Consider the following 72,089-nt stretch of genomic DNA (forward strand, 5'->3'; position numbering starts at 1 on the left):
CATGGACCCCAGCATAGAAGTACTTGTGGAACTGCCTTTCCAGATCGGCCCATGTGATAATTGAGTTTGGTGGCAAAGTAGTGAACCATTGGAAGGCCGATCCAGACAAGGATGACGTGAACAGCCGTACCCGTAGGGCATCTTGCGTAGCTGCCTCCCCACATTGGATGATGAATCTATTCACATGTTCTACGGTAGACGTATCATCCATCCCCGAAAACTTGGTAAAATCAGGAACTTTGTACCGATGGGGAAACGGCAACAAGTCATACGTAGATGGGTATGGTGTCCTGTAGGTATACGTTTGCACCTTCGGCTTCAGGCCGAATTGTTCTTGCATTACCTCCGCGATTTGCGCCGACCAATCTGGTTGTTGCTGGGGAATAGTTGGCGGTGGGATCGGCACGTGCTGATAAATCGGAGGTTGAATAAAAGGAGGTTGATGAAAAGGTGGTATCTGAGTATAAGCCGGTAGTGTAGTAAAGGACGGCTGCTTGTAGGCACCACTTGTTTCATTACATAACATGAGCTCTAACGTCTTGTTGACCTCCGGAGTAATAGACTGGTATGGTGGTATGACCGGCCGAGTAGCCGTTTGGGAGGGTGTTTGGAACGGAGGATTTCCTTGGCTGACCGATTGATTCAAACCGGTCGTGTTTAAGGGTGCCCCCCAGGGTAAAGGGATGACTGGAGGGAGTGGTGCAGAGGACGGCTGGATGGAGCCGTATCCCAAAGGAGTTGATGACGTAGAAGCACCGGTTCCTCCGACAGATGATTGGATCGGCTGAGAAGCCTGATAAGCCTGATTCGGTGGAATCGGCTGAAAATACGTAGGTCCCCTGTACCCTTGTGGTATACCTCCGGCGAAGGAGTTGACAACAGCATTGTGCACCATGTTTGAAAGTACCGGGGATTGGTTGATGAAGGCGTGGTGAAGAGATTGTTGAATCATATCGGACATTTTATCCGAATCTTCTGAAATTGTGATCTGGCGGGGAGTAGGGAAAGGAGATTTTTTAACAATTTCCCCGCTCCTAGAACGACTGAAGGATTTCAAGCAAGTTCTACGGACTTGCTCCAAATACTGATTTAGATCTTCTTTTTGGTCGTCCTTTAGATCTGCTTCCGTCACTTCGATGACGTTATCTTCGGAGACTTCAGCAGCTTTCGACATGACAGCGGTTGTAATGGTCCCACCAGGCGTGCCAAAAGTGTGTTGGCGCTAGAAATCGGTCAACCGAATCCCAGCGACCGACACACGACCCGGGAGAATCTGCTTAGCTCCTGTTCGGGTGAATGCCCTGGTGCGGTTCGCGCGGCGTGCCAGCCAATCTGACCTGTTGATTGGCAAGGAAGAACACGTGTCAAATTCAGTAACTACGATCGGCTAAGTTTCCGATCGAGAGAGTTTATCGGCAGATCGGCCGATTTACTATGGTAATGAAATCGGCTATAAGACAGCACGATCCCTGTAGCCTTGTAGGTAGAAAAATACTAAAGTAATCGGTACAAAGCACGTAATAACAACACTAGAAAAAGATTTAATCGGCAACAGATGGATCTGACAATAGAAAGTAATAAAAGCCGATACTACCGATTTCTAGCGGGATAACAGGTGATAAAAACTAGGAAAACAGGTAAAAACCTATGAATCTAGTCGATATCGATAACTGATGAATAAATCTAAACGAAACAACAGCGATGCGCCGGAAGTTAAAGCTTAGATATTACTCGATAAACGGAACTTACAGAATCGGCCGGAGATCAAGATGATGCAGCCCTGCCAACCCGCACGAACTCGTGAGAAGGAAAAGTGATGGCGAAGTTGCCTGCTCGAAAGTAAGTATGAAGAATAAAGTAACTTGTTGTATTGATTGATTGTTGTGTTTACAGATTTACAAAGGTAGCTATTTATAGCCCCGTACAAATAATCTTCTTAACCGACTAGAACTCTATCTCTAACAGAAAACAAATATCTACAAGCACAATCCGTGCTAAACTAATTACTCCACGCTTCGTGGGCTGAACTCCACCTTATCCCTCCATCTTTCCAAGCCCATACAGGCCCACCTTAGTCCACCTTCCTGATCGGCCGATTTCTTATCAGCAAAGGATTGCCGATTGGGAATCTAGCGCGTTCACCCTGAAGCGAAGTAAGAGCTACTGACCGATTCTGCTTTATAGCATCTTTTGACCGATTCCGCATTATAGCATCTTTTGACCGATTTCATCCGTACTTCTTCGACTTCTTTCCTCCTTGGCGCCGATTCTACTGATGACGAAATCCGGCGTCAACAAGAGGGAATCGGAGAAGCACAGTTGGGAATCGGCCGAATGGTGCTACAGTACGAGATCGGCCGATGACTTCTGCCTCGCTTCGGATCGAACGTGCCGGGTTCCCAATCGGTTGCCTTTTGCCGATAAGGAATCGACCGATTAGGAGGTTGGGTTAATTGGGCCTGTATGGGCTTGGAAAGAGATGAAAGGATAAGGGGGAGATCAGCCCATAAGGCATATGATAACCAACCTAGCGCGAGTCGTGTTTGTAAATATTCGTTTTCTGTTTGAATTAGGGATAGAATTCTAGTCGGTTAAGAAGTCATCTGTACAGGGCTATAAATAGCTACCTTTGTAAATATGTAATCATCAACAAATCAATACAACCAACTACTTTTTCCTCGTACTTACTTTCGAGCAGGCGACTTCGCCAAATACTTTCTTTTTTCACGAGTTCGTGTGAGTTGGCAGGGCTGTATCAACTTGATCTCCGGCCAATCTTGTATGTTCCGTTTACCGAATACATTCTAAGCTTTAACTTCGGGCGTATCGCTGTCATTTCGTTTAGATTTATTCACTAGTTATCGATATTTACTAGAATCATAGGTTTTACCTGTCTGTTTTCTAGTTTTATCACCAGTTATCCAGCTAGGAATCGGTGGTTTCGGCTTTCTTCACGTTCTGCTATTAAATTCATCTATTTTACATATTGCCGATTAGATCTATTCCTAGTGTTGTTATCATAGCTTTGTGTCGATTACTCTAGTAGTTTTTCATCTGCAAGGCTACAGTAATCGGCTGCCTTATAGCCGATTTCTTTATTATGGCAAATCGGCCGATTCGCTGATAAGCTCTCTCGAGATCGGAAATTTAGCCGATCGTGATTTCTGGACCTGACACGTATTCTTCCTTGCCAATCAACAGGTCAGATTGGCTGGCACGCCGCGCGAACTGCACCAGGGCAATTACCCGAACAGGAGTTAAGCAGATTCTCCCGGGTCGTGTGTCGAACGCTGGGATTCGGTTGACCGATTTATAGCGCCAACACACTTTTGGCACGCCCAGTGGGACCAGTACAACCGCCATCATGTCGAAAGCTGCTGAGGTCTCCGAAGATAACGTCATCGAGGTGACGGAAGCAGATCTAAAGGACGACCAGAAGGAAGAACTGGATAAGCATACGGCACAGTTCCGGAAAGCTTGCCTACAGTCTTTCAGTCACTCCAGAAGCGGGGAGACTATCAAGAAGACTCCGTTTCCCGCTTCCTGCCAGATCACGATTTCTGAGGACTCGGCCAAAATGGCCGATATGGTTCAACAGTCCGTTTATCACGCCTTCGTTGATCAGTCCCCGGTACTTTCAAATATGGTGTACAACGCCGTTGTCAACTCCTTCGCTGGTGGGATACCTCAAGGATACAGGGGACCGGCATATTTTCAGCCGATTCCACCAAACCAGAATTATTCGAATTCGGTTTCACAACCGATCCAATTTTCTGTCGGGGGTTCAGGTGCTTCCTCATCATCAGCTCCTATGGGGTATAACTCCATCCAACTGTCTTCTGCACCATTCCCTCCAATTAGCCCATCACCTTGGGGGGCACCATCAGCCACGGCCGGTCAGAGTCAATCGGCCAGTCAAGGAAGCCCTCCATTCCAGGCATCTTTCCAAGCGGCCATTTGGCCGACCGTGCCGCCATACCAGCCTGTCGCACCAGAGATGAATAAAACAGCAGAGCTCATGTTGTATGATGAAACAAGTGGCTCATTCAAACAGCCGATTTTCAATACACAGCCGGCTTTTACTCAAATGCCACCTGCTTTCACTCAGCATCAGGCTACTCCACCTCCGGTATAACAACACGTGCCAATACCTCAGCCAACGGTTCACCAGCAACAGCCAGATTGGTCGGCACATATTGCGGAGGTGATTCAAGAACAATTCGGCTTAAAGCCGAAGGTACAAACTTACACCTATAGGACACCATACCCGTCTACATATGACCTACTGCCGTTTCCCAATCGGTATAAAGTTCCTGACTTCACCATGTTTTCGGGGATGGATGATACTTCAACCGTAGAGCACGTGAACAGATTCATCATCCAATGCGGAGAGGCAGCTACGCAGGATGCTCTACGGGTATAGTTGTTCTCATCATCTTTGTCTAGTTCGGCCTTTCAGTGGTTCACGACATTGCCGCCAAACTCGATTATCACATGGGCCGATTTAGAAAGACAGTTCCACAAATACTTCTACGCCGGGGTGCATGAGATGAAGCTGTCCGATTTGACCAGCCTCCGGCAGAGAAGTGACGAGCTGATATCCTCATATGTACAGAGGTTTCGGGAAATCAGAAACAAGTGCTATTCCCTGGCTCTAAACGATGCGCAATTGGCCGATATAGCTTTTCAAGGCCTTCTGCCCCACATCAAAGAAAAGTACGCCTCACAGGAGTTCGAGAGTTTAAGCCAAATCGTCCACCGATTGTCTTGACAGGAGGTTCGTTCTTTCGACTCACGAAGGAATTTCCAGAAGAAAGTGGCATTCCTGGAAGAGATGGAGGATGAGGAAGACGTTGAGGTCGGGCTTGCGGAATGGGTCAAGGGAAAGAAGCCAATATCATGCCCGTTCGGTAAAAAGGAGCGAGAAGCATTCGTTTTTGACACAACAAAGGCCGATAAAATCTTCGACCTTCTCCTCCAGGAAGGGCAGATCAAGCTCTCGCCCTATCATACAATACCTTCTGTCGAACAACTAAAAAAGATGAAATACTGCAAGTGGCACAACGCCACATCCCATGATACTAATGAGTGCAAAATCTTCAGGCAACAGATACAGTCAGCCATTGAGCAAGGCAGGCTTAAATTTGAAGTGCCGACAAAATCGGCCAAACCAATGAAGATCGACCAGCACCCCTTTCCAACCAACATGGTTGATACGGGGAAGAATTCACTCCAAACAAAGGTGCTGACGTCCAAATCGGCTAAAAAGAGTGGTGCCGTTGACCCCAGAAATCAAGTTACGCCTGAAGATGTCAAGGGGAAGCGGCGTATGGAGGACGACGATGGTGAATTGGAAGAGCCACGCATTACTTCCCAGTTCCTGCTTCAGAAATACCAACGTCAGCATGAACGCTCAAGATCCCGGGAAGAAGCGATGCAACGGCACGAAGATCACTGGAGGTGCCCGTTCTTCATCCACTGTTGGGAAAACAACCTCAGGCTACCTTCGGCCGATAATTGCCCAGAATGCAACGGCCCATATCGTGGCAATCGGCCATTCAACAGGTCACGCTCCAGAGACGGAAGGCCAGAACCGATCAGCAGGAATTGGCGCAACCAAGATGACCAGCGCCCTCCCGTGCGTGATCGGCTGCGGGGCAGAAGTGACCGATATGATCGGTCGGAAGATAGACGCCATGACAGGCAGGGGGGCAGGACTGATCGACATGACCGTTCAGAAAACAAGGCCAACGTTCACAGTCGGCTCGAAGAAATGGCTGATGCTCGGGTGACAGACGAAAACCCGTTAGGACGTGAACCGGAGTGGGAACGTGCCAAGTCAGGGGGCAAACCAATAAACCCCAGGTGGTGTCCCGATTGATTGACCAAGTCTCAAAAATGAAGAATCCAACGTCTCCGCCAATGGGAACAGCAGGAAGAGGAACAACAGAGCACGACGGACAAGAAGGAAGGAAGGCCTCGGGTGTGGCACCCCAAAAGAAACGACAAAGGGGACGACGAATCGGCGGGTGATGAATCGACAGCCGATATCGGCATGCTTTTCATACTGCCGATGGAATTCATGACTCCCGCTGATCAACAGGATATATCGGTGATAGAAGAACAGACGGCACGGTTGGCGTTGGAACCAATGATGGCCACGTTCGAGAAGCCCGAAGATGACAACTGACAGCACCTGAAAGCACTGTTCCTTAAAGGGCATGTCGACGGCCGCCCCCTCACTAGATTGATGGTAGACGGAGGAGCTGCGGTCAACATCATGCCATACGCCGTGCTCCGGAAGCTTTGAAAAAGCGACGACGACTTGACCAAGACAGATATGATGCTCAAGGACTTCGAAGGCGACGTGTCAAACGCTCGCGGTGCTCTCTGCGTTGACCTCACCATCGGTAGTAAGACCCTTCCCACCACTTTCTTTGTTATTAATGGCAAGGGGTACTACAATATGCTACTCGGCCGGGACTGGATACACGCAAATTGTTGCATCCCATCAACAATGCATCAATGTCTGGTACAATGGGTCGGCGACAACATCGAGGTAGTCAACGCCGATTCCGCATACAGCATCGTGGCAGTCGACACGCAGCAGTCGAGCTGCAAAACCGTCAGGTGCATATCCGGCAGAGTATGGGAGACCGATTTCCTGAAGGTCACCGATTTTGGATTACAGCCGATCCGAGCAGTCGGCTCCGAAGGCTCAGAATAGATGGATCAGTCTGCCCGAGAAGATGGGAAGTTAGGGCACGGGTTCACGTCGGCCGATTCACTAGAAATGATAGACTTAGGCGATGGCACCAAGTCAAGGCCGACTTATATTAGTGCAAATTTAGACCCAGAATACAAATGTAAATTGACAAATTTGTTAAGAGAATTCAAGGATTGTTTTGCTTGGGAGTATCATGAGATGCCCGGTTTAGATCGATCGATTGTTGAACATCGGCTACCCATAAAACCAGGGTATCGGCCGTACCAACAGCCTGCACGGCGCTGCAATCCTAAGATTCTACCAGACATAAAAGCTGAAATAACTCGGCTAATCAAAGCAAAATTTATTCGGCAATGCCGTTATGCCGAGTGGATCTCCAACATTGTACCGGTGTACAAGAAGAATGGAAAGCTACACGTTTGCGTTGATTTCAGGAATCTTAATCAGGCCACATCGATGGATGGTTACCCATGCCAACGGCCGACGTGCTGATCGACGCTGCCGCGGGACACAAGATTATCAGCTTCATGGACGGAAACGCCGGGTACAATCAGATACTTATGGCCGAAGAGGACATATCCAAAACGGCCTTCAGATGCCCGGGCCACCTTGGTCTATTCGAGTGGGTGGTGATGACTTTTGGCTTGAAGAACGCCGGCGCCACATATCAGAGAGCCATGAACTACATATTTCACAAACTTATCGGCATTCTGGTAGAGATCTACATCGATGACGTCGTAGTCAAGTCCAAAGGACATGAAGAGCATCTGGCCGATTTGCGAAGAGTGGTAGAGTGCACCAAGAAACACGGGCTTAAGATGAACCCCAATAAATGTGCTTTCGGCGTATCCGCCGGACAGTTCTTAGGATTCATGGTGCACGGACGAGGGATTGAAATCAATCGAAAGACCATAGCGGCCATCAACAAAGTCGTGGCCCCGCAGAACAAAACCGAATTGCAGTCTTTAATCGGAAAGGTGAATTTCATCAGAAGATTCATATCTAATCTATCTGGGTGGATTCAGGCGTTCACACCACTGTTGAAGTTAAAGCCTGACCAGGAATTTATATGGGGGGAGGAGCAGCGCAAAGCATTGGAAGATATCAAGCAATACTTGGTCTCACCACCGGTATTGGTTCCTCCTCAAACTGGTAAGCCGTTTAAGTTATACTTATCAGTTGATGAAAAGGCTATTGGGTCGGCTCTAGTCCAGGAGTTCGAAGGCAAGGAACGGATAATTTATTATGTTAGTAGAAGACTTTTGGATGCTGAAACAAGATATCCTCTAGTCGAGCGGTTGTGCCTATGTCTTTACTTCTCATGCACCAAACTCAGGCACTATTTATTGTCGGCAGAATGCGTGGTCGTATGCAAAGACGACGTAGTAAAATACATGCTATCACTGCCGATCTTGAAAGGACGAATCGGCAAATGGATCTTAGCTTTGTCAGAGTTTGACCTGCGGTATGAATCGGCAAAAGCCGTCAAGGGTCAGGTCATGGCCGATTTCGTCGCCCAACATTGCGGACCGGAGATTACCCTCGTAGAGCCGGCACCTTGGATTTTATATTTTGATGGGTCGTCATGTGGGGTCGGATCAAGAATCGGCATCGTTCTCATATCGCCTCGGTGGGCAAGCTAAGATTCTGGTGGCTACCGATTACTTTACCAAATGGGTGGAGGCGATTCCGTTAAGAGCCGTGACATCGGCTATCATGGCCGACTTCGTAAGTGAACATATCGTCTACCGATTCGGCATCCCCCAGACTATTACGACCGATCAGGGAACAATGTTCACATCGGGGGAATTCGAGGAATTTACAACCGATATGGGAATCAAATTATTGAATTCTTCTCTGTATTACACCCAAGCTAATGGTCAGGCCGAATCCTCCAACAAAGGGATAATTAAGTTAATCAAAAGAAAAATCGAAGAACAGCTGAAGAAGTGGCATCTATGTTTGACCGAGGCCTTGTGGGTGTACAGGATGGCTTGTCATGGGGCCACCAAGTTATCTCCTTACCAGTTGGTGTACGGTCACGATGCAGTACTACCATGGGAATCAAGGGCGGGATCGAGGCGCATTTCGCTCCAGGACCAGTTAGCGACCGATGAATACTCATCGCTCATGAAGGGGGAACTCGATGACTTGGCTGGCCAGCGATTGAGAGCTTTAATAAGCATCGAGGAAAACAAAAAGAAAGTAGCCAGGTGGTACGATAAGAAGGTCAAAGTTAAACAATTTTCCCCTGGGGACTTGGTTTGGAAGCTAGTATTGTCGATTGGGTCGAAAGATCCTAAGTTCGGAAAGTGGTCCCCTACGTGGGAAGGGCCGTATAAAATCAGCAGATGTGCTCCAGGAAATGCTTATATTTTGGAAACAATCGAGGGAGAAGAATTTACTAGGGCTCTGAACGGAAGGTATCTAAAAAGATACTACCCTAGTATATGGGTCGGAGCATGAGGGATTGACCGTTATACAATCACACACAGCCGATACAAAACGGATCAAACATATGATCGTCCAAATCGGCCGATGTATTCATTTGGTACGGGCGATGGATTACACGGCCGACGAAACAAAAGTCGCCCTTAGAACAAAAAATACAATAACTAATTATTCTTTTTCTTGCGCTCTCTCTCAGTCCGGCCTAGCTCTATCATGAGACGGATATACTCTTCTTCTATTTCCTTCATCGAAGCCTCCGCTTCGACTTGACGGGGGAGAGGGTGGCTCCGGTCCAACGCCGGGCATGACGTTCCTGCCACCGCGTCTTCACGAGCGACTCGCGGGGGAAGCGGATGACTTCTGTCGGCTGGATGACGCCGGCTGCCGTTGCTCTCCACAAAGTCCAAGACCACACGGGCCTCTGCGGTGACGTGGTCTTGAAGCTCGTCACGGTGAGCCCTGATCAGGTCCTTATCCTCTGACGACAATGGGTCCTCAAAGTGTATGAGCTCAATGGCGCGTTCGAGCTCAGGGCTAAGACGCCGAGGCTGAAATAAAGAAAGATTAAAAAGGGGCATCCTCTTCCTAAGATCTAAAAGGAGAAAGGGGAGTCGAGGCCAAGGTTTCACCTGGTTGACAGAGGAGGAGGAAGCCAACGAAGACATGACAGAAAGCCGCGCCAACGAGAGGGGTAAGAGGATAAAGCCGAAAGCCAAACCGGTGCTCTCGGAAGGAAGTGCCTAGGCCGGTACTTATAAGAAAAAGAGGCGTGGAAATTTGGTAGGGATGTACCCCGTCGGAAATAGGAAAGGCAATAAATAAAGGAGGCGTCGCGAAGGATGGTCAAAGCAGTTATTAAAGGTTCGTACAAATAGTCAGTGCCTTTACAGATTACCCAGAAGGGTATCGATAGCCGCGATCGCCCAACGCCGGATCTGATCGGCAGAGTCCCGGACCCGTTGGTCTTCATCCGCCGATCCAGGGACTTCTGACGCACTTCGGTGGAGCTTCAGGGCTTCGCGGGCCAAATGCTGCCTCTCCTGCTTCAAATCGGCAATGACTGAAGGAAGTTCTTGGAGCCTTTTCTCTTCGGCGCTGATTGCCTTAGTCACCAGCTCCATTTCCTTAGCAAGCTCTGCCCTCCGGCGTTTGAGGCGGTCTATCTCACCGATGATCCCTGGGCGGGAGTCCTCCAGAAAATGGATACGCTGGTGCACCTCTTGAGCTTGACGTTTGAACGCATCCTCCTCTTCGCGAGTCTTGGCCAGCTTGGCGCGATCGGCCATGTGACGAAGGGCCCTAAAAACCGGGATCCTCATGGACTCGATGAATGCAGCCGGCGCCAAGGCTTCCTCCGCCTCTTCTGGTACTCGTCCGCTGATGTCACCGAAAAGCTGCCGAATCGGTGAGGCATCTTCTACTAATCGGCCGATGTCCCCTTGAAGAAGGGATCGGATGTTGGTAAGCTTGGCTCGAACATCGTCGGGAATGGAGCTCAGGGCAACTTGACGAGAGGTGACTTCTTCATCATCGGAGAGGGCCACCGCAAAAGAGAAGAGGCTGTTGTCAGGGGTGTCCTATTCCTGGAGATAATAAAGAAGAAACAGTAAATCGGCTGACGGTGGTAGCGAATCGACTAAATAGAGCTAGAAGATATCTTACCACTTTGAAGCGGATCTCTTCATGTTGCATTTGGGAAGCCGTCGTGCCTTGCTCAGGGGCTTGTACCATGGGTTCATCGAAAGAGGAAGATTCCACGATGATCGGCGCGGTGCTGGGACCAGCTCCCTGAGAAAAGACAGGTGGTTGAGGAGCGCTTGGTGTGCTGAGGACCTGTGTCAGAAGGTTGAATAAGTATATTATGCAAATACCAGGGAAAATCGGTGAAATAGTGCTATACCTCAACGGATGGAAGCGGGGGCGCGTCGATGGCCGATTGGGTTGCTGCCGATTGTTGTGTGTCCATGGGAGTGCTCTGTGCAGTCTAAGATAAGAAGGATTAATATCAGAACAACAATCAGGAGGAATAAAACTTGGGTTTACCTGAACGGCCTCTAACAACAATGACGCGGCGGCTGCCCCAGCTTGTGCGACGACTTGGATATCATCATTTTTGGTGGCCTGAGGGGGTGGCGCGGCCGGAGTCTCTGCCGATACGAGCATAGGAGGATCTGCCGATTCTATGCGGGCTCGGACTTGGCGACTGGTCTTCTTGGCGATCCTCTTCTGAACTTGTTTCGATCGGCCAGAAATCACGTCCACGGACGGAGCATCATAGCCGATAAGAGGATAGGAGCTGTATGGATGATGACCTTCTATTAGCCGACCACTCCGGCTGTGTGTTGGAGGAGTACGATTCTCGGCCTGAAAAATAGTAAAACCATTAGTGTTCAGTCGTGTTAAGAGGAGTAAAAATCGGCTAAGGAAAATACCTCGGCGTTCGGGTCGATGTTGGCTGGATCCAGGAGGTTGCAGTATGCCGATGCCGAATTGCAGAAGAGGAATTGTTTCCAATCAGCCCACCAGAGTTTGAATGGCTGGACAGCAAAGGGAGCTACTATCCAATTGTTCAGGTCAATGGTGTTAGAGTCCGGAATCCGGTCTCGTACCCGACTATAGTCCAGACCGGATGTGAGCTCATCTCTGAACTTGACTCGACCAGCAAAGTACACTTGAATTGGCAGCTGACCCATGCCAAACTGACGAGCTGCAACAGAGGGGTTGTAGAACTCGTACGTGGGGGCATCTTTCCCCGAAAAGAAGTTGGCTGGCAAGATTCCTGGCTTGATTAATTCATCATTGAGTTCTTCGTCGAATCGGCTAGTGATTGAGTCGAAGCAGGTTGGGAGTTCAAAGATTGGGTCATCCTGCCGATAAGGAAACCAAACGGTTGCATCTTCATTAAAGCCGTTATAAAAGCATCGAAAGTACTCGGCTACTTTTGTAGCAGAATACGTGCAACCTGGAAAGGCCGATGCTGCTTCACCACAAGACATACATCGGCGACGTTCGGTAGGATCTTCTGCCGATTCGATGTTGGGGAACATCATACGGTCCACCCTCTGCTGAGTGATCTCGCTCATATAGAGGTTCAGCCATAGGTTGATGAACCACCAGGGTCCGCCTGGATTTCCGATCGGCTCTCCCTTGGATAGTCTGATGCTGATTTGATGGAGCATGTGGTACGCCGCCCCTAGCAAGTGTTTCCCAAGGGGAACATGGTTTCCTCTGGACAGTGCTTCGGCTAAAGCTTGGGTGTTGGTTGATGGGCCGGCGGCCCTTCCACAAAAGAAGTGTTTTTCTAACAACATCATTAAGAAAGCCGTGTGCTCCCTATTCTCAACAGACCCAGTTCTTTTATTACATCCGATGAATCCTTTCCACCCGCCGATTGCCCTTGTGTCCAGCCGATGTGACGTTGCGGCTAAAAGGTGGAAAGGTGTGTCCGGGGAAGAAATGTCAAGGCCGGTCAACAGAACCACATCGGCCAGTGTTGGGGTCATAGGTCCGTGACCAAATAAGAAAGCATTGAGGGCATCAGACCAAAAGTAAGAAGCCGCCATTACCAACGGCTCATTTCTCTCCATCTGGGATAAAGACAGGTTGATGCACTGACCGATTTTGAGCTCGTCCCATGAGACACTCTTCGACGCGGCTACCCATTGGTACCACTCCCTCCAACCTGGGGTTTCATTCGGCCAGGACCTAAAAGTGCCCAACCAGTGATCCAGGTCCATGCCGGATTGTTTGAAGGGGATTCTGTGGGTTTCTAAATTGATAAGTTCTATCGGATCTGGGTTCCCCATAGGACCGAGGCAAATAAGGCCGGGATTTCCCGTGAGATGGATGGTAATGCGATGCCTAACCGCCTAAAAAAGGAAAAGGGGTGTAAAAAGGTAAGAAACAGATCTAAAGTAAATGCATTGCCGATAGAAGAAGGATTCGGTAATAACCTCTGGGATGAAGTTCCGTGTGGTCGGCGTGGTCGCCGGTGCAGATGCGGATGATGAGGCCGTGATGGGGATCGCCATTGGGATCTCCGATGAAGCTCCTTCTTCTGTTGACGGAGCAACTGCCGTCACCACTACCGCCGGAGGTGCTACTTCCGGAACATCGCGCGCTGGAGAGCTGCCAGAAGGAGCCGCCATTGGAGGAGAAGGGAAAAAGCAACAGGAAGATGGCGCTAGGAAGCTTCGGCGGCAAGGGAAAGGTGCTAAGGAAAGAAGAGGGCGCGCGCGCTGAGAAAGAGAGACGTGAGCTTGAAGATGAAGTGCGGGGTGAACCGCTATTTAAAGGGTGCCTGAAGGAGGGTAAAAATGGAATTTTTACCGCGCCGGCGTTTCGAGTTTTTCGGGAGTAGTGGTTGTCGTGGGCGCCCGTTTCGAAAAAAATTGCAATCATCAGCTGGAAGACCGCGAAACGGAAGGATATTTTCATTGCGGCCGTTTCGGAGGGGAGCTTGTAAAGAATTTCGAAGTAAAGGACTATGTTTTACTCCGAAACTGGGGGGCATGTGTTGACGCCAGATTTCGTCACTAATAAAATTGGCGCCAAGAAGAGAGGGAATCAGAGAAGCACAGTTGGGAATCGGCCAAATGGTGCTACAGTACGAGATCGGTCGATGACTTCTGCCTCGCTTCGGATCGAACGTGCCGGGTTCCCAATCGGTTGCCTTTTGCCAATAAGGAATCGGCCGATTAGGAGGTTGGGTTAATTGGGCCTGTATGGGCTTGTAAATAGATGAAAGGATAAGGGGGAGATCAGCCCATAAGGCGTATGATAACCAACCTAGCGCGAGTCGTGTTTGTAAATATTCATTTTCTATTTGAATTAGGGATAGAATTCTAGTCGGTTAAGAAGTCATCTGTACGGGGCTATAAATAGCTACCTTTGTAAATCTGTATTCATCAACAAATCAATACAACCAACTACTTTTTCCTCGTACTTACTTTTGAGCAGGCGACTTCGCCAAATACTTTCTCTTTTCACGAGTTCGTGCGAGTTGGCAGGGCTGTATCAACTTGATCTCCGGCCAATCTTGTAAGTTCCGTTTACCGAATACATTCTAAGCTTTAACTTCGGGCGTATCGCTGTCGTTTCGTTTAGATTTATTCACTAGTTATCGATATTTACTAGAATCATAGGTTTTACCTGTCTGTTTTCTAGTTTTATCACCAGTTATCCAGCTAGGAATCGGTGGTTTCGGCTTTCTTCACGTTCTGCTATTAAATTCATCTATTTTACATATTGCCGATTAGATCTATTCCTAGTGTTGTTATCATAGCTTTATGTCGATTACTCTAGTAGTTTTCCATCTGCAAGGCTACAGTGATCGGCTGCCTTATAGCCGATTTCTTTATTACGGCAAATCGGCCGATTCGCTGATAAGCTCTCTCGAGATCGAAAATTTAGCCGATCGTGATTTCTGGACCTGACACGTATTCTTCCTTGCCAATCAACAGGTCAGATTGGTTGGCATACCGCGCGAACTGCACCAGGACAATTACCTGAACAGGAGTTAAGCAGATTCTCCCGGGTCGTGTGTCGAACGCTGGGATTCAGTTGACCGATTTCTAGCGCCAACAATAGTATATGTTTTGCACATCTGGCATGGCACTAAGGTCCATGGTCATAATCCTCTCTTCATCCCTCCTTTTCTGCAAGTAGACCTCCTGGCTCCTCACCTCAAGAAGTAGTTTTTCATTTGCAACTCGATCCTGTTCAATAGCAACTCGATCCGGTTCAAGAGCACATGCCTTGTTGAATCTCTCCTCTTTTTTTAGCTCTTTCTCCCCATCAGTTTCTTTCTTCTGTGCCCACATATTTTCTAAGGTTGCTGTCACACTTTTTTCTTTTCTTGCAGCAGTGCTGCTTTTGTCTTCTTACCAATTGGCCTGATCAATGCATTATTCTCTAGGCCTTGAACCTCACCTTGTCCTATTTCACTTGGTAAACTTGCATTTGAATCGTTAGTTAAACTTATCTTCTGCTTCTTGTTAGATGTTTTAGCAGCAGCCAATTCATCAGTTTTAGAAAGCCATTTTGGTTATGTTCTCATTTTATTCCAGCAATGCATGAACTAGAATGCTTTTTTTATGTTCATCTTCGGACTTCTATAAAGCACATGTCTATGCAACCTACACACACCAACATCCAAGGGATATTCATATATGATATATAAAAATAAAATAGTCTAAACAAATTGTGGAGGGGGCTGAAATTCTTTGATCTCTTATGGTTTGGCCTCGCGGAGGGGCTGCTGGACCAACTTCAATTGCCTGTGACTGTTGGTCAGCATATGTGTTGCTATAATAATCAGAATCCCCTAGATTGGTTTCATCCATCATTATGTTGGAAAAATATCTATTTTCTGCGAGCATTTAATCACTGATAAGTTTTAACCACTAATAAGTTTTCTGTCAAAGCATTTAATCACTATCAAAGCTCAAGGACTAATGTTGCTTCTGCCCAGTTGGTAGAAATAAACATCAAGAATTTTGTGTTACAAGTTATATTACCTTTCTTCAGTACAGTCATAGCGATAAGATTGAAAACACCTTGTATGTTAAAGAAAACAGATCACTAAGGATGACCACAAGTATAAAACAGAGGATTTATATGATCTAGTTTGCCCCCCTTGACTGTTGTACACACATTCCAAGATGTTTCCCTTGTTCTGTAGGTAGCCGGAAAAAAAACAAATTCAGTATGTTGCAGTGGTCCTTAGCTGAAAGGAAGTTAGAGCTTCAGAAGACTCCATTTTTAAGTAGGTGAATGGAGATTGACCTGTTACAGATTCAGTATGTTTCAGAAGTTTCCTGTTACAAATTTCAGTAGGTGAATGGAGATTGACGAGAATCCGCAAATAGAATCCCTAACAGTGCAAAATTTCAGTTTTTAAGTACTGAAAGGATGGATGGTGCTATACTTTCAGTTGAGAATGTTTTAGTCAAATTTCAGCATGGCACCATTGCAAACAACCTGCGGATCATTGCAAACAAGCTGCACCATTCCAAAAAATGTGAGGCATGATAACTGTTGGCGACACCATTGCAAACAAGCTGCACATCAATTTTTGAAGTGGTACTACTAGAGAAAAACACTAGAAGCACAAAACAGGTCCAATTCAACTATGTGCACATGTTCTGGGTGTATGGTAACACGGCCAATAGTTCATCAGGACTGAATAAAACCAACGATTCATCTCATCTTAGTGACAATAGATTATCGAAATCAAGATATAAATTTCATCCAACATCTGAACTTTAGGTACATGAATAAATAGCTCAGGAATCGTACCATTCACAAGTGCAGATGGGTCCTTGCTGCAAGGGTCCACCATCGATGCAAGAGGATCCGAATCGTCGACGGCAGGTGCAGCAATCGGAGGATGGGGTGGTACTACACCTTGAAATCCACCCCGCTAGTCACCACCGCCGGCCATGGTCTTCACCCCTGACACTCTGCAAATATCGGTCGCCGCCAAGCCATTGGGGGTTGGGGCCGCCGGCGGCAAGCCCCTGGCGCATCCTTGCCCCGCCGCCTGGCGCTTACCGTCCACCCGGACGCTGCCCTGGCCCGCTGCCGCCTGCCGTCCCTCACCCCGCCGCTCTCCCCATCGCCACCGCTGCGCGCGCGGGAAGAGGCCACGCGGGAAGGCGGCTTGCGCGCGCGGGAAAGGGCGGCTCGCGCTTGGGGAGGAATGGGAACGCGAAAATATATGCGGTAGGTGGCTGTTTTTGTGTGGCGAAAAGATTCGGGGGAACTGTTGGAGTTCCTTTTTTTTTCATTTTTCCCCTAAAGAAGATATTAGGGGTAAGATTAGCAAAAAGTTGCTCTAACTCCCACTTGATCCATATGTTTTGTTAGGAAATCAATGGAATGAAAATTACGCTCAGCTTAAGCGCTCGTTCGGTCTTGTAAATTCTCTTTAAATAGTCAACAAGACTATTTCCAGCAGTCTTAAAAGCAGCACTTTGTTCAGTATCAATGTATTCGAGTTTACAAGCTAAGGGGATTCTCCGGATCTTGGAAAATTTTCTGAACAATGCATGTTTGTATTAAATTAATGTCTAAGACCTGAGAATAGTTGACTAGCCAATAACCATTGTAGGCGTTTTAAAAATTTCCAGATCTAATCATCTTTCAGCGTTTTAAAAATTTTGAACTGAAAATAATAGAAAGGTCAACATCATATAATGGCATCTAATCATCCTTTTCCTTAATTGTAACGATGGTAGAAAGAGAGAGGCATGTGTTCAAGCTTACCAAAAAAAACCTTATTTGCTATTCTACTATTTAATTGTTTTATTTGTGAAAAAAGTTCCTCACAAAATTGTGCAAAAAAAGATAAAGTAGGTTTTAAAATTATCCAAATATAATAAACATCTTCATTGCAACTGTTGTGTCCCAAATCTCGGCGAGGTCAAGACGGTGTTATCTCGGACTTGTGTGAGGTCAAGACACAACGAAGTTAGGATTGCAAGCGAAACGTCTTTTCATTCAACAGTGAACATAAAAATTTACAACGAAGTAGGGTTCCTTTTATAGTGTCCCGGAGAGCATTTTACATTCAACAAGCACTCTTACTCAACCGCTACATTTCCAGAATATGCTTTACACAAAGGTCATTTGAAGGTCACGCTTCTCACGCTGTCTGACAGCTCCGTGAATTGCGCTCTCACAATGCTCCGTGATTTCCGCTTGACCGCTTTAACGCCTCCCCTCTTCCTAACTTCGCCTCAAGTGTCCTGACCTCGCTCCCGAGGTCGCTTAGCTTTGGGAGTTCGGCTTGCTTGGGCTTCGCAATCCGGTAACAGTCGGCCTCGCATTTGCTTGCAGCCGGGTGGACACGTTCCTCGCATCCAGGTTATTAGCCTCGCACCGGGACCAGACTAACCTTGGGAGTTCTGATCGTCTTGGCCCCACGATCGAGGTTCGTGCGGTTCCGCTCTTCACCTCCTGTCAAGTAAAGCCATGACTCTGTACAAGATAGCAGATAGCTCGGCTCTTAAAGTTAGCTTCAAGAGATAACATGATCAAAACTTATTAACTAAAGGAAAGGTTAATGTTAGTTGGCTTCGAACTGAAGCTGCCCTCCTCGTACCGTCTTTTCTATCCGAAGCTCTATAGTTTCTTCCGAGGTTAATCAGGTTGCAGCACAAAGTAGGCAAGCGTTGATTCGAACAAGCCTCGAGGTTGACTGTCTTTTTGGGCGATCCCTAACAGTAGCCCCTCGCGAAACAAAAATTTCTTCCAAAAAACATCACCCTCGAGCGTCGGTTCCAATCGAGCCAACGATTGCCTTTTTGGGGTGACGTGTCGGCTGGCTATTGGATGGCCCTTCGTATCTGGTGTATATTCACACCATGCACTTGGGGAAGTCCTCAGTTTCTGAGAAAAACATAAAGCTTTACGTCAAGAAGGGGTACTTTCCTGATGCTGCTGGTAGGGCACCCACTGACGAGGAGATTCCAGAGCTTGAGTATGGCGAGGCCATAGTGTTCAAGGATTTTTTTCTGCCGGTTTAAGATTCCCATGCGACAAGCTGCTACCAGCAATTTTGGATCGGTACCGGGCGAAACTTCATCATCTTACACCAGACTCCTTTGTTGCCTTGTCCAAGTTTTATTGGGTGCAACGCACGTGTGGTGGTCACATTGATGTGGATGGCTTCACGAGGCTTTTCGAGCTTTATATCCAGAAGAAAAGGGTTATCTTCGACGATGAAGTGGGTACGTTTGAGAACCAATTTGGATGTTGCACTTTTAACACTCGGAGGAAAAATGTGAAATAGGGGATCAAGAGGGTTGAGTTGTCATATGCGCAGAAGAATAGATGGGATCAAAATCTTGGGAAGGAAGTAATCAGCTTTATGCAAGGAGAAGATTAAGGTATAGATCAAGCCTGCTTACATTTTACTTTTCACTAATCCCAGAATGCAGGAAATTCATTCAAATATGTGCAAGAGGAGACCTGATGGAGAAAACAGTCAAGGAAATTGCTCAACTCTTTCAAAAGATCAGTAGAGGGGCAGCCATAAACAGAGGAAGAGCAAGAAACTCCAAGAGGGGTGCTTGCTGGAATTTTTAAAAACTCCAGGACACAAAATAAAAACCGGAGGTGCAAAAGGAAGAAGAACCAGCACACGAGAAGAGGGAACCAGTTCAGTGCACAAAAAGTTGCAAACCTGAAGCACCTAGAATTCGAAGCCTGGCAAATGCAAAACCCCTAAGTGAGTTTGACCAAATGGATTGTATCCCAATCGATTTCAGTAAAATATTTGATAAGCATAGACCATATGCAAATCAAAAGGGATCAGCTAGAGCTATAGAGATGGATTTTTCGCCATAGAGACACTAGGTATGTGCTTAACAAAGAGACAGCTGGAGAGATAATTCAAAAACTTTTTAGTTAAAAGGAAGAAGTAGACCCAGACCATATTGCTAAAGTAAAGAGAATCATGGGAGTGAAGCCCGAAGCATCGCCATTTGCTAGTCTGGCAAAAGTATATGCAATTGGAACCAATCACGATGAAGGAGCACCTTTGCCTACACCATATATTAAGTGCACAATTAATGGTGAGATCATCTACGAGGCACTCTGTGACATTGGAGCACATGTAAGTGTTATGTCTTCAAAAGTTTACGATGAGCTTTATAGTAAAACCTTGAAACTTGCTCCAATCCCGATCAAGTTAATCATAGGAGACGGTACAATAACCAAACCTTTGGGTGTGCTTAGAGATCTAGATGTTGTTGTCTATGGTAAATCTATTCCAACTGATTTCTTTGTTATTGATGCTTGCCATAATGAACATGATGATATAATTCTTGATAGGCCTTTTCTTAAGTTGGTTAATGTTGTTCTTGATGCTGGGAAAGGGAATGTCACCATTAATCTTGATGGAGCTAAATACACATATGATTTTCTTCCGACCTCTCACCATATTTTGTCTCTACCTCCTGTGACGAGGAGGTAGAGAGTGTTTGGTTTGCTAAAAATTTCTCGGATCCTCTGTTGAGAGCAATGAGAACCAGAACCACCAGATGTCGAATAGAAGCCATTACCCAAGGGATTAAAACTGAATATTTGGGAAACAACAAGACGTATCTAGTCATTGTTAGCGACGAGATGAGCAAAGAAGAAACTGAAAAGTTGCTGAATTTATTGAGAAAACATCAAAAAGTAATTGGATACTCTATCAATGACTTGAAAGGGATTAGCCTAGCCTTCTGTACTCACTGGATATAATTGGAAGATCAATATAAGCCTGTTGTGAAGAATCAAAGAAGGTTAAGCCATGCCATGTGCGATGTAGTGAAGAAAGAAGTAATCAAACTGTTGAATGCTAGGATAATTTATTCGGTACTAAATAGTGAATGGGTGAGCCTAGTGCATTTTGTGCCAAAGAAAGAAGGATTGACTATTGTGAAGAACGAAAAGAATGAGCTAATTCCTCAAAGGACAATAACAGGATGGGAGATGTGTATAGACTACCTGAAGTTGAACAAGGCAACTGTCGGTATATATAATGATCATGAATAAATTCGCAAGCGCACGGATATATTATTGTAGCATTTCACCCAAGAGTATTCCCAAGGGTATCATATTTCCCAAAGGAAGGCGGGTAGGTCAAAAGAGTTTACTAAGCATACGAGTATATCATAAGATGGACAGAGACAATACTAAAGATAGGGGTAAGATAATGATACATAAGTAGTGTGACACACATAAGAATCATCTCAAGATAACTAAGCTAGGGAGAAGGACTAAGAGTTAGCTCTAGGTTCATATGTACTTCCTATATACTGCACAGATCATACAAGCATAACATACATATACATTGTATAGAGATGAGGCCTATGCACCTAGGAACACACGGGGAGATAGTACCCTACCAGTCTGCCAAAGTAGTTACTACTAATTTACAAACTCTTATAGCATACCCGAACATCGGTGATACAAAGGACCAACAGGGCTGTCACTACCTGCGGCCTACCCCTAGCAATCTGTGGGGCAAACTCATATCCAATGAAGCTAAGCAATCCAAGCACCATCCTTGCATTGTTAACAACACTCCAACAATCCTAGTTATGATGTTAATGGCTGAAGCCACAATGGGAATGACCACTGAACCGATGTCGTAGTATAGATCAACTAGCGTATACATGATATGTATGCACACAAGGTATAACACGTAGCAAGGTCTATAAGCACACATGAGAGTATATAAGCCTATGCTACGACAGCAAGGGTATACGACTAGCGTACGAGCATATAAGCCTAGCACATCAACATAGCAAGGGTATATAAACAACTCATGTATAGGAGAACCAAGCACAACAATATATAAGAAAGATGTATACTTTGAATAGAATAAAGTCATCCTAGGAATAAAAGATACAAGAGCCATACCCTAGACTCCAAGGAGACCTGGAACCTGAAGGAGAGCTACTCTAGCCTAACTCCACTCTCTTGTGGTGTGTGTGTGTCCTAGAACTGAGCCCCTCCTCTCATATTTATTGGCTCCAAGAGGCAGTTCTATGAGGGAATCTTTGGGGAATATCCCTTAACCGACATAAGGTATCGCTAGGTGGAAGCTGGAGACAAGGGGAGACAATGGCGGTTCAACCGAACCATGGGTTTAGCTGACCCCCTATGGGCCCCCCTCACAACCGCCTTTCTCCGGGTGACTGCCTGGTGGGTCCCAATGGCGGTTGTGTGTGTTATCCGGTGGATCGAGGCAGTTGTGGTAGTTTGTGGGCCCTCCAATCCATGGGATGTACGTGTGGCAACCTCCCATTGGTCAGAAGCGTGTTTCTTGGATCCATAGAGGGTGCTTTCTCAATCCTTTTGTGTTATTTCACCAAGAATTGAATAATTTGGCATCGATCTTACCTCTTACCTTACTTCTGTGGGACATGTAGCTTCACCTTGTCTTAGGCGGTTGAAAGATAGAACAGTTTTATAGTGCACCATTCACTCATCCCTTGATCAGTTGTCAATTTGGAGATTTTGCAAAGTTTTTCAAAAGAAATCAAAGTTCCTCAAATGGTACTCTCGGATCTCTCAATGTGTATTATTCCTCACCAAGGCATAGGATTGCCTTTCTTTCACAACCTACACCTAATAGGCTTATTTGTGGAGCTGTAGGCAGGGAAGAATGAAGGCATACATGTTCCTCATATATTGCTAGTCAAAGACCGGATACTTTGGAGAAGGAAGTCATACAACCTGATCAAGATGTGCATGTGTGTGGATTGTGTATATGGTGGATGGTATATGAACTCCTTTTTGTATGATCCTTCTCTCTCCTTTGCTTTTTTCTTTTGGAGACATGGGCTATCTTTTCTTTTTCTCTCTTTTTTTCATCATGCTTTCATGAGCATGTACTTTATTTCTTTTTGCATAGACCAAGTCTCTTTTGCAAGGATAACTTTGGAGAGAGAGGTCATAAAACAGCATGGAACTTTATTTTGTGGATGGATGAAATGATGATTGCTATCTTCCAGTTTAGAAGCTTAGTATATGGTGGTGGCATGTACGTGATCTTGATCATGGGTCACAAGCTTCTCATTAAGTGTCATAATAATTTGACAAAGCTCAATGAGAGAACAAGATGCATAGGTGGAGGCTATGTAATAGGATCAACATATGGCCTTGGATAGGAATTTCTCATCATTGAGAACTTATCATTTGAGCATTTTCAAAAAAAAAACTTCGGATATCAAGCATCATGTAGAATAAGATCATAGCAGCTCTATTCTACCATAGCATATCTCACAACAACTTAGACATAGATCGTGCTTTTTGCTACCCACAAGTTTCGAGCTAAGGTTTGATCATGTAATCCAACAAACTCAAAAATATGGGTAGGATACTAGGTTGTAACAAGACATATGAGGGGAAATAAATAGAGGAACTATTCATCATTTCAACCATGAAGAATTAAAACATTCTTACCGTGCATAGCAAAGCAGTAAATATTTTTGGTCTATTTTTTTAGTTTTTCAGATTTTATTTGTTTTTATCATGCATGTTCTGAAAGCGAGAAAGATACAAGTTACCTCTCTTGTGGGGGTCCTCCCCAAAGCTAGCTTCAAGCTCACTGTTGATGGTTGGGATTGTACCCCGTCCAACGAAAGGAAGCCTGTAGCTCATCTCGCTGTTGCCGCTGGAACTGCTGCATCTCGTGGATCCTCTCGCTAGTCTATCACTGCAAATCCTGAGTGGGCTGGATGTGGTAGTTCAGCGACTCCTCCATGTCACTAGTACACATGGTGAGCTCGCTTAGCTGCTCTGCAAGACCGAAGTGGTCTCAAGCTAAGAACGAGTGCCGAGCGTCAGACGTGGAAGCAACACCACCGGAGCTGCAACTAGTGGACCGGTCCCGATGGATCGGTTGGGCCCACTCGTCACTGTCCCTGCTCTGTCACGCTGAGCTACTCACCCCATGATGATAGGAGGGCTGGTCCAAACCAGGAGTAGATCCGGGTGTAACCCTGGGCATGTACCCATTTGGAGCCCATCCTGCCAGCATTGTAGGTGCAGGAGGCTATGGCTGTGGCTGTGGTGGTGGCGGCTGCTGCATGGCTGCACTCCTTGACATGCTTCTACTCATCTTGCAACTAGAAACATTGCTCCTATGATCTTCCTCTTGTGGCACAAGAGGCATGGTCAGCGACCGACAATTATACAAACAAAGCCCCAGGTTAGGTAACGGGATCTCATTTGTATAGCCGGGAAAGAAGAAAACTAGAGAATCATCCGGGCCCTTCTTGAGTGTATGACCATAAACCAAATACACCTCGCTGATGTGAAGTCTAGGTGTCTCAATGAAGGTAATAGCATTCCCATCTAGAGCCCCGATCTTCGAAGCAACGCGGGTGATCAAAGAAGTACACTCAATGGGACCCATCATCCTAAAATTCTGAAGCCATTGCCAAACCATTGCCTTGATGGGGGAGATCCTAATCTTTTTGACCATGGCATATAAAATCATCAACTCATCATTGCGCATAGGCCTAACATCCTCTCTTGGAAAGAGAGTGATGGCCAGCCACTTGTGCATCAAGCAAAGAGTTGCATTATGAATATCATTGCACCGAGGTGCAAATTTGCATTGGCCAATCTGACCAGAGATTTCACCCCAAAAACCATGTTGAGAAAAACTATGGCAAGCTTTGCCAAGAGAAACAGTGCAACGAGGACCAAAACCAAGGTGACAGCTAAATATTTTCCAAGTAAAATGGTATTCTGTGTCAAAAAGTCAGAAAGAAACACCATCCATCACCTCCCGAAGAATGCAAAGAAACTGGATGGTGATGGGCCAAGAACCAAACTCCCGAACCGGCGAAAACTCATCCCACCCAATAGCAAACCAAACGGAGGTCAATTCGATATCCATACCTATTTTCTCCAGAAGTTTCGGATCGTAGGCCCTGGTGTGACTGAAGGCCTAGTCTTTGAGGATAGCGTAGGCTTGTTTCTCTCGGTCGCCTTGCAAGTCGATGTAGGGGGCATCACCTGCGTCCACCTCCATGGCTTCAACTTGTGGTTCAGCTTGCTCTTCTTCATAGTCCATCGAGGTCGGGCTTGGTGTTGGTTTGGAGGAATGAGGAGAGCTTGCACTAGCCCATGAACAGGATGAGCTTGAACCTGTCATCCTCCTGAATGCACCGGCAACCTACTTCATGCTTCCCATCGAAGACAAAGGAAACACAAGAGCAACTCGGAATGGGTTAGTGTAATGGAATGAAATTCTTACCCGAAGTTGCTCCTCCAATGCTTGGCCAATCTTTCAGTAAAGAAATCAAGAGAGAGAGATTGCTTGCACTCAACTTTGAGCAAAACTTCCAAGAAAATCCAAGAGCAAAGAGTAGAGAGGGAGAGAGTTAATGAAATGTGTTGGATGGGTGAAGATTCCCCCTACTCTGCCTCTATTTATGGAGCAATGGGGGCAAACGATCGGATCCCGACCATGCTCAATGGCTAATAGCCATTGGCGCAGATGGGACTCAGGAGCCGTTGTTCCTGGTTCGGCCGAACCCAGGGGTTGGCCGAACCCAAGGATCGGCCGACCCCTAGTGGGCCCCATCGGCTGCCCCCCTTGGCTAGAGGCGCCCCAATGGCTACATGATGTTATGCCTAGGTGCCTCGACCAAAGCTTGCTCCATAAATGCTCAAAAGATTTTTTGAAGGGATTTTAGCTCAAAAATATTTTTCAAAATTTTTTTATGGAAAGGGAGAATGGCCAGAAAAATTCCAGCATGCAAATGTGGGTTGGAAAAATCAAATATGCATTGAAAAAAATCAAATGATTGGGAAATCAAAATTTTGGATGGGAAATATGAAATAACTACCAATTTTACCTTTCGGCGACAGGCTCACCATTTTGAGTCCAACGGGTGGGACTCTTCTCCGTCGTGTTTTACCACTTGGCATCCCATCTTGGAGAAGTGGATGGAGACGCTCGTTCCACCTTCCGCCACACCTTCTTGGTCTTCTTAAGTTTTATCGGTGTGGCCAGTGGCTTCTTGGATTGGGCTATGGCTCTGTCCACTCCCCGTGCCACTCATCATCTTTATGGATCAGGTAGCATTGCTCCTCCCTTGGTTGAAACTTGAACATCATGTTCTTCCTCCTAATGCGGAAGTGGATTTCTCCAACTCCAACATCGATCCTTGCCTTGGTGTTGTTCAGGAATAGTCAACCAAGAATGAGCGGCATTCCCAAGTCACCTTCCATATCGAGGATCATGAAATCTGTGAGGATGTATGAATCCTAAACTTTCACTAGAAGATTCTCCCCTATCCCCTTGGGGTATCAAATCATTGAATTGGCTAGCTAAAACCTCATCAAGGTGTGGGAAAGAGCAGGGTAGTTCAACCTTTCAAATATTAACTTGGGCATGATGTTGATACTTGCTCCAAGGTCACAAAGGGCCTACTCGATGTAGTAGTCATATATCGAGCAGCTAATCGCCGGGTATCCCGGATCCTCCTTGCTTATTGCTACTAGTTCATCCCATGATTCTTTCCTTGGCGTATGGGCTTTTCCTGCATGGTTAGCAATAAATGGCCTCCGAGATGGCTTACCCCATCTAGTAGTCTCCGCACTAACATTTTCATGAGAAGACTCGGATTGCCCCGGGATCTTCCTGATCTCAGGAAAAGGAACAACAATGGCCAGCTGAGCTAACTGGGTTTCTAGCATCTTATTAAAGCTCAGCTGGTTCTTGAAAGTAGAAGAAAGACCATCAAGTTTTATGTTGAGGCTATCCAAAGTTTTCTCGTTGGCAGCTAACTTTTTAGTAAAACTCTCATTGATCTTAGCTTGCCCAAAAACGAGATCTCTGAAGGAGGGTTGGTTAGGATTGAAAGAATTACCATTATTACCTCCTTGGTAAGAGCGTTGCTGATTCCACCCTTAGCCTCCTTGTGGACGATATCCATTGTTGTTGCCATTCATGTACAACACGTCCTCCTGAGTCTCGGGGCAATTATTCCCTGAGTGTCCAGTGTTTCCACAAATCTCACATGTTAGGTGAGAATCCATAGCTTGGATGGTTTTGGACATAGCAGCTTTCTCTTTAGTGTAGTCATCCAATCTTTTCATGAGGAAGTCCATCTTAGCAGTAAGCATGTCCACTTCCTTGATGGTATGTGTAACGACTTAGGTTTAAATCAGCCGAGTTTAATCTTAAGACAAGTTCCCTGATCTGGTCAACTCAAACTCCTTTAGCCATTATGGCTAAGTCTGGAAAATCAGTCTTATCTCACGCCTTAGGATGGACTTATCTTTGGTAAGTTGAGCTGAACGTCCAGAAATTCCTTTATGGAAGTTGGAGAACGAAGTCCCTGCTACAACTTTGTTAGTTGGACCTTAATCCAATTCATCTCCGAAGATTTCCAAATCTGCAGTTTAACTAAGCCCCGACCCCTGAAGCCTAGCAAACCTCCATTTTTCTCTAAGTCCCGAAACCAGTGTTCCTCCAAACTTTGGAGCTTTGGATCCCCAAATCCACTGCGTTTTTGAACTTGAACAAATTACAAGAGTTGGGCCTTGGCCTGAGTTCTACAACTCTTGTTAAGGGAGTCAAAGTGGTGCAGTTCAGAAATTGGGAGGGCAAGAGACTGGAAGATGGACCCAAAAACGGATCCCATGGATCTCTCGGGCCAAGCGCGCCAGAGCGAGCGTGCGCCCTGTCTAAGAGCCTCTCTGCCGCGTGGCATAACCTCCCCGACGAGCCCCGCCTCGCCCAGTCGCTGGCCGCGACAAGATAGATCAGCGCACCTCCTTTCCAATCGTGCGCAGAAGCACCCTGCGGTCCCTGCGCCTTGTCTCGTCTCGCCCGAAATCTCGCCGGCCGCGCCAGCCCCGCCTCGCCTCCCATGTGCATTTCCTCACCAGGATCCCCAGCCACACCCCAACGCCTTCCGGCTTTTCCGTCGTACCTCAGCCACGCGCACACCCCGCGATGATACCGCTTTTGCCAACTACTACGCCGGTAGTGACAACTCTTTTCCCCTGCCTCGCCAGTAGCGTGCCACAGCAAAGCCGCTGGTGTTGTACTTGCTAGCATCGCCGCTTGCCCTATCACCTCGCCTGCAACTCCCACACCTGCAGTGCTCCTTCCTTCCTTCCTGCCGCACGCTGGTCGAGCCGCCGCACCCAATCCGGCGCTTGATGCGACCAGACGCGCAATCGACCTCACAATCCTTCCCTCCGGCAAAACCGTGCCTGCATCAAAGAATCCTATCCCCAAAGCTCCACTTCGCCAGCCAATGGAGACGTCGACCAATCACCGCCACGGCAGAGCACTCAATCCTCTTCGATCTCATCCTCGCGCTGCCCGAACTTCTTCTCTTCCGCGCAGCTATAAAAGGGGTACCAGAGCCTCTACCGAAGTTCCCTTCGCCATCGTTGCCTTTATCGCACCTTCCTCTGTTTCGTGCTCAAGCGCTACCGCATAAGGTCTTTGAGGAACTCCCCCTCTCCGCTCAACACCAGCCTTTCCAAACCCACCAGCTGCTTGTTTCCTTCGCACTGAGCTAGAGCTTACTTGTTGTCCACAAGAAGCAACGCTGCCACCGGAGCACCGTCGGACCTTGCCACCGCCCAAGCCTTAGCGCCTTTCATCATTCCGTCTGAGCTTGCTTCCTTTCGACCCCAAGTTTTTGTCAGTAGGCCCAAAGGTAAGCTACCGACCCCTTGTCTGTTTCGCCCGACTCCTTTCCGTTTCGCCTGACCCCTTTCTGTCTCGCCCGACCCTGTCTGTTTCGCCCAACCCATGTCCGCCTCGCCCGATGGCTCAGCTGTATCGTTTCTTTTGACCAAGGGTGTCTGTGTAAAATTTTGGGGACTTCTCTGTATTAAGTCTAAGGACCCTGGTACAGTTATTCCTTAGGTCTAAAGGTTAGATCGCAAGTTTTTCCCAATCCGACTCTGTGTTCTTATTCTCAATCAACCAAAGCTTGAGAAATTCATCTTAAATTGAGGAAAAATCCGAAAAGTGTGAAATCACTTGGGTTAGAATCCTTTTCCTGAGTAGAATCCAATAAAATGGGATTTCACACCTTTCCTGTAGTTTTGCTACAGTTTTGGGGCTACCTCTCGCAAGTGTTGTTGAAATAACCGTCTAAGTGTTTTAACCCCTGCATTTGCATTCCGTGTAGAGCTAAACCTCGCCGACGGCACGTACGAGTTGCACCCGGTGCCAGAAGATGGAGCTGTAGCTGAGCTGCCACCTGCAGGAGCTGAAGCCGAGAGTGCCGAAGACCTGTTCGCTTCCACCCCGCTCGAAGGCAAGCCCCAGAGCATAACCCAATCTTTCTAAACTTGCGCATGCCTTCATTTGTATGTATGTGCATTTACGTTATAGGAGTTTTTTGACACCTTAGATGCATGACTCAGTTCCCTTGATCTAAACACTAGTATGATAGGCCGAGTAGTTGCAGTGCTTAACAGGACTCGGTAAAACTCGAGTGATTCCCTGTCACTCGTGAGTAATAGGAGTTGCTTGTTCTCCTTGTCACCACTATAAGGACGGTGGGCGGGGCAGGGCCTTGTGAACTATTTTGGTGGTTGGTGGATTGCCCCGTCTGTCTATATGAAATTTTTTAAGGTCGAAAAGTGTTGGTGTTCGTGGTCAAGTATTTGAAAGTACTAATCTCATACCTAGTATGGGATGGGGAAGCCTAGTACCTGATTGAACTAGGACGTGGCTTATACCCCTGCTGTCCCTAGAACGAGGTTCCCATGGTGCATCATGTGGGTGCAAGTGCGGTCACAGTACGGCAAGAGGTCGGGACTGTGGAGCATTGCATGCCATGGGAAGTTTGGACCTGACACGTGCCTAGGAATTGATGGGGACGGCCGACACAGGAAGCAACCCTTTGTGGTGCGTGGATGTCGTTGGATTAGGTTCGCCATGCATGGTTAAGAAATTCGAATCGATTCGTCTGCCTCTCACAGTTATGGACTGCTTGATCGCTATGCTACACTGAGTAAAGATGGAATATGATGATGATGTGAACCTTGATGCTTGTTCTTTAAATTGTTTGGAAACTATGTTTGCTTAGTATAAGTTGCTAATGTAGACTAGTTAATGATCTTAGAACTTGAGCTAAAAATATTGAAAGTAAGGACCTACTGTAGTCGCTTTTGGCAAAACAACCCCTTAGCCAAAGAGCCTTACATGTCTAGAAGTTGGTGGAGTAGTTTCCCCACTAGTCGGTTAAGTCTTGTTGAGCTTAGTAGCTCAGCCTTGCTTGTGGCACCTCTTTCAGGTGATGTTGAAGCTCCTGAGTTCGCCACTGTTGGCACTTGGCCTCCCTAGCTTCCTCCTGGGTGGACGGTCGAGTGGGATCCCTCCTCGGACGGTGAGGAGAGGGATCATTGATGTCCTGATCGGCCTCAGCAGTGACATCCGACCCCCAGCACTAGCTTCCGCTATTTTACCCCCTTTTTTTCTTTTTTTCGCTGCGTCTGAACTCTGTAAAACTCTGATTTTCGAAATAGTGTTGTAATAAATTATTGAACTTGTTTAATTGTTGGATGGTCTATTATATTCTCTGGAACTACTCAACTTCGTGTGAGCTCTGCTAATCCGGTCCTGTATAGTGGTTCTATCGGATGAAATCCGATGGACTGCCGAATCAACTTGATTAAAGCATGTGATCGCGTATCAGGCAACTTAACCGTGCTTTAGTTAAGTTAATCCGAGTGGTTCCGCTACAATATGCGTACCTCTCAAACAGGGCTGGAGTCATTCATCGCTCCAACCTTGATTAGAGACCATCTTCTCGATCAATGTTGTAGCAACATCAATGGTAAGTGAGAAGAAGGCTCCTCCAACAGCAGCATCAACATGGCATCGGGATGTCGGAGTCAATCCATTGTAGAAATTCTGAAGAATGAGCCATTTATCCATCCCATGGTGAGGACAAGAAAGGATATACTCCTGGAACCTTTCCCACACCTCGGGAATTGACTCAGTTGCTGCTTGCTGGAAACTCAAAATCCTTCCACAAAGGGTGTTGGTTTTGCCCAATGGAAAGAACTTCGTGAGGAATGTCGTAGAGCATTTATCCCACATATTCACCTCCATACGGCTCGTGTAGAACCATTGCTTCACCCTCCCAAGGAGAGAGAATGGGAATAGTCGGAGATGAATAGCATCTTCACTCACCCCTCTGATGGTGAAGGTGCTGCAGAGCTCCAAGAACTGCTGCAAATGGGCGCTCGCATCCTCGTTGGCTTTCCCACATAATAGGCTAGCCTGCACCATGGTAATGAGACCCGTCTTGATCTCGAAGTTGGTGTTCCTCGTATCCACCTTAGGATCTTTCAGCACCAAAGAGGCTGAGGGAGCGGAGTACTCACGACGAGTGTTCTGGGCCATAACGTTTGATGTAGATGGTGCAAAGGAAGCTGGGTCGACTGCCGAGAGAGTAATATGAGGAGGAACAACACGAGATCATACCCTTGTCACAAGTGACTCTGGATTATTAGTGAAATTAGTCGGCAAGTTGAAACCGATCATACACTACATGTCTTCACATCAAAGATAGAGTAGACATATCAAGGTTAGCCTGCTTGAGTAGAGGTCTACCAACTATGAATATAAACATATACAAAGAAAAAACTTTTAACCAGTGCCTTCCCTGGCAACGAGGCCAGAAATGCTTGTTGATATATTTAACGATCAAAAATAAATCCACAAGTGCACAGGTATACCGTTGTAGCATTTCACCCAAGAGTATTCTCAAGGGTATCGTATTTCCCAAAGGAAGACGGGTAGGTCAAAGGAGTTTACTATGCATACGAGTATATCATAAGATGGATAGAGACAATACACAAATACTCAAGATAGGGGTAAGATAATGATAGATAAGTAGTGTGACACACACAAAAATCATCTCAAGGTAACTAAGCTATGGAGAAGGGCTAAGAGTTAGCTCTAGGTTCATATGTATTTCCTATATACTGCACAGATGATGCAAGCATAACATACATATACATTGTATAGAGACTAGGCCTATGAACCTAGCCACACAAGGGGAGATAGTACCCTACCGGTCCACCAGCATAGTTACTGCTGATTTACGAACTCCTATAGTGTACCCGAACGTGGGTGATTATAAAGGACCAACAGGGTTGTCACCACCTGTAGCCTACCCCTAGCAATCCATGGGGCAAACTCATATCCAATGAAGCTAAGCAATCTAGGAACCATTCTTGCATTGTTAACAACACTCCAACCATCCTAGTTGTGATGTCAATCGCTGAAGCCACCATGCGAATGGCCACTGAACCGATGCTGTAGCATAGATGAACTAGCCTATACATGATACGTATGCACACAAGGTATAACACGTAGCAAGGTCTATAAGCACAAATGAGAGTATATAAGCCTATGCTACGATAGCAAGGGTATACGACTAGCATATGAGCATATAAGCCTAACACATCAACATAGCAAGGGTATATAACCGAATCATGTATAGAACAACCAAGCACAACACTTTGAATAGAATAAAGTCATCCTAGAAATAAAAGATACAAGAGCCATACCCTAGACTCCAAGGAGACCTGGAACCCGCCTAACTCTACTAACTTGGAAACTAAGAGGGAGAGAGTCATTCTCATGTAGTGTGTGTATCCTAGAATGGAGCCCCTCCCCTCATATTTATAGGCTCCAAGAGGCGGTTCTGTGAGGGAATCTTCAAGGAATATCCCTTAACCGACTTAAGGCATCGCTCGGTGGAAGCTGGTGACGAGGGGAGACAATGGCGGTTCGGCTGAACCATTGGTTTGGCAGACCCACTGTGGGCCCCCCTCGCAACCGCCTTTCTCCAGGTGACTTCTTGGTGGATTGAGGTGGTTGTGTTAGTTTGTGGGCCCTCCAATCCATGGGATATACATGTGGCAACCTCCCATTGGTCAGAAGCGTGTTTCTTGGATCCATAGAGGGTGCTTTCTTGTAACATCCTTAGTAATTAGCCAGACAAATCAAGAGTAATTACCGTGTTAAGCAAACAAATCACCACTAAACTCAAATTGCCACTTATCCAATTCAAATGCACTTCAATTGATCTAAGTGTTGAAAACACTACTAAAAGGAACTTTCATTGGGCAGGAATTAAAAATAAAATTTTACATCAGAACTTAACTTTTGGACAATTTAGAAGTTGTAGAACTTTTAAAAAAACCAACTTTGTTATTTGTGCTTACGCTGATTTTGAGTGGAAGCTGTTAAAAACTCGAATCAAAGTTCAGCCGAATTTGGGGCAAATTCAAAAATCAGCGAAGCCGGCGTTCTACCAAAGTTTCAACAAGTTTATCTCCAATTCTGTTGACTTTTTCACCCATCACCTTTTGTAGAAGTTAAAGTCTATAGTTCAAACTACAACTTTCGTATTTGAAACTTTTGATGTTTGAATTCAAAAATTTGAGAAAACTAGGCCCAAACCCGCTGCCTACAAACACACCCACGACAGCACGTGCACGCGATCGGGGGTGATCGTGCATGGTGTGTCGTGGCTTGACACATCGCGCCTGTCCACGCCTCCACCGCAGCCACCACGTTGCAACTCGCCACCGGCCATCGCCGCGTGGCCACTCGCTGCCGGCAAGATGACAACACGTGTATGCCTCTCCACCACTCCCCACACGACAACTCGGATTCCCTATGCCACAATCTTTCTCCACCAATCCTGCACCGCTTGCCCATGCACGCATGCTGCCACAGCCAACCTCTGCGCCCACACGTCTGCTCCGCCAGTCGCCGGCCACCTCCGTGCTCCCCGGTGGGCCCGAGCATATCCTGACGCTCATGGAGCCCCTCCTCGCCCTCCTGCCACTATAAAAGGAGCCCCTCGCCCACTCGCCGGCGCTGCCCACCTCTCCCCCCTCGCATTGATGCTTCGCCATTGCCACCTTGCCATCAAGCCCTCCCCTCCGAGCCTCGCCTCCACCCCATAAGCCCTCAGGTGGACCACCCGTACACCGCCGCAGCCTCCAGAACCTTTCCCCGGCCCACTCTGCCGTCGCTGTCGCCAGAGTAGGAGCTCCTCCACCATGCCTCCTGCCTCGCCATTGACAACCGCTTCTGGCCACCCTCCGCCTTCAATGCACACAGACCACAGACCCTAGGTGAGCCCCTCATCACGCCCATACCCTCACCTTGCCTCCTTCTCGCCAGCACTCGCCGAAATCGAGCTCACCGCACCGCCGGCCGAGCTCAAGGGGCACATTGCGAGCTCCCAAATCTTTATAGGGTTTGAACCCTAAAAAGGCAGGACCTGGCCGAGCTCCCAAATCTTTATAGGGTCCTTCTATAAAACATGTTTAGCATTTTCTGTTTTAAAATGAATTAAATGGCTAAAACTTTGAAAACTTGTAGAAAATGGTAGAAAAATGGTAAAAATGTGAAATCAATTTTGTTGGACTCCAGATGATGTCTAGTTTCACTAAAAAATATCCTTATGCATGTTAATGTTATGTATTTTGCAGTAAAATTAATTTTGTATAAAAGCCAATAAATGCCTTATAAATCATAGAAAGCTCTGAAAAATATGAAACCACTTATGTTAGTTTACTTTTGACATGCATGTCCTGGATCTGTAAGTTGTGCTACTGGAATCCTTGATGTTCATACTATTTTAAATCCAAATGCTTAAATGCTAAGTTGGTTGGTTTAAAATTCAGAAATAGGATAACTTTCCAAATGAATGTTGAGCAACCCCAAAATGACCCCACCTTTCTTTTATGAATTCTAAATTTTTAAAACATTATATGTGTACACAATCACCATCAAAGTCAAGCCCGAGTTTTAAATTGCAACACACCTTACATTACCTAGAAATCAAAGTTTAATTCTTGTCTAGGTGAATGTGGTCAAAATGCAATTTATACTTCTTCAATGGATCATGAGATGCAACCTGCATGTGAACACATGGAAAATTGAACTCTTGCAAATGCATCTCGTGTGGAAGCAAATCTCACCGACGATACCTACGAGCTGAGGAGGAGCCGTCTTCAGAAGTGAACCAGATCGAGGATGCGCGGGAACCCAATCAAGCTTCAAACGACCCTCGGTCTAACCTAGTACAGGGAGAAAACCCAAGGCAAGGCTCCAGCGATGGGCAAGATCAGAGCCAAGAAGGGGAAGGAGTTGGTGCTGCCGGCACCGAAAGTGAGGTCGACGAACCAAACTGCTCCGCCACCACCTGGGGCAACTTGGCAACACTCAGTGGTGAAGGAAGAGGGAGTCCAGGCACTGGTTGATGCCAAGCTCCTTCAGGCGAAGGAAATCGTGCAGTGGCGCCCCGCATTTCCCAATGCGTGGCAGTTTGAAGAACATACGGTGGAAACGGTGATGCTTGCTCACTTCGTAGAAAGGGGACTGGCCGTGCCTACCTTTGACTTTTTCAGAGGTATTCTCGAGTACTATAATCTTCAGCTCGTCCACTTGAATCCCAATGGAGTACTGCACATGGCTATCTTTGTTCATCTATGTGAAGTTTTCCTCGGAGTACCTCCAAGTCTCAAGCTATTCAGGAAATTGTTCCGTTGCAAGCCTCAGCCGAGTGCCCAGCGGACGGAGGTCTTTGGAGGTGCCTGGTTCCAACTTAGGAACTCGAGTGCATATATTGAGTACAATCTGACTGACTCCCATGGGGATTAGAAGAAAAGATGGTTCTACATCGGGAACCATGATCCTTGCTTGCCTGTGGTGACTGGTCACGCGCCCAAGCATGCGAAAAACTGGATAAGCGAGCTTGAAGATACCCCGGAGCTTGATCTTCAGATGCAACAGATCACCGAGTTGAAAGCACTCGGTCTGACTGGGATCAATGTGGCAGCCAGCTTTCTGAAGAGAAGGGTCCAGCCACTTCAAAAACGCGCTCACCCGGGAAGTGAGTACAAAGGTCTGAAAGATCCATCGCGTATGTCTGAGGAGGATGATGTGGAGGCGCTGCTGGCAAAATTTTTCAGGAATTATCAGGGAGTACCAGTAATCCCTGCGGCCCTTCACCAGTATGAATCCTGATATGAGCCAGAGGTGGTAAGTATTTCCTTCCTGACTTGTTTCCTTTTGACTTGTGATTCTTGTTGCTAACACCGATTTGCTGTTTTAGAAGTCCCGAGTACTTGACAGCTATGTGGCACAGTCGGAAGAAGAGTCAGAAGCCACCGTCGAGGAGTCAGAGGACGAACCTTCTTCTCCTGTCAAGAGGCACAGAGTAGTCTGCAAGATGGCTGCGGCTAAGTCTGTTGCAACCACTGAAAAGTCTCGGGGTGCCAAGGTATGTAGTCGATAACTTGTATGTTACTGAATGAGCTTGAGATGCGTTATTGATGTGGTGAATCTTGTCTTGGGTCATGGGGGTTGTAGACGAGACTGTCTCTGAAGAGATGGCCGCGTCCGACCCCGAGGTCGGCGAGGAGGCTGTTGACACGGTGCCGGAGAAAGTGCCATCAACAGCTTTGGCAGCCCCCGAGTTAACCATGCCAACTCCATCAGCTGCCATGCTGCCCACTGCTGATCAGGCAGTTCTGGGGCTGCCTGCTGGAGTGGCAAAGGAGGTGTCACAAGTTCTTGCTACTGGCACCTTGCTGTCAAATGTGATCGCCAGCGGTAAGCGTTGTCCTTATCAAATGTAGTCTTTTGAGTAGTACTGTAGTCTTGACTTTGGTTTTGTAGGTCTGGGTGAGAAAATGACGCCGGCGGCCATTCCCGCAGCTCCGAGTACTCAGCCGCCTATTGCCGAGAAGAAACGTGTGCGACTGCCGCCACGTTCAACTCGGTGAGCTCCCTTGTCCTTTTGAACGATGTTGCATTGTCTGGAAATCATGTAGTAATACTTTGGCGGTGCAGGGATGCAGAGGAAACTATCCCTATAGAAACAGGGGTAGTACCGAACCCTTTGGCCACAACATCTGTTCCTTTTGAGGACATGATTGTTGAAGAAGTTCCCGAGGTTGACCCAGGTCATCTTGGAGCTACGATGTCGATGCTTCAAGACGTGATTTGCTCAGTAGAGGAGCCCACTGCTGCATCAGGCTCGGGAAGTGCCGGCCTGTCCTCGTCCTCTGGCGGAGTGCTGGCTGTAGTTGAGAAATCCAAGCAAGCGACTGCTCCAGGTAAATGCCTATATTTTGTTGTTGTGGTTGTAGTTGGTAGCTGATATGGTGAATGTTGTAGGTGCTGCTCTGGGTACAGTTCCTCTTGTGGAGAGTACCCAAAGGCCAGTACTCAGGCCGCCTTCTGATTTGGAGCTCCAGAGGGCCATGGATGTGTTCCGGGGCGTCCAGGTAGATATTGCTGACGGTACTGCAGGACCCGAGTTGTCGTGAGGTGTGAAACTTACCACAACGCACTCGGTCCTTTTTAGGAAAGAAACCATCAGCTGGAGCAGGAGTGCGCCCGACTGAGAGAAGCGCTTCGGGTTCATGAAGTCGGAGCGAAATCCTTTGCCGTGGAACGCGCGGATCACACCGTTCTGCAGGAGAAACTGGAGAGCCGCTATAAATCCTTGAACAAGAAGTATCAAGGTAAGCATTGCGACTGCTTTTGGATGTGTCCAACTGTAATTGGCGGTGGCCTGAGTTCTTTTTGCTTTGTAGAGCTCAAGAAACAGGAGGCGTCTGCAAGGAACCAAGTCATTGATTGGAGGAACGCTCATGACCGAGTGGCAAATGAAACCGAACATCTTCGAGCCGCGCTCGCTGAAGCAGAAGCTGCATGCGAGCATCAGCGGGACTGAAAGATGCAGAACGGCGTGATGCTTGCCATGGCCATGGTGGCGTGCAGGGATCATGCCCAGACCTTGGGACGACTTCGTTGCGAACTGCAAGAACTGTCTGGAGCGGCCGAAGATTTGGTGAACGCCATAGCCCCTGTGGAATGCGCAGGGCCACAATCGCTAGTGGAGCGACTAAGAGCTACCCTGAGTAAAGTAGCAGGACTTTATAAGACTGTTTGCAAACAGGTGCTTGCAGTTGTGAAGTCCTACTACCCGAGGGCAGACTTGGCAGCAGCTGGAGATGGCGTGGCTCGCAAGTGCACAGAGGAGGCCTATGCATAGTACCTTAAGGAGGCGGAGCCCATTGCAGCCAAGATGTCGGAGTTCGTCTCCTTAGAGGAACTTTGAGTTTTTGTGTGTACTCTTGTTCTTGTACCAAGTATGTTGATACCTTTGAATATCAAGATTTTGGATTTTGTCGTACCATCGTCTTGCCAAGAGTAATTTTTAATCCATGTCATCAAAATACGCCAACTCTGTAGTGCCTGACCCTCCGGGGAGGGAACTCCGCTTCACGCGACCCCAAGGCTGGGGTCGGATGCACCCGACCCTACGCGGTTGAACCTCCACCTCGCCCGACCCCGAGCCCTGGGGTCGGGGGCGCTTAACCCTGTGGGGGCGGAACTCCGCCTCGCCCGACCTTAGGTCCTAGGGTCAAAGTAGTCTGAATCCCCATCATGTAGGCTAAGCTTGGCTTGCAGTAGTCCCGAGTGTCGAGTAGTCGTAATGTAGTGTGAGTACTCGTCTTCTGAGGGGCACGGGTGTACCGTACTCAGCTGTCCTTTTTTGCCGTACGGGTGTACTGAGCTCTTTCATCCGTTGCGGATGCACGGGTGTACTGTGCTTCTTTGTCTATTTGTAGCATGAGTGCAGTCACATGGGCAGAGTCAGGAGTTGTCAGACTTATTGATCACGGGTGCACAGTAACTCTTGGGCCGGTGGTAGTTGGAGATTTCGGCTATAAATAGGGCCATCTGGTGGGCAAGCCAACTCAAGCTCCTGAGTAGCAATGGATTGCCTGCGGTTGCTTCTGTTTGAGTGTAGAGAGCCAACAAAGAGCCCACCGGTGCTAGAAGACTCCTCATAGATTAAGGCCACCTTGCCGCCACAGGCTCTTGCGCTCGTAGGGATAGCCGCGATGCTAGAAGAATCCTCGTAGGAGGGTTCATCGCCTGCCTCATCTCGTAGCTACTAATCCAGCGGAGTACGCGCTGGAACTCGCAGCGAGTGATGGGTGATGAGTGTCGCGGTCTTCATCCCGCTCTGAAAGATGGTGGAGGTGCAGCTGTAGAGCAGATAAGCTTCGCAAGGCTATCAAAAGAGCAGCCTTGGTTCCCTCTAGGTGCGTCTTCCCGGTTTTGATGTTGCCGCTGTCCTGGTGATGGCGGTAATAGAGTACCTGGACATGCCTTGGGTAGGATACCAGGGTGTGGCTGCATTTTGCGCAGCTTCCTTGCGTGTAGGCCCCTCCTGCGATTGGCAGACCTGAGTGGCCTTGTGATATAGTAAAAGCCTGAGACTTAAATGCAGCCCGCCAGTAGGCAGTTGCTTGTAGTCTTTGTTGAGCTGAGTCCTTGAACTCGTATGTATTTTGATGTACTCTGGTTTCAATAAAGAAGAGTTGTTGTATTGATAGCGCGTTGAAGCGAACACCCCTTGAAGCCGATAGCCGAGTAGTCGTCCCGAGTAGTTGCCTGGATGTGAGTACTCGAGTGCTGCTACAGGTAATAGCGACACAGGTGTTCTATATTCCAAGAGTTTGGAACCTGTTCTCCTGAGAGCTCTTGGAGTCTGTAAGATCCAGGTCCTGTAACCTTTGATATGATGTAAGGGCCTTCCCATGGTGAATTGAGTTTGTGCAATCCTGATGTGTCTTGAATACGCTTAAGGACCATATCGCCCGAGTTAAAAGATCTTTCCTTGACGTTGCGATCGTGATAACGTCGTAAACAGTCAAGGTATCTGGCAGATTGCACCAGTGCTGCGCATCTTGCCTCTTCCAAACTGTCGATATCCGTTTGCCGTGTTTCTATGGCAAGTTCTTCGTCATATTGTTCGATGGATGGTGATTGCCACATGATGTCGGCGGGTAGTATGGCTTCTGAGCCATATACCAAGAAGTAAGGTGATAGCCCCGTGGTCTTGCACGGTTGGGTACGTAGGCCCCACAAGGCATTGGGTAATTCTTTGAGCCATCAGCCACCTTTGGTGTTGCCGACGTCATGTAGTCGTTTCTTCAGAGCATCGAGTATCATGCCATTGGCACGCTCGACTTGACCATTGGCTCGCGGATGAGCAACCGAGACATAGCGGACGTCGATGCCGCTGTTCTCGCAATATTCCCAGAAGTCATGATTGTTGAAGTTTGACCCGAGATCGGTGATAATCCTGTTGGGAAAACCGTAACGATGTACGATTTCATCCAAGAAGTCGAGAACTCGGTCTGCCTTTGGGCAAGTGACTGGTTTGACCTCGATCCACTTGGTGAATTTTTCAATTGCCATGAGTACTCTGTTGAATCCTCCTGGCGCAGTTGGTAACGGGCCAATCATGTTGAGCCCCCAGCAGGCAAATGGCCATGTTGGAGGTATTGTGACTAGCTTGTAAGCTGGAACATGTTGCTGTTTTGTGAAGAATTGACAACCTTTGCACTTCTGGACTAGTTGCTTGGCGTCGGCCAGAGCCATGGGCCAGTAGAACCCTACTCTGAAGGCCTTGCCGACTAGTGTTCTCGAAGAGGCGTGGTTGCCGCAGATTCCTCTGTGTATTTCCTCTAGGATTTCGTGGCCATCTTCTCTGGTAATGCACTTCATGAGTACTCCAGATGATGCACCTTTCCTGTAGAGCTTGTCTTCGATTAGAATGTAATTCTTTACTCATCGGGAGATTTGCTCAGCTTTATTCTTGTCGGATGGTAGCTGGTGATCTTTGATGTAGTCGACAAAGGGTGTTCTCCAGTCGACCTCTATCATCATGATCTCTCGAGAGGCGTCAGTAGTCGGGACTACCGGCGGTGTCACCTGTTCAGGTATGGAGGGCTTGCATAGTTTGTGTATGAAAATTCCTGCTGGAACCTCTGCACGAGTTGAGCCCATTTTGGATAAGACGTCGGCGGCGACGTTGTTGTCGCGGACGATGTGATGGAACTCCAAGCCGGAGAACTTGTTTTCCAATTTACGGACTTCTTTGCAATAAGCGTCCATGTTGTCCTTGTTGCGGTCCCACTCATCATTGACCTGGTTTATGACGACTAGGGAGTCGCCGTACACCAGTAGTCGTTTGATGCCGAGGGAGATCGCAAGGCGAAGGCCGTGTAGCAGTGCTTTGTACTCGGCTTCATTATTGGATGCTTCCCAGAATATTTGCAGCACGTACTTGAGTTGGTCTCCTTTGGGGGAGATGAGTAAGACGCCTGCGCCGGCTCCTTCAAGTTTGAGGGATCCGTCGAAGTACATGACCCAATGCTCCGGTCGTTCGACTGGAGTTGGAACTTTATTTTTGGTCCACTCGGCTGTGAATTCGACCAAAGCCTGAGATTTGATGGCTGTCCTTGGCTTGAAGCTCAAAGTAAGAGCTCCGAGTTCGATTGCCCATTTGGAGATTCTACCCATGGCATCTCTGTTATGGAGAATTTCGCCAAGCGGGAAGTCGGAGATGACCATGATGTTATGCTCTTGGAAGTAATGGCGAAGCTTCCGGGAGGTGATCAGAATAGCATATAGGAGTTTTTGTATCGGTGGATACCGAGTTTTGGAGTCCGAGAGTACTTCGCTGACGAAGTAGACAGGTCGTTGAACCTTGTAGGCGTGGCCCGGTTCAGACCGTTCGACTACCATTGCCATGCTGACGACATGAGTGGTAGCGGAGATGTATAAGAGCAAGTCCTCATTCGGCGAGGGAGCGGTGAGTACAGGAGGCTTTGACAGAAAGTCTTTGAGTTGTGTCAATGCCTTATCTGCCTCTTCCGTTCATTTGAACTTGTCCTGGCGTTTGAGAAGCTTGAAGAAGGGTAGTCCCCGTTCTCCAAGTCTCGAGATGAATCGGTTGAGAGCGGCCATGCAGCCTGTGAGTTTCTGCACATCCTTAATGCTGGCTAGAGCCTGCATGTTTGTGATGGCAGATATCTTCTCTGGGTTGGCCTCAATGCCGCGATGGCTAATGATGAACCCGAGGAGTTTGCCGGAAGGTACTCCGAAGACGCACTTAGTAGGATTGAGTTTCCATCGGAAAGCACGTAGACTGGAGAAAGTTCCCTCCAAGTCGGCAATGAGGTCCTCCCGCTGTCTTGTTTTGACGACGACGTCGTCGACGTAAGCTTCGACATTACAATGAAGCTGCTTCTCGAAGCACATCTGTATAGCCCTTTGGTAAGTTGCTCCTGCGTTCTTGAGTCCGAAGGACATTGTTGTGTAGCAGAAAGCTCCAAAGGGCGTGATGAACGCTGTTTTGGCTTGATCTTCCTCTTTGAGGCTTATCTGATGATAGCCGGAGTAGCAATCAAGGAAGCAGAGCAGGCGCACCCTGCGGTGGAGTCGACCACTTGATCGATCCTGGGCAACCCAAAAGGATCTTTTGGGCAATGTTTGTTGAGGTCGGTGTAGTCGACACACATTCTCCATTCGTTGTTTTTCTTGCGAACAAGCACAGGATTGGTGAGCCAGTCAGGATGGAAGACCTCCTTGATGAATCCTGCCGCGAGTAGCTTGGCTAACTCTTTTTTGATTGCATCACGTCTGTCCTGAGCGAAACGGCGTAGTTGTTGCCATTTTGGAGTAACTTTGGGGTCGACGTTGAGGGATGCTCGATCAGTTCCTTGGGCACACCTGGCATGTCGGTCGGTTTCCAAGCGAAGATATCGTGGTTAGCCCAAAGGAAACTAACGAGCGCGAATTCCTATTTAGGATCCATCCCTGTTCCGATCAGGGCGGTCTTGGAAGGATCACCAGTCTGGAGGTCGATCGATTTGAAGTCTTGCTCGTTGGCGGGTTTCACTTTTGTGGAGCCCGACTTGTTTTTTGAGATCTCGAGTTCAGTTGGATGGAGTTTCTTTGAAGCTGTGAAGACTTGCTGCATGGGACTGGGAGATTGAGTAGTCGCAGCGATTTCCACGGCTTCGGTGTCACACTCGTAGGATCTCCGGAGATCTCCTCATAGCGTGAGCTCTCCTTTGGGACCTGGCATCTTGAGTACCAGGTAGACGTAATGTGGTATGGCCATAAACTTGGCTAGTGCCGGCCGTCCGAGTATGGCGTGATAAGAAGTCTCGAAGTCGGCGACCTCAAATCTGATGTACTCGGTGCGGTAGTGTTCTTTAGTTCCGAAGGTGACTGGAAGGACAACTTGCCCCAATGGTATGGCCGTGTTTCCAGGCACAATGCCGTAGAAAGGGGAATCCGTTGGAGTAAGCATGTCCGTAACATCGAGGCACATTTTCCTTAATGTTTTGGTGAAGATAACGTTGAGACCTCTCCCGCCATCGATAAGTACTTTGGTTAACTTTGAGTCTGCCATGACTGGATCCAAGACTAGTGGGAAACGGCCGGGTTCTGAATATTTTGTCCATTGATCCTTTCTGCTGAAACAAATTGGAACTTCCGACCACTTTAGCGGTGTGGGGTCCGTCGGCTCGATGGCCATGATCTCCCTGAGTACGAGTTTGTTGGCTCACTTGGATGCTGTGCCCGGGATGCCACCAAAAATGATGTTGACGGTTTTTGAGGCTGGTTGGAAATCGCCATCTTTATCTTCATCGTTGCGGGCTTTGTTTTTACCCTTGTCTCTGTTTTTGGCGTACTCTTCGGGAGTTGGTGGTGCTGGTAAATCTTGCATGACTCGGCGCATGCTGTAACAGTCCAAAGCGGAGTGTTTGCTAGTCGGGTGCCATGGGCACTGCTTTTTGAGTAGCTCCGTGAAGGTTGGTCCGTCGTCGTTTCTACGCTGTCCCTTTTTCCCGGAGCTGGTCATGGCAGCAACAGTGTTGTCGGGCTTCCTTTTGCGATTGTGATTACCCGGATAGGAATTCCGAGCATCGTTGTGACGAGTTTTGTCTGTGTCATTGTTGTGGGTGTTGTCGCGTCCGCGGTTACAGTGGGAACCGAACCGTTCACGTTCTTTGTCTTCTTCATCGGCCCATTGTTGCACCATGAGCTTGAGTTCTTTGACATCGGCTGGTCGTTGGCGACTGAAGTCTTGGTATGTTCGTCGATCGTAGAGTCCATTTTGGAAACACTCGATGACGTCTACTTCGGAGATGTCTACTATGGTAGCCTTCTGTTCGAAGAACCATCGTAGATAGTCGCGTAGGGTTTCGCCCTCTCTTTGCTTAATTTGTTGTAAGTCAATCTTGTTGCCTGGTCTAGCCATGGAGCCGGCGAAGTTGTTGGTAAAAGCCTTTGTCAAGTCTGCCCAAGAGTCGATGGACTTGGGTTTGAGTGACTCGAGCCAGGTCAGTGGTGCGGGTTCCATGCATATGGGGGAAATGAATGACTTTAGTGTCGTTGTTCCCTCCGGCTGCTTGGACGACTAGCGAGTAATAGAGTAGCCATTGAATTGGATCTTGCTTGCCATCATACTTGGTAATGTCGGTCGGTTTGAACTTTTCAGGTAATTTTGTTTTCATTACCCGGTTTGTGAAAGCAGGAAAGTGATTGTAGCTGTCGACTTCCCGTTCACGCCAACTGTTAAGGATTTCTCATAGATCGCTGATGTTAGACATCTCGCGGTTCTTCCGAGTAGGCAAACACTTTTAACCGAGTTGGTGCAGCTGGCTTCACCTACATTCTTCTGTTAAGTAGGAGTTTTGTGCTTGCTTGGACCTTGGCTGTGTTGCCGAGGCTGGTTGATTGCCTCATCATTTCCTTGGGTGGCACTTTTATCTGCAGCCCCCCTGCTTCCATCTATAATGCAAGGAACGGACTGGATTGGTGATTCTTTGTCAAGCAGTTTGTAAGCTTGCTCTGCGAGTTGTGCAATTAAACCATTGCCACGCTGCACGAGTTGAGCTGTGGTAGCGTTATTGTTATCTTGAGGCATCAATGTCGTCAAAATGTTGATGGAAGCGATAGCCGCGAGTGGAGTATTGTGCTCCTGAGCCTGAACTGCATTGAAAGCTCGTTCAAGATTTCTAATAGGGATATTTGTAGCCATTGACTGTCGACGCTCAGCTCGAGTAGTATTGCGCGCCCTTTGTTGCTTGCGCTGTTCAGGAGTTTCATTGTCGGCTGTGGATTCATCTTCAGAGATGTTGTCGATTTGTGCTAGTCGCCTGGGGGTTCTGTTCTGGCTAGTACCCGGATTGTTATTCTGAGTAATAACAAGTATCTCCCTGTCCGGGTAGTAGCTTCCTAAACTTGATGTAGCAATCTCTGTATAACTTCCTTCGTGGTTGGATGTAAGTGGAACGCCTTCTTGGTACGGCAGGTTGTCTATATGGGTGACGAGGCGCGAGTCGTAGTCGCGGTTGAGAAAAGATGGTTGCAATCCTGGCCAATGGACCAATCTGCCTTGTGGCGTCGAAGTTATTACCAACCCTTGGGCTGAGCCGGATAATGGTATTTCTGGACAGTAGGATGAGTCAGAGTCAACGTCTTAATTATACCCGAGTTCGACTCAGGTTCGAGCAAGAAAATCTTGATAGACTTTTGTCGCGTTGCGGAGTCCGTGCGGGAACCGCTTTGAAGTCGAAACTGACTTGGATGCTGATTGGGGTGGCTGAATCCGAAGCGAGTCCGACCCTGAGTCCAGGGGTCGGCTGAGCCCGACCCTATGAGGGAGTAGCTCCGCCTCGCCCGACCCTGAGTGGAACTCCGCCTCGCCTAACCCCGAGTTCTAGGGTCGGGAGAGCTTGGCCCTGTGGGAAGGTAGCTCCGCCTCGCCCGACCCCGAGGCCTGGGGTCGGTGAAGCCCGACCCTATGGAAGGGTAGCTCCACCTCGCCCGACCCTGAAGTAGGCTCCTCCTCGCCCGACTCCAGGGCCTCGGGTCGGTGGAGCCCAACCCTTGAGCGAGACGTTGCAGTAGTCCGACGCAAAGTCGAGTCCGACGCGTAGTCGAACTTGGTCTTGTTGACTTTGAAATCTTGATTTTTCCTAGTTCTTCTGGTTTCTTCTCCTGAGAGTCGACGATCCGGTGTCGGAATGATCCCGAGCCTTCGGCGATGAAGAGCCAGGATCCAAAAACGAAGGTGGCACCGGCTTCGATGAAGAAGATGGGCCTGATGATGACTTTCGCCATTGAGTTCTCGCTGAGAAACTCAATGAGTGCCCCTACCTGGCGCGCCAGCTGTCGGTGTTTTAGACCGGCAACCCGCCTAGGGGGTTCCCTAGGTGGTCTTTTGTGCGGTAAGGGTCGTCGAGAATCAAGGAATCAATGGTGACACAGGGAACTCGATTTAGACAGGTTCGGGCCGCTAGATCGCGTAATACCCTACGTCCTGTGTGTTGGTTTGTATTGATGTATGTTCTAGTCCTGAGGGATCTGTTTTGAGGGGGGTCCCTGCCCGACCTTATATACCCGGGAGGGCAGGGTTACAAGTCTGAGTCCTAGTCAGGTACTATTACAGAGTTCTACTTGGTATCGTATGAGTAGTTTTCCATAAACATACAAGACTAGTCCGAGTAGGATACGCCCATCCTTGTTCTGATCACGTCCGAGTACATCCCATAGTGGGCCGCCCAAGGCCTACTCGTGGGTCCAGGGAGTAGTCCCCACAAGCCCCGGAGCATAATCCTAGTTTCCAAATTTTGCAATACTTATGTTACTTATGTTTGTGCATTAAGTTCATAGGAGTTGCTTGAAACCTTAGTTACATGCTCCTAGTACCCATGACTTGAATACTAGCATGTTAAGTCGAGTAGTTGCTATGCTAATAGGGACATGGTAAAAGTCGTGTGATTTCCTGTCACTCATGAGCTATATGAGTTGCCTATTTAGTTACGTTGGAATCATAAGGTTGACAGGCAGGGCTTGGTACTATGTTCTGCAATTATTGATGCCCCATCTATATAGAGGAAAAACTGCTAAGGTCGAAATGTGTGGGAGTCTTTGTCAAGTTTTTGTACGTACTAAACACATGTTGAGAGTATGGGGAATCAGTAAACCTAGTACCTGATTAAACTGGTGTGGACCTTTCCCCTGCTCTCTCTAGAATTGGGTTCCCCTACGGCCGCATGTGGGTACAAGTGCAGTCATGGTACGATGTTGTTTCAGGACCGATGAGGCCTTTTATCCAAGGGAAGTAGGATCTGGATAAACGCCACGAATTTACGGGAACCGTTGATATATGTGAACCCATCATGGCAGTAGCATATGTTGTGTGTTTAGGTCCACCTTGCAAAGTTAAGAAATTCGATTCGAATCATCTGCTTCTCACAGTTTGGGACTGTTTGACCTCTTTTCCTGCATTGAGTAAGAAGGTGAACAAGGATGATGCTTAATATTGATACTTGATTAATTTGTTTGTTCTACCATGCTTGCTTAGAATAAGTGCTTATTTTGAATGGATAATCACCTAGAAATTGCTGCTAAAACATGAAGGTAAGGATCTACTTTATATGCTTTTGGCAAAACAAACCCCCTCAGCCAAAAAGCCTTGCATATCCAGAAGTCGGTGGAGTAGATACCACATGACGGGTAAGTCTTGTTGAGTATTGGTATACTCATCCTTGCTTGTGGCTATGTTTTCAGGTAATGATGATTTTGAGGAAATTGTTGCTAGTTTGACTTGGCCAACCCAAACCCCTCTGGGTTGGACAGTTGAGTGGAACCTGTCCTTGGTCGATGAGGAATGTGGTGATCGATATCATGGCAGGCTTCACCATGGTATCCTGTATCGACGTTAGACTATCGTTTATTTCTGCTATTTTGAACTCTGAACTCTACTTTTATGCATTTGAACATTTAGTTTGTAATAACTTAGTGTGGGACCTGTAATAATTATCTGGATTGTTGAAATCTCTAGACTCGTCTTCGTGTGAGAATGTTTTATTTCGATCCGAGACAAGTGGTTTATCGAGTGAAAGTTGATAGACAACCATTTTAATTTGATTAAAGTGTTGGTTCGCATATGAGACAACGTTGAGTACACTTTAGCCGGATTAACTTGGGTGGTTCTACCAAAGCTGGTATCAGAGCAAAAAGTATACACCAGAGAAAATAATAAGCCCTAAACACTCTTTTCAAGATGATGGGAAGGAACCTATTGAAGATCAAATGAGGGATGACCATCTATATAGTATAATTGACAAGGATTATTGGATGAATGACATCATAAGAGCAATAAAAAGGGCTCCCTTAAATCACTTGGTCAAAAATGCAAAAAGAAGAGTAATTGCTGAGAGCAGAAAGTACTTCTCTATAGGTATGGATAAGATGGAATACTAAGAAGATGCATACCAACAGAAGAAAGAAAGGACATACTCAGAAAATTCCATTCATCAGAATATGGAGGACACTATGGACACTTCAGAACTCAAGCAGAAGTATGGGCAAGCGAATTTTATTAGCTACAGATGCATGAAGATTCAAAAAGGTATGTCACAGCTTGCCCAGAATGCTAAAGAATAGGCAATTTCTCATCCAAAAATTCCATGCCTTTGAACTACAACTTGCAAATAGATCTATTTGATGTATGGGGTATAAATTTCATGGGGGCCGTTCTTGAATTCACATGGATATGAACACATCTTGGTCATGGTTGATTATGTATCCAAATGGATAGAAGGTATTCCATACCAAAAAGCATCAACTGAAGAATGTATTCATCAAGACAATAATATTCCCTAGATATGGAGTGCCCAGGATATTAATTAGCGATGGAGGATCACACTTTATAGGAAAAGATTTTAGCAAATGCTTATTGAAATTGGGGATTGAACATAGAGTGTCAAAAGCTTATAATCCTCGGACGAATGGCCAAGTAGAAACTTCAAATAAGCAACTCAAAGATATCTTGAAAAAGACAGTAATCAAGGGAGGGAAGGATTGGTCAAAGAAATTAGATGGAACACTATGGGCATATAGGACAGCGCATAAAGCACCAATTGGTATGACCCCATATCAATTTGTCTATGGGAAAACATGCCAGCTTCCTATTCAATTGGAACATAAAGCTTATTGGGCTATCAAAGAGATGAATCTTGATGTCGATGTTGCGATAATAAAAAGAAGAATTAAAATAAGTGAATCGGAAGAAATGAAGTTTAGACCTTACCACAGTGCAAGCATATACAAGAAGAGAATGAAGATATGGTATGATAAAAGGCTTCACAAGAAAGAATTCAAGGAAGGAGACAAAGTATTGCTGTACAATTCAAGATTTAAGCTCTTTGGTAAAGGTAAGTTGATGAGCAAATGGGACATATCATACATGGTTCATTCTGTATCACCAACGAGAGCTGTGACAATTATGAACGTCAAGGGAGATCAATATGTTATGAATGGGCAATGACTAAAAGTATTCTTGGAACCTAATATCGTGCCCATCAATTATATTGACGTCTACAAGAGCGAGTGCATTGAGCCTAATGATGCTAAAACAGGTACCTTGTGCATATTTTTATTTTAATTCTTTTATTTTCTTTCGAATTTGTGTGGGGCTTGATGAAATTAAATGTAGTTTTGGACATGCGTGCTGCTGTAAAAAGATCAAGGTGAGGGGAGATGAAAACCCACTCAGCTGATCGGCCCAATAACCCTAGGCCGATCGTCCTGTGAGGTTTTCGCCACCAGGAAGCTTTCCCTTCACCATTTTTGGTATGGAAAATATCAAAGTGATTTTTGTGGGGAGGAGTGAAGAAATTTTCTAAAAGTCCGAATTCTTGGCCATGGTTTCAAGGGTATAAATAGAGGACAATTGGAGGATCAATTTCACATCAACACAAGCAATCTAGAACCACCAAAGATAGAAAAAAAGAGCAATGGTGACACCTAAGATCTTGGGGGACGAGAGGGGAGCACCGGAGGCCAAGGGAGAGGTCAGGCCGGTCGGCCTACCCCCTCCCCCCCTCTTATGCCCACTGCTGACCTCCTTCAACTGGAAGCCAAGAGATGTGAGTTGAAGCTCAGTTCTTCAAGCAGGACATCTAGCACTGGAAGAAAGGAGCCATCTAGGAACCTTGCACGTTACTTGTCGATCATCATCTCAAGTGACAACAAGGCACCCAGGAAGGAGAAGAAAGCTGTCATCACTCCCACTAGGTGTTCAGCAAGGCTTCTCGAGGTGAATCGCAAGAACTACGTGGAGAGGACCACTAAGTACACGCTAGCTGACTATGGAGGCGATAGCGACTGGGAGGATGATAGGAGCCCTAGATCGTGGGGTGCTGCAGGCCATAGCGACAATGATGTTCACTTCATCTAGATCGCAGAAGGCAAGGACGACAAGGAAGAGAAGCCGGACGGCCACCGTCAAGACAAGGATGAAGAGAAAGATCCACATGGTGATGGACCAGAACCTGAAGAGCATCACCACGCGTGCTACCCCTACTACAGGAAGAACATCTAGTACCTCCTTGACATCATCGATGACGCCATGCAAGCCATGGAGGAACTGAACCATAAGATGGAGGAGAACGAGTGCCGTTGAGAGGACGACTACAAGTTCCTGCTGAAGAGCGTGAGGAAGCTCTTTGGGATGTGCGGCAACATGAGGAGGAATAGAGGCCATGGAGAAGGGAGCAGTAGCTGCCTGGTGTGTAGCAGATATGGGGAGCGGCACTAGAGCGTGTACGAGCATCTCACCCCTTTGTACTTTATGCGGTTACGATGAGGTCGTCGTAGATTTTAAGCCCGGGGAGGGGGGTGTTTGCCACTTGTATGGAGTTTTTGGAGTTAGTTTGGTCGAGTCAAAATTGGTGTTTTTGTTTTAATCAAAAGTAGATAAAGTAGTAGTCTTGTTAAGCTTCTGGGAAGACTTAGTCCTAGATAGCTACTTTAGCATCTTTGTGAGAAGAAGTATGAATAAACTTTGAGGATGGTGCGAGTGTTTTAGTGTCTACCTTTGCTTGCTAGTCTTTTACTTTGCCTTTACAACATTTGATCATAAGCTTTGTCTTGTCTTGGATTTTAAATATTTGTTGTGGAGTTTAGTAATTGATTTGTCTATGCAATACCCATGCTCTAACATGATCTAAGTGCTTTGGTCTCTTTTGTGCTTGTGAGTAAGCCTTAAATTATAGATGATTTAAATTTTTATTGCTTATCTAAAACCTCTGCAAAAATAAGATTGATCAAGTTCTCTATCGAGTTGAGAGTTTTTACCTCTTCTATCCAGTGCCTAATATTTAAATTTTAATCATACCACCATAAGCAGAGTTGATGCTTTGAATTGGGTTAGGATCGCTCTCTCTTGGAAGCTTTAATTCTGAGCATTGATCATGTCCTTACTATCATCTCTGATTGCTAGCCTCATCAATATTCAGTAATGAGAGTTCTTTTTTCTTTGAGGAAACCAGCAGGGGAGGCCCCTACCCCTATTTTTTATATATGTGAAAAGGATATGTACAGTTTACAAGGCCATAGGCCCAAGAGATAAAAAAAACATTTACAAAAGACTACTCAACCAAATTTTAATCTTCTCCCCCAGCTGCGGTTTCACCCTTAGGGTGACCACATTAATCTCCTCCAGAAAGAGACCTCTCCATCGAAAAAGGAGAGAGAAGCACCATCAAAAATGATGCTATTCCTATGACACCAGATCGCCCAAGTTGCAACAATGTTAACCTCCCTGAAGATTTCTGACCCAAAGCTCTCCCTAGCATTAACGAACATGTTTAGTGGACTCAAGGAAGTATCCCAATGAATGTCCAGATATGCTCTCAATACAAAGCACACAATTATAATTCTCTAGGTGCATATGTTTTCTCCTCAGTAGATTCCTAGTGTTTAATCTATCCTTGAGTAATAACCAAAAGAAGAACTTATGCTTATTCTACACCCATGATTTCAATAGCCATTTGAAAAGGGGAGACGCTAGGTATGATCCATGCAGGCTTAGATATGCCTTTCTACTGCAAAAGACATTAGAGCCCCAAATATACGACAAGACATCATTCTGGTCCGAGTTTAGATGCAACTACTCAAGACCAAGGTTGAGTTATGTAAGTTGTGTTGATGCTTGCAGTGATAAAGGCAACCAGAGGGTTCTACTAGGCTCACGATCCATAAATTGCATGATAGAAATGGTTTGATTTCTAGCAAAAGAGTGTAATTGTGGAAACCTCCATTTAATGATAAAGTCCCAAAGATCATTCCATATGGCTACAGTATCCCCCTTCTGTACCTTGCAGTTAGCAATCATGAAGAAATTCTGGACAAGGGACATGATATCTCTCCACCAGAACAATCCCACACCATGTCTCTCATGCGGTAGGGTTCCATTGGCTTACAAGCATTTCTGGTTGAGGTGTACCCATGGAAGATCAATCTTGTTGTAGAACTAATGCAAAAAATTTAGAAGGAGAGCAATAATTTGGGTTTTGAGGTTGATGATTCCCAAACCTCCATCTTCCTTACTTCTACAAGCATGTTTCCAGGCTACTAGAAACCCCCCCTCCCTCTTTGAAAGATCACCATCATGCCATGAAACATGCTTTCTGTACTTGTCAATTTGGTCTAGAATCGCAACAGGGAGTTTTAAAGCACAAACATAAAAAGTTGGTACAACTGAGTAGACAGAATTTACTAGGATTAGTCTCCCTGCATAGGACAGGTGTCTAGAAATTCCCATTAGGTGCTTCTCCATTCTAGTCAAGATTGGCATGAATTCCTAGACAGAAGGTCTTGTTGTTCCAAGTGGAAGGCCAAGGTAAGTGAAAGGCATCTGCCCCAATTGACAGCCTAGAGTGTCAGTCAGCTCACTCCATTTGCTTTCATCCACATTGATTGGCACAAGGAAGAATTTTTAGAAATTTACTTTAAATCAAGTGGAGACTGCAAAGGACTAAAGGATGTTCTTGAGATTATTCAGTTGTGCTGTATTAGCTGGAAGGATGACGAGGGTGTCATCTGCATATTGTAGTATAGGATAATCACCACCAAAATCTAGGCCAAGAGGATGAGTAAGGCTCCCAATATGAGCTTCAGCATTTATGATAGATTGCAAGAGATCAGCACCTAGGACAAATAACAGTGGTGAAAGAAGATCCCCTTGCCTGACTCCTCTCTTGCATTTAAAAGGTTTTCCCAGCACACCATTTAGAAGAACTGTTGAAGATCCAAAAGAGAGAATGCTTCTGACCCAGGAGACCCATTTTCTAAAAAACATTTATGTTTTAGAACCTGCAAAATAATATCATGCTCAACCTTATCAAAAGCTTTCTCGAAGTGCTCTACTAAATTCCAAAACCCGAACCAAACTTTCTCAATTTTATTACCTTTTCCATGAACACAACCCAACATACGAAGTTCTATTCCGTTTTTGGTCGAGTTTGATACATAAATATGGAATATACATCATAAGGAAGTTTCACCAGAAAGACGAGCCGGAAAGAAAGGCAGAAGAGGCTAGGCCTATCAGCGTGGACCCCTATAGGCCGATCGGCCTAGGGTCCTCCTACCCTCGGTTTGCGCACAAAAAAATTTGGAGATGCCTCGGAAAGATCTCTATTCGAAGGAGGTTCAAAGAAGAGATGAAAAATGAAGAAAGAAAGAAAGAAAGAAAGAAAGAAAGAAAGAAGAAAAGAATAAAGAGAAAGAAAAAGAAAAGAAAAAGGAAAGAAGGAAAAGAAAGAAACCAAAAGAGAAGGTGTTTTCACTGTCATGAAGATCAAGAAAAGTGCAAAGAAGGATCGCCTTGTTGTTTATGGAATGGATTTTCATTCCAACCATGCCCAATCCGACAATGAGGACATCAACTGTCCACCATTATATATCTTCTCATCCTTGAAACCTAACAATATGTGGATATCCTCATGATCATTGGCTTAGAAGGTAGGCAACCATTAGAGAGTTTTCGTAATTTGATAATACAAGTGTTGTCTCCTGTAACCCTATCCAAGCTCCACAATATAACTGAGTGATTTTTGAGAGATGAGAGCTTTCGAAACAAATAGGATAGCCATTTTTAATTGAGCAACACGTAAGTTCCTGGAAGAGAAATTTGGTTTCAATTCTTGTTACAGGGAGATTGTTTTATGATGAAGAAAAACCCTCCAAGGAGAGCAAGAAAGTAAGTGCGGTTGATTCATGAAGTTACCTAGTTCTATAAAAGTTGTGTGGTAATTTTTGCTCAGATAATTCTTTGAACATGCATACTTTGATTATCTTTGCTACTCCTCAGATCTTTTGTTTGAAGGGCTTGGTGCTTGACTCGCTTGCTCAGGTTTGGTTCAAGATCTTTATTCAACCTCTTAGAGAGTTTGTGGTTGCCTAACTTGCTCGATGATGAGCAAGAGCTCAGCGTGAGGGGATTGTTGGCACTCGTTATTGTCACCTTTTTAGTGCTATTTAAGTAGTGTTTTTGGACTAATTCTTATACTTACCCGCCACTTGGTACCTGAAATAACGCTATTATTGCATATGTGTTGTATTTCAGAGCATATTGTGTTTTGACAGGAAATACGACATAATATAAGGGTTTTTGAATGGAGCTTAATAGATAACTGGATGTGGGTCATCAAAAGGGGCCCACTTGTGAAAGAGTAGAACTAGATAGGCTAGAAAGGGCCTAGACCGACCGACATGGGACACTAAAGGTCTGTCGGCCTGGCCTATTCCAAGGCCCGGTCATGCTCTCGTTTCTTCGGCGTAAAGTCTATGCATTCTCTAGGGTTTTTCCGCCAACCATTCATCCAGAGCCACCTCCCAACTGCCTGGAGAGGAGTATAAATACCCCCTGAAGGACCACAAGCAATAGAGAGCTAGAGGAGAGAGAAAATACCACACATATGCCATTCCACTGCCACCATAAGGTTGGAACAGAGAGAAGATTGGATCTACAGGAGGCCACCCATGGCGGAGCTCGGGAGAAGGAAGAAACACCCCAAGCCTATCAACCTGGAGGTGTGCATGCCGATTGGCCTCGAGCTTTCTTGCCCACAAATGTCATCCTCTTCGGTCCAGCTGATCTCCAGGGCATCCTTTACCCCTTTGTGCATCAGCATGTGTAAGATCATGGGGTCAAGTCTCTGTTTGTCTTCAGGGTTGTATGGAGATCTTGATTTGTTATCGCTGAACCTCTTGTTGAAAATCTGTTTGTTATCATTCATATATCAATAATGCTCTTTCATGTAATGGCTAGCTAGAGCTACTTTGGGTTTCTTTGTTGCATACCTAGAACAATCATCATGTCGTGTTCTTATTGTTCAATAATTGATTACCCTCATGTAGTGATAGTATGTGGGAGGGATAGTGTTGGGCACGGTTGACATTCACTGACGATAACACCTAGATCTAGTTCATTCACTCTTGTCAATTTCATATACAAGTGATTCTTGATCCCTAGGACAAGTGTTCCATCTACCCTGTTCACACCCTTTACTCTCTATCTACTTTGATCTAGACTGCTTAGCTCTTTTGTTAGTATAATCATATTCAGAGCTTTCGTGGTTACATTGATTAGTGCTTAGTTAAGCATGCAAATCCCTTGTTCCATGGATTGATAATCCTTGGGGGAGTACTCTGAAGGAAAAGCTACAACTGATCCATGCGCTTGCGGTACACTTAGTGACAAAAATTGGCACGCTTACTACTGCCAACACTTGGAGCCTTAACTTTTAGAACACATACTTCACCCCATCCCCCGCCCACTCCCTCTTGGGTATTTGGACCATTGGCTTCACTGCATTGAACAAAATGACATCCAAACAAGTGAAGAGTGATCTCGGTAGGTGCCCAAATTTTAACGTCACAAACTAGCGCTGTTGGCAAATTTGCATGAAGGGTTACATGTTTGGAGAAAAAATAGGAATAAAACCATACCTTGGCAAGAAAAATTACCTCACTAAGGCCTATAAAAAGATATGCACCGCAATGATATCGCTCCAAATTTAATTTTCAAATCCCTTAACATTTATGTGTCAATAGAATGTATGATCTTAAAAGTGCAGACAAAATTCAAACCACGCTCAAGGAGCTCCGCTATTGCATGAGTGACGTTATGGAGAAAAATTATAACTTGGTCAAAAAGGAATCTTTTGATTCAAAATATTACCTAATGAATTAAGTAATGATATATACTTATGTCTAAATGTTATTATCTATGAGCTAAATGCTATAGGTTTGACCAAGGTAAGCAAAGCTCATGTCACAAGAAAGATCATCGATATTCTTACTAAGAAGTAATCCACCATTGTCACCTACTTTCACTTTCACTAATTTGAAGACTTGAAAGGACCTTCTCCTTGAGATCATCGATATCTTGAGCAAGGAGTTATCCATGATGGTTGGCAAAGGACCTTCTCCTTCAACTCAAGACATTGTTTCATCAAGCATAGATGAAAAGGAAAATAAGGATGTAATTTGCAATAATCTTCCATGCAAGAAGGCTTAAGAGAAAGAATCAATATCAAGCTCAAGTGAAGCTTCAAGTTCAAGTGACAAAGATGAGGACGATGATCAAGCAAGTTGTAGCTTCATACTATGATGATGAAGAAATCAAGTAACTAAAGAAGTTAAATTCCAAGGGTGTTCCTATGACTATTGTACTAGGGGTTCTAATGAGAACTATTGAAAAAACGGTGAGCTTTCCAAAACCTCAAAAAAAAGGTCATCATGCCGAGAGTTTGCATTTGCTACCTTATTTACCTTCCATTTTACATATTGCACTCTGTATTCCTCATTTATCTTTCCTAGAGAATTCCCTTGTGTAATATGTATGATTGGAATGTAGGGTGCAAAAATTTTGTGTGATAGAGATAGTATCGCATAGGAAAACCTAATGCACATATAAATAGAAACTAAATAGGTTTCATATATGTTTGGCTCCTTTAGTCTTTTAATCACCAAATTCACCATCTCTCCCTCTTAGGCCTTGTTCGGTTGGTAGGGATGAAATCCCCAAGAGGGTCTAATCTAGATAGGGATTGGGTGTATCCCTTTGGTGCCACTCAATCCCTGTGGGGGTTTAATCTTCTCATCTCCTAAATCCCTTCCACCTAAAATCTTAGTTCAGTCGGGCAGGGATTAATACACGGAATAAACAAAACATACACATGCAGCAGTAGTAGATCAAGTTATGATGCAGAAATGGTGTCAATTATTCAAAGCAATGTGACCAAATACCTTGACACACGTGCACATGACCAGAGTTACTCATAACACTAGGTTTTGTTCTTATACAGCTATAGATCCATGACATCCCACATGAATATAAAAAGATCACTGGGGATACAAAGATGATAGACTTGAGCATTACAGTTCAGCACACAACATTTCCTTCACTTTAGCTGATAAAAAAATTTAATTCTCTTCGATCTACTGGCGGTGGCTCCATCTCCCTTGGTTTTTTTTCTTCGACCTTTTCCTGAATAGCTCTTTCGCATCTGCTTGGGTTTGGGCCCAACGTTCCGCTTGAGTCATTGCCTCCCAGCTTTCCTCAGGACTCCCTTCAGGCTCCTTTGTTTTCTTCTTTCTATATCTTGGCTTAGGAGGTGGTGGTCGCGACTTCTTAGTTGGTGCTGCAGATTCCTTGCTTGGGTCTGCTCTTAGTCCAGGTGATGGTGATCGGGGAGGGGTGTTGTTGTCGTGTCGTCACTCGCACCACCAGGATGTGGTGGATATGGGGACCTTGATCGAGCAAGAAGCGATGGTCCCGGTGGTGACGACCGTCCTGGAGCAAGTTGTGCTGGAGATGACGGTCTTGAGCTTTGAGGAGATGGTCGCTGGTAGGGATCTGCGGGGAGCAATCTTGAGCTTTGAGGAGATGTCTCCGTGCTGGGGATGATGATGTAGTGTTTGCATCATAGAATGGTGCCGTGAAGCGCATCTCCTAGTGTCCTTTCCCCATCGCCTCCCGGGAGGTCGAGCTCTAGGCCTTCATATTGGCTATCAATGAGCTACTCTAGGCCGATGCTGGCGTAGCCAGGTGGAATCTCCATGCCATGGCTTGTCTGCCTTGGCAGGATTGGTAAGCCACTCTCGAACACCACCTGTACATATAGCAGAAATAAAGAAGTTATTAAACTCCGATCCTAAGGCATGGATGGATTGAGAAGATTGCATCAATATTATGTATAAGTATACCTTAATGGTGAGGTTGCCGACCAGTGTATGCAGCTCACATGAGGTGCGTTGTGTAATGACTTCCACAGCAAACCGTTGCTCGTCCATGGGTAATCTTGGCATCTGCGGATCGGGGAGCCCTGTGGAAGCACAACTACTCTTGAGGCATTGAGAAGGGCTAGCGATGTTTGGATCTAGCAGTGCTCCAAATTGGGCCAACTCCGCAACTGCCAGAGCCACTCGACGATTGATTTCCTTCTTCATTCTTACTTCTTGTGAATGCACTTTAGATAATAGCATATGCCACCAGCTCTCCTCAACCTGTTCCTTCCTTCACTTGTGTCTTCTGTACGAGGCGATGTCACTTCAAAAAGCGAACTTCCACTGAACGACCCCGAACCCTCGGCAACGTCCTGGGTGCTCAGGATTCCCGAGGGCCAATGTGAGCTCATCATTCTTTTAGTCCACATTCAGCCTCCCAGCCTTGGCATCTTCAATGTTCTTGATAAGACATTCGGCCTTCTAATGTATTGTCTCATTGAAGATCAGTGTCCCATCCTCTTGGCTTAGGAAGCCTTCATGAGCGTAATACCAATTTTTTGATCGATCAGGCCTTCAATAGTTGCTGGTATGATACCCTGATCGATCAAGTCTTGTTCCATCTTGCGCCATCTGGGAATTGCTGTGCCGTAACCACCTCGCTCTAGACGATGATGGTACTTCTTCTTGCCAGCATTTGCAATGTTGGTCTTGACCCTATTCGCACCGTCTTCGCTCGTCTTGTATTCAACAAATGCCTCCTAGTGGTCCCTCAACTTTGGCCACTGATTGAAATCCGAAGTTCAGCCCTTCTTGATGAAGTTGGCAAACAACATCTTCTTGAATGTCTGGAATTGTGTGGTCATCTTCTTCAACGTCCACGATTTCACATCATCTTCATTACATCCTTTGGGAAATGTGAAATGTATCTTGACAACTTCCCACAACATATTCTTTTTTGTATTCGGGAGCACATATGGATTAGTACTTTTGCCCTTCCATTCCCTGATGTTGATGGGCACGTTGTCCCTTACAATTGCCCCGATCTGACTCACGTACTTTTTTACCACATTTTCGGGAGCAACTGACCTGCCCTCTTCTGTGACTTCCATGATGATAAGCCTTCCATCCATCACCCTTGTACGACCTCGGGCCTTCTGACGGATCATCGATCGAGAGGGCTAACAGTTCAAGATTCGTTAATTAGTACATAGTAATAATGAATAAGACATTATAGATGGGTTAAAACATTGGAAATGATATATACCTTGCCGGAACCTTCCATCACGGCATGGTTTTGTTAGGGCTCAGGCTCTTCATTGCCATCGCCGGACATGTTAAGGAACATGTCCGCTTGGTTACGCTCTTCATCGGTGTACATTATGGCAAGGTTGGAGCCACTACCTGTACCAGCAATAATTTGCTCCATTAGATACCTTGCGGTCTCGTCGTCTGCCATCTCAACTACTTTAAATGTACATGAAATCATAGTTACATGTACGTTAAGGTATATACATGAAATCATAGAACAACCATGAAAAAAAACAAATGGATTAAATCGTACACATGAAACCATACACGAAATGAAACTTACATGAAAACTTACAAGAAATACACAAGAATGTCTTGAATGAAACTTACATGAAATGTCTTTAATGTGTTACATGAAATCATAGTGTTTATACAAATTTCTACTAATTTATTGGAATTTCTACCAAATTTGAAGTGTTTATACAAATTCCAACTAATTTTAAGAATTTCTACAAAATTTGAAGTGTTTCTACAAATTTCTACTAATTTCTAAGAAATTCTACCAAATTCTAAGTGTTTCTACCAATTTTTGAGAATTTCTAAGAATGTCTACCAAATTTCTTCTAATTTCTAAGCATTTCTACAAAATTTCTACAAATTTCTAGTAATTTGTAATAATTTCTACCAAATTTCTAAAAATTTCGACTAAATTTCGAAGCATTTGTACTAAATCATAGTAACGTAATAAAAATTATACTAAATATATATGAAATTAGACTAAGCATTTCTACTAAATAAGTGTTTATCATTCCTACAAATTTATACTAAATTTTTGAATAATTTATAATAAAATATAGTAATTTCTAAAAGTTATACAAAATGTATATGAAATTATACTAGGCATCTGAACTAAATTATACTGATTTCCTACTAATCATAGTAATTTCCTACTGAGTTTCAACTAATAATAGTAATTTCCTATTGATTTTTTACTAATCTACTGATTTTCTACAAACTTCTATTGATTTTCTAACTAAAAAATAAAAAAGAGCCCTGCCGTATGTGTGGGATCCAGGGCTGGCAGGGGTTATCGTGGCGATGGGGGGAGGGGGTCGTACGGTGGGTAGGGCAGTGGGATGACTGCGGCCTGGGTGGCAGACTAGCAATGTGCGGGATGAGGGGGCTAGCGGCGGCGGGGTTGGAGGTGGCGGTGACGAGGGCGGAGGCTGGCGGCGATGACAGGGACGGAGGTGGTGACGAGGACGGAGGTGGCGACGAGGCGGCACGTGGGAGGCGGCGACAACGAGGGGGCGCGATGGAGAAGGCAGCGGGCTGGGGCGATCGAGGAGGCAACGGTCCGGGCGCGGGCGAGGCAGCTGGGGCGGCGGGCGATAGCGGCCGGGGTGGCGGGCAATGAGGAGAACGACAATTAGCGAGGGAGGTGGACGGGCAGTGACAGAGCAGGTGAACGGGCACGGATCTTGGCGGCAGTGAAAAATTTGCCTAAGTGTTGAAGGGTGGGGGGTAGAAGACGATTGTTACTTTTATCCCCCCCATCCCGGTTCCTAATTGAACCCAGGACTAAAGGGACCATTTGTCCCGGGTGCCAATTGCAACCAGGACAAAAGGCCCCCCTTTATCACGGTTGCAAACTGAAACCGGGATAAAAGGGTAGGTTCCGGGCAGGAATCGATAAATACCCTTTTATCCCATTTTCAATTTACAACCGGGATAAAAGGTGGGGTCTTTTATCCCAGTTGCAATTGACACCCGGGACAAACGGGCCTTTTCGCATTTTCATCTCCCGCCTAGTTTTTGGAAATAGATTTTATATATGTTTTCATTAGATTTCAGGAAAGAAAAAATAAGAACTTTCCATATTTGGAACAAGCAAAAATATATTAAATTAACAAGTATATTTACAATAAGTTTGAATGAGTCATTAATTCTATACTAGTTCTTTTAGCTTCTAATATAATTATTTTACTGCATCACTATCATCAAATTAAATAATTTCAACACGTGAAAAATTCAATTGATCTATGTGCTTAACATTGTTCATATTGATCGAATAAATCTTCACCTCAACAAATTTAAACACACATGAAATCATAGATACATTAAATTAAAAATTATATCAAGTAGTACATGAAATCATACAACTTTACAATGTAACTTTACATAAAGGTGAAGCAAATTTAGTGTATTATAATGTAACGTTAAAAAACTTCTTCTTCATGAAAGTTCCTTGGTCATGATTGCGGCGTAAGTACGGAGCCTCTTCTTTGGATAGCATGATGCTTGGGTCAACTTCAATAGCTAATGGAGGCATGCCATTGAACTGATCATAATCATCTGATTGGTCTGTTTTGTCCTCGACTCCTATGATTTTTCTTTAACCTGGAAGAACTATGTGGGGCTTGGACTCCCAGGACTCTTCTGGATTTCTCTTGGGTTTGCTAGACATGTCCTCCACCTGATGCACATCATTAGCAAGTACAAATGGTTCATCACTGTATCCAGTCTTACTCAGGTCCACTATTATCATTCCATACTAATCTTTGGTTACGTCAGTTAGCTTTACCCATTGGCAACAAAATAGAGGGATGTACAGCGGTCTATATTCGAGTTCTCATATCTTCTCTATGAAACCATAATATGAGTCCTTACTACTGTTTCTATCTATGGCGTCTATGCGGACACCACTATTCTAGTTTGTGCTTTTCTGATCTTAGACTCTCATGTAAAATGTATAACCATTTATCTCGTAGCCTTGGAATTTCACGATTGTGCTAGGAGGTCCCCTAGCTAACCAAGTGAGCTGTGGGTGAATATCAGAGTTACCCATAAGTTGTTGATGCAACCAGGAGGGAAAGTATCCATGTGATCACGTATAAGCCAGGCATCGGATTTCGTCGGGTTGTTGTAAACTAGCATCTGCCTGTGTTGCTCGATATATGGAGCCACAAAGAATGATTATTGTAGAATAGAGTAGTGTGCCTTGTCGAACAAATCAGTATCATTGCTCAAACTTGATTTCCTTCCAAGGGTGCCCATTCTCGCAGCCTCTCCTCGTGGCGTGAATTTGGAACCCCAATCGAAGCAATTGTGTCAATAAAATCAACACAAAACCCAATCACATCCTCTATTCCATATCCCTTAGCGATGCTTCCTTCTAGACGGGCACGATTAAGAACATAGTTTTTTAGGATTTACATTAACCTCTCGAAAGGCCACATATTGTGCAGGTATACTGGTCCAAGAATAGTAATCTCTTTTACTAGGTGAACCAGAAGGTGCATCATAATATTGAAGGATGGTTGAAATACCAACTCAAAGCTAACGAGACATTGCACCACATCGTTCTATAGCTTTAATAGCTTGGTCGGATTGATTGCCTTCTGCAAAAGCGCATTGACAAATGCGCATAGCTTTACCAGTGGCAATCGGACATTCTCTACTAGAACACCCCTCAGTAAAATTGGAAGCAACTGGGTCATCAACATGTGGCAGTCATGGGCCATGAGATTTGTGAACTTCTTTTCTTTCATATTTATTATTCCCTTTATAATCGAGGAGTACCCAGACGAGACCTTCATACTATTCAAGCATTCAAACATGCTATCCTTCTCTTCCTTACTAAGAGTGTAACTGGCAGGACGTAAGTAGTGTTGTTCGTTATCTCTCTTTTCCGGATGTAGGTCATCTTGTTGCCCCATACATTTTAGGTCCTGTTGTGCTTCCAATGTATCTTTTGAGCTCCCATAAACACCCATGAAGCCTAGCACGTTCATGCAAAGATTCTTCGTTAGGTGCATCACGTCTATTGCATTGCGAACCTCTAGGATTTCCCAATAAGGTAGCTCCCAAAATATTGACTTCTTCTTCCACATGGGTGCACGTCTGTTATCGTCGTTCAGAACAGGTTCGCTACCAAGACCCTTTCCAAAGACTACCCCTACATCCTTTATCCTCTCAAAAACACGCTTTCCATTACAGTGTGCAGGTTTTTTATGATTGTCTAGCACCCCTTTAAAATGCATCCCTCTCTTTTTCAGCGGGTGGTTAGCAGGGAGAAATCGACAATGACCCATATAGACGACCTTCTTACAGTGCTTCAAATACATGCTGTCTATGTCATCTAAACAGTGGGTGCAGGCCCGATATCCCTTGTTTGTCTGTCCCAAAAGGTTACTCAGTGCAAGCCAATCATTGATGGTTACGAACAACAATGCTCATAGGTTAAATATCTCTTGTTTATCCTCATCCCAGACACGTACACCTTCTTCCTTCTAGAGCTGTAAAAGTTTATCAACCAACGGTCTTAGGTACACGTCAGTGTCATTGTCGGGTTGTTTTGGGTCTTGGATAAGTGCCGGCATCATAATGAATTTTTGCTTCATGCACAACCAAGGAGAAAGGTTGAACATACATAGGGTCATAGGCCAAGTACTATGACCACTACTCAACTCACCGAATGGATTGAATCCATCAGCACTTAAACCAAACCTTATGTTCCTTGCATCACTTTCAAAGTTCGGGAATGCTCTATCAATTGATCTCCACTGGGCCCCACCAGCGGGGTGTCTCAGCATCTCATGTTGCTTACATTCTTCTTTGTGCCATCGCGTGAACTTAGTATTCACCTTGTTCCTAAACAAGCGCTTCAAGCGTGGTATTATAGGGAAATACCACATCACATTCACTAGAACTCTCTTCTTGGGAGGCTACCCCTCGACATGACTAGGATCATCTCACCTGATCTTATACTGCAACGCTTCGTACACGGGACAAGCATCCAATTTCGTGTATTCAGCACCACGATAGAGGATACAATCATTAGGGCATGCGTGTATCTTCTGAACCTCCAATCCCAGAGTGCAAACAATCTATTTAGCTTCATATGTTGTGGACGACAATTCATTATTTTCAAGAAGAATCTTCTTGACAATTTTCAACATCCCCTGAAATGCCTTATTAGACACACCATTTTTGTCCTTCCATTGCATAAATTTTAGTGTGGTACCCATATTTTTATGGCCCTACTGGCAATCTGGGTACTACAATTTTTGATGATCATCTATCATGCGCTGCAACTTTGCTGGTTCCTTCTTAGTTTCGCAATCTCTGTGTGCATCCCATAGCACCTGACCAAGATCATCAGTAGGACCATCTTCTGCAAACTCATCTTCATCAGGCTCGCCCATTGTAGTATCTGCAAATAGCTTTGCCTACAGCCCAAACCGGAATGTTGTTATCATCCTCCTCTTTGCCGTCTTTCATTACAACCCCTCTTTCATCGTGCTTGGTTCAAACCAAATAGTTAGGCATGAAACCGTATCTAAACAAGTGGCTGTGAATAGACCCCAGGAAGCCTTTGAATAGTCCTTCTTGTTACTGCATTGGAAGCATGGACAATATATGAACCTGTTCTCTAGCTTGTTCACTTTTGCCACTTTGAGAAAATCATGGAAGCCATCAAAAAACTCCTTGCTTCGTCTGTCCGTGTTATACGTCCATTGCCGATCCATATGCATCATATTATGCATGAAAATAGATTACGCATTTTTTCCTTTTTTATTTCTTTTGTACATAGCTAATTTTAATATGATTTTTAGCATGCAGGTCTCTAATATCTTGCCAACGTTATAAATATTAGGTTATATGGTAGTTGTTTTCTTGTACCAATTCAAATATATTGTTTCTTCATCCTTCAATGATTACAAATATTAGGTTCTCTTGTAGCGAATAAGTGTGTCATTTCTGTTTCGCATCAAAATTCATCTTTACATGCCTATTGATGGTTATTTGATACGCTTTATGACTTATCTACATGCTATTCATGATTGAAAGTATGTCAAACTTTGTAGTGCAAACGATGCTGAAAGTTTAGATATAGATAGAAATACACATATTCAAATTTCAGATCCAAACAACATGATACACTACGACAAACCATCCACTAAGTACTATCTAGGAAGACTTTAAGCATCCTTGGGTGGGGAAGATGAAGGTTTCGCTGACCCAGCCTCATCCTGTGGTTTATTTGTGCCTCCTGCAACGGTAGTACTAAGTGGACGTGAAACACCCAGGACTAGCGGTGGAGCTTAACGACCACCAAAAGGAGGTTCCTGACCCGCTACAGCAACATCTTCATGACATCTTTGCAAATAACGAAGCATTGCTTTCTCCCATGTGCTCATTTTCTTTAGCTTATCATGAGAGCCAACTATGGTTTTCCCCTTGCCCTGTGAGGAATAATGATCGCCCCCACCATCGCCACTACTTCTAGCAGCAGAAGCCACTCTATGTACAAAAATTCATACCTTAGCACTGCTTGCATACACACATCCTCTCCAATCTTCCTCATTCTAACCAACTCATTTTTCTCCCTCTCTAAAGCATAAAACAAAGCATAAAAATAATAAATGAAAGGAAGATAAATTAGCTAACCTTCATAACACTTTGGATGAGTGAAATCCCCACGAAAATGAGGAAAAAAATTTTAGCAGCACCTCCCCTAGGCTTGCTTCAGTGCCATGGAGAGGAGGATGAAGCTCTCTATCTTGTAGAGTGGAGTGGCTCGGGCTGAAGGAGGAAGAAGAAGCCTCTGTCTTGCGACTTTATATGGGAGGAGTTGTTGTCTCGGTTGGAAATTCCAACCGGGAGAAAAACAAACCCCTTTTGTCCCGGTTGGGAGTTTACACCCAGTTGGAAATACCAACTGGGCCAAAAGGCTCCCCCGGGACAACCGGGACAAAAGGGGGGCACTGCCGGTGGGAAAAATCCAACCGTTACAACCAGGACTAAGGGGGGGCTTTAGTTCCGGTTGGTATTTACAACCAGGACTAAAGCTCCCCCCCAGTTCAGCCTACTGTGACGTGCCACCTTTAGTCATGGGCCAATTTTAAAATAGGATAAAAGGGGGCGCATGGAAGGTGAGTTCTCTACCAGTGATAGAATCCCTAGTAATTGCCAATGACTCTTTTTACATAACATGGAAGACAAAGCACGTACAATACTAGATTAATTTCTCATCATCAAAAATTGGTCAACCTGATGTGACCAGAGATCAGAGAGCATGCATGAACTGAACTCCGCCATGCAAAACTCTCGGAAGCCCTCGCAAACAACTGCTAGGAAGCGTTGGCTATTCACCGAAACAAAATCCTCTATGGTTTTTGTCAACTCATCTTTCCCTCTTCTCTGCAGATCTACAGGATTCCCCAAATCAAGAACCCTAGATCTGGGAAAGGAGAGGGGAAGGAAGAGAGTGATGAGAAACTAACCGGAGAGAAGCTATCTACGGAGGGGGCATCCGCCGGAGGTGAGAGCTTCGTGCCGCTGGAGGGGAGAGCCAAGGGAGCCACGCCGCTGGAGGGCAAAGCGAGAGCACCTCTTGCCGTCACCTACATGCTCGCCTATGCTGCATAGCCAGGCAAGGATAAGTCCATGCCTCCCCACTTGTGTGGATGGATTCCTGGGATGAGGCAAGGGAATTTTGCTAGGTTGGGCTGGGTAGGAACCTCATGTGGACTAACTGAATGCAAGTTATCTCATGGATTAGGATCTCTTCCAGTCTGGGGGAACCCCGTGGGTCAGTTCATGTTCTCGGCCGACCCCGGGCTAACCGAGTTAGAGTGTCATAGTCTCTGCATCGTAAAAACCTTATGGTCCGGTTCTTGCAAGGTTGCCAGCCTACCACAAGATGCACGATATGTGATGTGTTGCACGTCCAATGGTTATTTTCCACGTATATGTATCAACATTTTTATAAAATTCCAATTTGTGAGACAAACGGATCACTACCGGAATGTCCACGTATGTCGTGTGTCCATGGCATATGGCGAAGCCCAAAAAATACTCGGTAAATAGTACACGACATACACAGTGCCAGCAAAAGTTTCTTTGCCGAATGTTTTTAATCGGGCACTCAGCAAAAACTTTGCCGAGTGCTAAAACCGACGCTCGTGGCGGCGAGAAGATGGTCACGGTGCATTTGCTGAGTGTCTAACGGCATGGGTACTCGGCAAACAAGGCTTGTTTGCCGAGTGTTTTTTCCTAGACACTCGGCAAACATGCCTTGTTTGCCGAGTGTCTGGGCCAGGACACTCGGCAAACATGGCCTCTTTGCCGAGTGTCACAACCTAGACACTCGGCAAAGATGGCCATTTTAGGCCTAGAATGTACAGATTTTTGCCACGTGTTCTAGTTGCCGAGTGTATTTTGCATGGCACTCGGCAAATATGCCTTTTGCTGAGTGTAACACTAGGCAAAGCTACCACATATATTTCATTCAGTCACAGCCACGTACCACATTCAAATAAACATCACATCCATCACATATAGTTCACAATAGGCATCACAGGCAGTTCATATAGATATATCGACAACGCATCACAAATGCAAACGAACTTCACAATCACAAATGCAAATAAACTTCAGAATCACAAGTAGTTAGTTCACAGAGATTCGAAACACACAAGTATACACTAATAAGGCCTCTCATCGACATCTACTGAACTAACCGGAGTCACTGTAACCACAGTGGCCATTGGTGCTGCGAGCGTCCTACTCGAGGCTCATTCGATGCCACTAATTGATTCTACACAAAAGAGAAGAGATAAATCATTCACAGTGATTCAGAACAAGAAATAAACTAGCAACTAAAAATAGTGATTGATTCTGCGAAAACTAAAAGTAGCTAAGTTATAGTGATTGAGAATGAAACAGTGATTACAAGGTTAACTACAAACTAGAAATAAACTAGAAATTAGAAACTAGAAACATACGCACATCACAAAGGAGAAAAGATTGATTCTACATAAACTAGAAATGGTGATTATAAGGTTGTGAAGTGACTCACAGTGTCGGGTGGAGTATTTGGAGCAGGTTGGGGAGGAGGGACTAGCATCGCTGGCGGAGGTTGACCGATTGCAGCATAAACACCCCTCATCATTTCAAACATCTGTAGTCGCTCTACCTCTATCCTCTGTCACTCGGCCTCCATCCTGTGCTCGATCCTTTGCTCGATGGATGCCTCTAGCTTCTCCTGTCGCCTCCTTTCTTGTTCCAGCTGGGCCTATAATATTTCATCCCAATGTTACAATCCAATGCAAAAGTATGTAAAAATAAATGAACAATGAATAAAACATAAATAACCTGCAATTTGTCCATCTGGAACCGTGTAGAGTCTGGCCGAGGGCATATCACTGGGCTAGAACTCGTGCTTTGTGCTCGAAGCTGAGACGGAGAGGGAGTACAGGCCGTCGTCAAAACAAAATCAGACTTAGGCTTTCTCCATGATTTCATGCCTCCGGGAGGTGCCATGTCTAGCTTTGGTCATGATTGTACCAAAAATTGCTTTGGCGACATTCTTTTCAGTGTGCATTACATCAATGTTATGTGGAAGAAGAAGTTCATCAAAATATGGGAGGTTCCACGAGCACGACTTGTGAGTCTAGGCATGTTGCTCACCATATCCCAGAAAACCATCTCCTTGGGCATTGACCTCGAGAGCATCCAACTGAGCACGAACCACGGGACCAATCATCATCTAGGGTGTAGGGCCTTCAACTACTACATCTTTCATAAAGTTCTTCATATCTTGTCTGAATGGATGGTCAAGAGGGAGGAATTGTCGATGTTTGTTGAATGAAGAATACTTGCCATCCTTTGTCAACCAAATGAACATCAGAGACGCCTTGCATACTGGGCATGGGAACTTCCTGTGAACACAACAGCCGCAGAATATCCCATATGCCGGAAAGTCATGCAGGGAGTAGTGGTACCAAACATGCATTTTGAAGTTTTTCTTTGTAGCTCGGTCATATGTCCATACCCCTTCCTCCCAAGCACAGACCAAATAATCAATCAGAGGCTCCATGTACACACTCATATTATTCCCCGGGTGTTCAAGACCTAGAATTATTAATGACAAGAATATGTTCTGTCATTGAAAGAGCACGCCAGGAGGGAGATTGAGGGGGATAACGAACATGGGCCAACAAGTGTATGCGGCAGCTACCATTTCATAAGGATTGAACCTATCTGTTGCCAACGCAATACGTACATTACGAGCCTCTTGAGCTTTCTCACAATGAATCATATCAAACCTTGTCCATGCTTCACCATCGGATGGATGTACCAGCTTCTCAGGATTGTATCAACATCCGTATTTGTGCCATGTCATCTGTTTCGCGGATTCCACATTCATATAAAGTCGTTGGAACCTCGGTATGAATGGAAGGTATTGTAGGATCTTCATGGGGATTGCGAGCTGCCTCTTCTGACCATCACTAGATTCTACCTCCAGGAACCAAGAGGAATTACACTTCACACAGTACTTTGATACCACTTGTTCTTTCCTAAATAAGGTGCATCCCTTCAAACAAGCATGTATCTGCTCATATGGCATCTTAAGTGCACGAAGGACTTTCTTTGACTCATACATGCTCTTTGGTAGAATGTGACCATCCAGGAGCAGGCTACCAACAACTGTCAGCATTACATCGAAGGCTTCTCGACTCTAGCTAAATTGGAACTTTACGGCCATTAGGCGTGCAATGGCATCCATTTGAGAAACCATGGCATACCCGTGAAGAGGTTGCTGTGTCGCAGACAACATATCATAATACACTTTTGCGGTTAGCTCTGGCTCTTCCTCCCTACGTCCTTCATTGAAGTGTGCTTCATGAAAGTCATTTAACATGTATCCTACCCCAGCATCATAATCCTCGATGTGTTGTCTCACGACCTCGTCTCTCACACGATCGGATTCACCATGGTAGATCCACCGGGTATTGTCTGCCATAAATCCATTCTCGCAAAGATGTTGACCCATGTCCTCCTTTGTTTGTCGATGCGAGTTTGCACAAATACTGCAGGGACACCAAGTGCCACGTGGTCCTTTAAACCTTGCAAATGCTAGTTCCAAGAAAGCATCGGTCTTCTGAATCCATTCATTGGTCAACAAACCCTGACTAGAGCGGCCCGTGTACATCCACTCACGGTCATCCATCCTCTAATGTATCAGCAATTAATACAAAAATCAATTGCATCTACAAGTTCCTATACTATCTAATAGGTGAAGATAGGTCCTAATCCCACCTGAGGATGTGTGGATGGGGTTAGTTTCCATGCTCTACTCCTATCCGAGATAGAATTTTTGCAACACCTCCCCACTGTTCTCCAAATACACGTCCTGACAAATACAAGCAGGGAGATAGTGTATCCCGAGAACAACAGGGAGCTGCTGCTGAAACTTTGTCTCAGATCAGAGTAGAGCATGGAACCTAACCCCATCTACAATCCTCCAGCTATCCAAAAAACATGGACAATTCAAAATAGATACGGTTATAGATATGCAAAGATCTGCATATTTTCAATCGTATCTCTTTCAAACGGGAGACGCCTAGATAGGTTACATGATATACAAACATCCTATATTTCACATCATATGGAAAGAGGTGTGTAGGATGCCTCACCTTGCTGTAGGGCAAAGTGACAAGTCGAGGACGATGGGGAATGATGTGTGCAATAGCCTCTCCTGTAACAAAGGAACAAAATAGTGTCAATTGTAAATTTCGACAGCACCTCCCCTGCATGGTGAGGTAACCACAACCTGCAACAAACCAATGGCACGATGGCCAACAACCCCATACACAGCTTATACCTTGCAAAACCCGGAACTACCATGGGAAGTATCCTCTCATCGCCAGCAAGGAGGGCTCACCGTGCCAGGGAGGGGCAGGGAGGGCGTCACCGCGGCAATGACGGGGTGGGGGACGGCGGGGAGGGGCCGGGGAGGGCCTCACTGTGGTAGGGAGGGGGTGGGAGCGGCGGGGAGGGGGTGGGGCGGTGAGGAGGGTGGGGGTGACCTCACCATGGCAGTGACGGGGTGGGGGATGGCAATGAGGGTGGGGGGTAGCGGGAGAAGATAGGGAGGGTGTGGGGCAGCCTCACTGCGGCCAAGAAAGGCGTGGAAGCGGCGCGGAGGAGGCAAGAACGGGGGAGACCACAGCGGGAAGGTGGCAGGGAGGGTCGAGGAGAGGTGGCAACACAGTCCTGGCGGTGGTGACGGGTGGGGAGAAGCGTGGCTGTTGGAGGTATGCCCTAGAGGCAATCATAGAGATGATGATATTCGATTTGTATCCATGATTTGTATGTTGTGTTCATTGAATATCCATTGAAGGCTACTTGAATTGATTTGCAATTATGTGAATTGTATGTGAAACTCTTTACTTGTATGGTTATTCTAAAGTTGTCCCTAGTCGGAGTTCATGTGAGGACACACATGAATATTAGACTAGCACATGTATTAGTTGATGACTATGTTTCACAAGTCATGGATATGGAGATGTTGAACTAATAATGTGGACACATGTGGAGACATGTGCTAGGACTGACCCAACACGAGAAGTAGTTCTCTCTTTAAACAACATATACGCTTTGTCCTTAGACCTGAGATTGTCGCATGTATTCTAGATGTGGATCGACCTACTTAGGGGCTATCAAACGCTACGCCGTAACAGGGTAGTTATAAAGGTAGCTTTCGGGTTTGTCAAGAAGCATGCTATGAGACATGGTCAATCAAGATGGGATTTGCCCCTCTCTGATTGAGAGTGATATCTCTGGGCCCCTCGAGTGATCGGATCCAAAAATGCATGGCCATGCTACGTACGGTTAAGAGTTAACCTACAAAGGGATTCCGAATCATAGGATCGAGAAAGAGCGGTCGGCTTGAAGCTAGACCAAATATCGTGAGGCAAAGGGAATAGCATGTATGTTATGTTGTGATGGTTCGTCTGATATGATCTTCGTGTGCGTATAGGAGTTGGCACGTCTTGCTAGAGGCCGCTACCGACTATTGGGCCGAGTAGGAGTACTCGGGCCATGTCTATACGTATCCGAACCCATAGGGTCACACACTTAAGGGGCTGGAAGCCCAATTCGGATCTGATCCGAGTTGGATTAGGTTTAGAAGTACTAATGGGCCTCGGATCCAGAGGCCTGTCAGGAACCTCTATAAATAGAGGGGTGGGGGCACCCTAGGGTTTACACCTTTTGGCAAAACACACCTGCCGCGCCTCCCACGCCCTCGCCTGTTGCAACTCTCGGATCTAGCAGTCCAGCTTGCGACGCTTCCTC

The sequence above is a fragment of the Setaria viridis genome, chromosome 8 (assembly GCF_005286985.2).
Source record: "Setaria viridis chromosome 8, Setaria_viridis_v4.0, whole genome shotgun sequence".
In the NCBI taxonomy this organism is placed as follows: Eukaryota; Viridiplantae; Streptophyta; class Magnoliopsida; order Poales; family Poaceae; genus Setaria; species Setaria viridis.